This window comes from Patiria miniata, unplaced genomic scaffold (assembly GCF_015706575.1).
Source record: "Patiria miniata isolate m_02_andy unplaced genomic scaffold, ASM1570657v1 HiC_scaffold_22, whole genome shotgun sequence".
NCBI classification, from domain to species: domain Eukaryota; kingdom Metazoa; phylum Echinodermata; class Asteroidea; order Valvatida; family Asterinidae; genus Patiria; species Patiria miniata.
The window spans coordinates 5,197,157-5,260,575 of NW_024037061.1; the positions used below are offsets into that span (position 1 = coordinate 5,197,157).

Below are 63,419 nucleotides of genomic sequence, written 5' to 3' on the forward strand. Positions count from 1 at the left end.
CATGACCCAAATTTATTGACACTTCAATCATTATCTCAAGGAAATGTTTGATAATATCCCTTAATCGTCAAGTATTAATTAATTCACATCTTTTGTAGCTCCCACTTCATTGCAAATTTTGACAGCTGAACTGTACCACAATTATACGAAACACATTTGAAAATTTGTTGCAAAAAGTTCAGCATCTTTTCAGGCACCCCCCCCCCCCCTGCCCACCTCCACTGTAAGTGTGCATGGCATTCCAGGTGACCTATACAAATGAACCATATTTGACCTGATTTGCCTTTTAATTTTAACCCATGAACAAGTAGGAATTTACTCAACCACATGATCACGTTCAGATATGATATCGTCATAAGGCCTTTCCAAGTAGTCTTCATCAGCATCAAGGGAAAGATCTCTCACGCTCGTCATCACAAGACGTGTGCCTCTGCCTTCCCTCGCCAATGACTCGTGTCGACAGAACCAGCAGCAGGCTTTAGCAATGCATGTTGCCATACTACCACAGCACCCAGAGCGCCATAGTGACTTCATCACCATCCAGCTGAGACTTCCTGTAAAAACAAAAAATCCAAAAGGTAACATTGTTACTGATTCCAACCGCCTCGTCCTAGCTTTCAATCAATAGTGCTCAGTGACCAATTAAATGACAGTTGGTAAGGTGATCAAGGTAACCTTTACTTTCAAATTTAGTCTCAAGCACATATGAAATGCACCAATGAATTCTAAAACAATCAAGATAATTCTTTAAACAACTACGTACCTATGACGAAGACAATTATGCTGAAGTTCATCAGAACCAGGATTGCCGCAAGGACCTCGGTTCTCCCTGTGCTACCTCCAGTTCGAGACAGGAGCAAGGAAGCTGCCAGGAGATTCAGGAAGATTGTTGCCAGGGAACACATCTGTAGACGGTTATCGGTGGCGTCTTTCGTTGGTCTCACATATGCATGTAGGAGCAAAAACCCAACAGATATGGCGATGGTTGCAAACATGGTAAAGTGGTCATCTGGGCCGTATAGCAGAACAAACAGTGTTTGGATGATTTTGCGAGAAAGCTCAACAACTTCCCAGTACCAGAACTCTGCTTTGTAGTTTCCACTGAGAAAACTTTTCCAGCTGATATCCACCTGACTTTGCTGTATGGGATTTAGGAGGTTGATGTGTGGTTGATTGATTGTGGAATCATCTTCATTTACTGTCGACATAGTTGGATTATTGACGCTGTAGTAACTGGGATCATTTACTGACGATTCAACCAGAGGCTGCTCCTGCGAATTTTTCCTCTTGTCTTGTCTGTTGCTTCTCCACAGAAATACAAACAGCAAGGACGGAAAGCCAACAACGTAACAGAGAGAAGCCTCGGCAGCATGGTTGAAATGAACATGCTGCTCATCTTGACAATCAATAAAGTAATCTGATCGAAGTCTTGTAGAATTGTATGTTTCATTCTCATCAAGATAGAACAGGTCGCAGCCAGAAGGCAAGAGGGTGAAGATAACACCGGACAGGCCAGGATATGACACAAAGAGAAGCATAACGACAAACAGGTAACATTTCTGCTTCGTAGTTGATGAAACCTTGATACGTTCTTCATCGGTGTATTTCTTTGCCGCCAAGTACATGTAGCACTTCGAGACTTAATAGAAACACAATGCAACCAACATAACAAATGCAACTAAGCTCATCCCAAACAAATACTCAATGTACACATTGCGGTAGGTGAAGTCTGGAAAGTAGCAACGGGGACTGATGACCAGTTGGACAATATTCATCTCCAGTAGTTTCAAAAAAGACCCAAACTTGTTAAGAATATTTGGCCAGGGAATTTCGTCAAGGGCAGAGAATATCTCACCCATTACCTGATAGAAACCCAGCAAGATTTTCCCCCGAGCAAAGATCACATCAATGGCTGACCGTCCTCTTCTCCGATTTCTCCGCACATCCCAAGCGATGACGAGTATTACCACTGCCAACACGACCAACAACAGAACGACTTCAAGTAAGAACCACCACCACTTTGGGCACACATTACAACGATCAAACCACGCATAGTACCCCACACTGCATTCAGAGCAAAGTCAACCTTCATAACCAACCTCACAAGTGACATTGATACCATCACCTTCATTCAAACAAGACTCCTTACGTGGACACGGATGTACCTTAGGCACCACTCCCCTAAAATGCTGCGTGCTGCTATTGAAGGAATCACTTCTGCTCCTGATGTTTACAACGAAATGTTGATATGCTTTGTAGTTGTCGTTTGAGCCCCAGTCCCAAGTCCACCAGAATCCAGGTAAGAGGTGTTGATACTCCTCTGAACATGTCAAGACCTTCGTCTGGGCAAGGATAACACTCATCAAACCGATCTTTCCGGTAGTACTTATCGAGACAAAAGCATGCGCGGAACCCTGCATGAAGACTTTTATTGGTACCTGTAGGACACACGGTGCAATCTGCAGGGCTGATACCAGGGTGAGCAGCTGGGGTGACGTAGGTTCCATTGTTGCATTTTTGACACTTGATGGGCTGTGATGTATCTGCTACTTGTCCAGTCTTGATTTGGTAAAAGCCTCCTAAAGTTCAAGGATAATACATGTAAACTGCATTAAAAAAGTGACCATCAAAAACCCCTCACTGACATTCGACCCTTGTCTTCGACTTCAAGTATGGCTTTCAACCATGTACTTGAACAATCTCATGCAAAACTTTTCTTTTCTCAAAATGCTGCACTGTAAAACAAAATGACCATACTTCATGCACTTGCATGCACCTGAGCAATACTGCTTGTGGCACTTGAAGTGTGAAAGCAACAGCATATTGACAGGTGAGGTATTTGAGGTGATGAAGAATAATTAAAGGCTAGTATTTTATGTGCTTTGAAACACTTATCGCACCTCAAGCTCTTGCAAGTAACAAAATAAAGGCACCCGAAGGTCTTTAAGTGAAGCGAACTGTTTGAGAGATAGCACTTCACGTGCTTGAATTCACTTATTGCACCTTAAGTGATTTCATGTAACAGATTATTGGCACCTAGAACACTTGACGTGCTTGAAACACCTGCAAAAATATAGCGCTTCAGTTGATTTTACACACTTATGGCAACTCAGCTAAGTGCAAGTGATTGACTGATATCCTCTGAAGTACATGAAGAGATGGAAACTGCCTGAGAGAAAGCACCTCATGTGCTTGAACACACTTATTGCACCTCAATGGATTTCAAGTAACATATTACAACCACCTGATGAATCGCTTGATGTGCTATACAATTTTAGCGCTTCACGTGATTGTATACAATCATGGCACCTTAATTGCGTGCTCGTGATTGACTGATATCATCTAAAGTCCATGAAGAGATGTGAACCAGCTAGCATGTCATGTGCTGAACACACATATTGAACCTCGAGTAATTTCATGTAACAGATTGAAGACATTTAAACTCACTTGATGTGCTATAAATGTGTGAAAAAAGCGCTTCAATCATGTGATTGTAACAATGTTCCTTTTTGGATTTTTGAGAGCACTCTATGTGCTTGAACACACTTATTGCACATCAGGTAATTTCATGTAATAGATTATTGGTACCCGAATTACTTGATGTGCTATGACCATTTTGCGCCTCATGTGATTGTACACAGTTATAGCATAATTAGCGCAAGTGATGGACTGTAATCATCTGAAGTACTTTAAGTAATGTAAACTATTTGAGAGATAGCACTTCGAGTGCATGCCAACACACTTCAGGTATAATTGCTTTTAACAGACTTGATGTGCTCTTTGCACCTCAACTAAAGTGGATGAGATTGAATTAGTCGAACGCCTAAAACAATTAATTTTGACAAGAAAGGGGGGGGGCATTAAACATTTCAAACTGTTTCATCTCTCTTTGTGTGCATGTACACTTCGCTAAACGACTGTCCCAACGGCAACGTGTTGCAACAGGTTCATGCATAGGTCATAGTCGTGTCCCTAGTCTTCGCATACATGTTCATATGTACGTCCATAGCATTCGACCATGCAGCGGCGTACGTTGACAGTTATTATTTGAACGCGGAAATCATTCTGCACACACTTGTCTTTGTCGACTTGTTGAATATCGAGAATTAGCAACCCAAAACAATGATCGTGAGGATCACTTTAGCCCCATTGCTTTGTTTTTGACATGTGGAGAAGCCAGTAGGCGCTTTGAAAGGTATTTTTGTGAAGTGTTTTGAGCTTTTTTGGTAATTTTTCAGGTGAAAGGTCTGCAAATATTGCAAAACAAGGCCTAAGTTTGGAGGGGTTGTTGGTTAGGTTGTACGACAGATATGGGCGTCGTGAGGGAGGGGGGGGGCAAGGGGTTGCCCCCCCCCGGAAAAGCAAATAAAATAAAAAAAAAAAGGAAAAAAGAAAAGAAAAAGAGGCGCGAAGTCAAAGTGGTGTAATTTTTTTTTTTTTTTGGGGGGGGGTAAAATGTCCCTGCCCCCCTCTTAAACTGATAAATCGAGAATTTGTTGAGAAATACAAGAATTTTGGGGGAAACATATGTTTTGCCCCCCTCTAGAAAAAAATCCTGGCGACGCCCATGACGACAGACTAAATCCACATTTCGACAAAAATAGCCACCCCAGTTAGCGGGTCTATAAAAAAAATGTTTAGGCCTATCAGACGCTAATTTGACGGTTTGGACAAGGTCTATGGAAAGTCATGAAGATTTTCAGAGTATTTTCTATCATGAACAAAATTGGCAATGTTTCTGAGTGGCTCATTCATGTTTTTTTTTCAGCATTTTGGCAATGAATGTCCTTCAGGATGAAACTTTGTTTAGACCTAGAATATTGTGTACCATTCAATTTGTTTAACAATATGCATATGTCCCTTTAATCTTTGTGTTTTCTAACATGGTGATACGGTTTGGTTTGGAATAGCTGAATATCATAACTCGCTCATTATGATGTGTAATATGGAACATTTAAAAAAAAACCATAATAATCAACATTCCTCTTTTTACCCTAGTCCAAACCAGTAACTGGAAACATTTGTTTGTTTGTTTTCTTGTAGGGGGCCTAAACGTTTTATTGTCATTCTGATTTTTTTTTTACAAAACAAAGTTTACGGGATAAGAGCAATATTTTGTTTTCAGGATATTTTAAAAATGATATATAAAGCATACATGTACAAGTTTGCTTTTTATGAAAAGGTCAACTTAACCCCTCTGGGGTTATACATTCCTGAACTACACCTGGCAATGAATGAAGAGGTACAGTAGTTTAAAAACAAATCACTAATTAACATATGGCTTAAACCTTGAAACTTTGCCCCTTGTTAGTGGGGGGGGGGGGATTCCTGGCAATTTGATGGGTTTTGTTTCGTAGTGGGAGGAGTTTCGTTTGTAGTCAGAGGATACCCTCAATTCATTTTTATGGAGGGATTTAATAATTGTCAATTAAGATGTTTTACGCCAGGTGCAGTTCTGGTCTTTTAAATTTGGCGTAATTCCTTTTTAAAGTTTATGCGATTATGTGAATAATGACTGTCGGAAATATTACTTAAATGTAACATAATGTCACACATTATTTCTTCATTTTATAACAAAATCTGAAATTTGATGATGATTTTCTTATTTGTTAGGAAAGAGAATTTTCTGTTCTAAAACCGTTTTTTAAAATATGTGTTTGAAAAAGTGTTCCGTGCACGTCGCAAGCCCGGGCGCTTGATTTTTCTTCAAACTGTCTCCTCGGGTACCAGTCACTGCGTCAGCGCATAATGTACGTGAACATGGGCGTCGCCAGGATTTTTTTCTAGAGGGGGCAAACAATTTTGTTGCCAAAAAATGCTTGTATTTCTCAACACATTCTCGATTTATCAGTTTTAGAGGGGGGCAGGGACATTTTGCCCCCCCCCCCCAACTCATATAATTTATACCACTTTGTCTTCGTGCCTCTTGTTTTTTTTTTTCCTTCCTTTTTTTTTGGGGGGGGGTTGCTTTTCCAGGGGGGGGGGGGGGCAAGTGCCCCCCTTGCCCCCCCCCCCCCCTCGCGACGCCCATGTACGTGAAGTGATGGAAGTGCCTCAAGTATTCGTGATTTCATGTGCTAGCCAGTATGTGCTAGTCGAGTCAACTAGCACCTGAGGTGCATAGAGTCGTGCCTCAGGTGTTCATAATTCTGGGACAAAGACGTGCTAGTCAGCATATGCTAGTAAACATAATGATGATAGAACCTCAAGTGTTCATAATTCTGGGACAAAGATGTGCTAGTCAGAATGTGTTGGTAAACATGTGCTATTAGTACCTCACTTGTTCATGATTCTGTGACAAAGACGTTATAGTCAGTATGTGCTAGTAAACATGTGCTAATAGTACCTCAAGTGTTTATGATTCTGGGACAAAGACGTGCTAGTCAGTATGTGCTAGTATGTGTGCTTATGGGTCACATGGCACCTAAGGTGCATGATATAAGTGTCTCAGGTGTTCATGATTCTGGGACAAACATCCGCTAGTCCACAAGTGCATGAAGTGCAGTGATTTTTTTACAGTGCGAATAGTTGTGGTGCTTCAATTTGTGGGTAGACACCGCTTCACAATTTAATCCGTGCATCCCTATAATTAGGAAACTTTTTAGACCGTTAGGTATATTCTGACATGCTTGTCACATACCCAAGGGTGGAACAAACAGCAAGTGCACCTAAAATAGCTGCAAGCAAAAAACGTGCGCAATGGCATGAACATTTAAAGAGACGGTGATTTTTTCCCCTATTTCCTTCAAGAACACTATATCCTTTAAGCAGAGTTGTGACGAGTCACTGACTTCTTTGACTCAAGTCGAGTCATTTTAAAGACGTTACTACAGTCGAGTCGAGTCATAGGTCAAGAAGGTCGAGTCGAGTCGAGTCACAGTGTTGAGTTAAGTCAAGTCAAGTATTAGCTCGAGTCAAATCAAGTCACAATTATTTGAACCCTATACAATAAATAAAACGAGAGAGAAAAGCACTTTTTGGCTTTTGTAATTTTACATTCGGTCTTCTACGTGTGGTGACACCACATTTGACTCTTAATAAAAAAAGGGGGTGCCAGCTGATCGCCATAATATAACTAACGGGGACACTGATCAAACCGCGTATGTATAAGTACACATTAGTCTGCGAACCTTCTAATGGGACGTGAACAAAACCCGGACCGGCGTAAGACATTGCAAATATTGTTCGCAAGTTTTGCTTTCATTTTGGGGACTGGAGTCGAGTCGATTTATTTACCCTTAGGGACTCGAGTTAATTCGAGTCACCGAAAATGGTGACTTGAGTCGGACTTGAGTCGAGTCATTGAAACGAGTAATAACAACTCTGCCTTTAAGACATAACGACTGCACATCATACGTACCAGCTGGGCATGCTTTACAGGCATGGCTTGGAGCATCTCCATAATGTCCTTGGGCACAGGGCTTACATCGCCACGAATCAACTTTGAAGTCAGGTCTTGAACAGGAGAATCCAGACTTATTGAAGAGTTTTGAACAAGTATCGGTAGGGCAAACCCATCACCAACCTGTTTACTGTAATTGGAAAGAACAAAAGTTAACCCAAGGTCGATGTGTCATTTTACAATACCCTGTGCCAATGCAAGATAGGCCATGTCTATAGGGTCCATACGGTGAACTTACCTTAGGAACACATTTTATGTAATTTTCTACTCCTGAATGTTTGTAAACCATTGACATCCTTTTTTTGTTAATGCTTTTGAAAAGTGCGCTTCTTTAAACGAATGTTTGTTCGGTTTGATTTACCTTGTACAAGTTATGGTGATGTTGCTTTCATGTCGTATTGGGAAGTCACTGTTCAGTTAAGGGGTTTCAGTTCAAGTTGTGAACCAAGTATTTAAGAAGTATAGTCTGTCACTTGCCAATCTGGCCCCCTGGCCGGCGTTTATCACCGGTTTTAGTAGAATGAAACGACTGAGAATATGTCTATCCCCCGGATGGGATGCTAATCCATCGCAGGTTACCCCAGCTTTTGCCGGTACCCACTTGTACTTCTGGGTGCAGAGAGGCAAGTGGTGGTAAAGTGGACACAACATAATATGACCAGCAGCTGCATTCGAATCCCTAACCTTCAGATCATAAGTCACGAACCTCACCACTAGGCCACACTCACTTTAAAATAAGGTTAAATTTGTTACAGGTGCATACCTAAGGATTGCATAAAAAAATACCGGGTAAGTAAAACAAAACAGAGCCCATTTTTTTAAGTGAAGTTCTGCGTGAAGCACTTTCCAAATCTAGGATATTAAAGCCCAATTCATAAGTTTTGTGTACAACAATAATTGAAATCACTCATGTACTTTTCAAGATACGGAAGTTTAAACACAAACACTGTTTTAAATAAAGTTCTGTCCACGGATCACAAACAAGGCAAGTGTTCTTCCAGCAAAACGAACATAAATCACATAGGGATGTATGTGAATGTGTATGGGATGAATGTGATTTGATTGATTCTGGTACTGAAAGAAAACTCACGAATTTGGTTTTCATATCCTAGATTTTTTGAAAGTGCTACATGCAGAACTTCACTGAAATGATGGTCCTGATATTTTTTACGTTCTCAAACTAACGTATGAGCCCTTTGAAACATAGAGAAAGGAAACAAAATATCTAGTAATTTTCATGTAATAATTACGTCATGACAGTCGATCCTTACATTTCTAGGTCAGTCCGGCATGTGACAGGCGCAAACTGGAGGGTGCTATCAACAGCCCTGAGAATAAAGGAACATAATGTTATGGTAATGTGGTCGAAACAACACCAATAATTGTTATACAAAATAGGTGTTATACAAAATACGTGAAGGGTTTATGAGGTCAATCCTTATTGTTTAGCTAAGATTTGTTCCAATTAAAAAACACAGGTAAACATGAAGAAACATTAACAATAGTTACGATTTTGGCAGCGCAGTAGTTCAAATGAAGGTTAAACTTGAACACGGAAACCTGGAAACGCAAACTGTAACTTACACATAGGAGTTGGTGCCCAAATCTTGCCATACGACATCGGAAATAGTTGTCAAATGACTGCCATACAACGATCTGGAAAAAATCGGAAAAGTAAGAATCAATCAATGCTTAACCATAAGTGCTTCATCAAAACATGGCAAATTGGCGAAACCAACAATGTAACATCAAACCGATACATTTACGTGATTGGGACCGGCAAATGCGAACATACAAATCTGGGCTTTAAAGTGATATGGGAATCTTGTTCCCGAAGGGCCAAGGTATGCATATGAAACCCAAAAATGTATGCTATGACAAAAATGATGGTATACAATACTTGACTCCTTTCGGAGAAGCAAACAAATTAGAAAATTGCATGATTGATGTACTTACACCTGTTTGATTGTGTTATTGACGGTGACAAATGGTCTCTCTCCGATCGAAGAAAAGTTGTTTTGGAACATGTATCTAACAAAAAAATTGAAAATGAAGGATATTTTTTTGTACCATATTAAGTTTACAAGCAATAACCCAAGTTGTTATCATTAATGGGGTTTCCGAAACAGTTGATTTCGTCTTCGGCTTTGGCTTTGGCTTTGCCTCTGAGGTATGAATCACTTAGAAGTAAACAAAATGGAAATAATTTAACATTTGGTCTTGTATCATACGACAAAATGCTTCTGAAGCATAACAGTGTGTGAATTGGCAGAACCAAAAGGCCCCGCGCACAACGTACTTGCGTCACACAAGTGCCAATTAAAAATGCCATACAACACTGCAAGTTTCAGCCGGTGGCGAAAGAAAATCCGACTTAAAGAAATAGGACTTGTTTAATACTTCCAATGGGTCCGTATATCATTGAAACCTAAATTCACGCCACACACGCGCGTCATGTAAGTGCACGCAATGCTGGACATAAAACGTTGCTGTGATTGGTTAAAGATTCATAGATCGGAGCTTGGTTTATCGATGTTGTTTTGGTTAAAGTAGTTCTTAATGTGACGAACGAGTTGAGTAGTTACCCACGCTTCCGCCATATTACACCTCTACGGTTGCAGACATGTAAATACATGCAGACATGTAAACAGGTACTGCACAGCCGATCAAGCACGCTATGGGCGGCAAACATGACGGATCGTGCACCTGGCACATGTTAATGTGAAATAAATATACAACCTCTATAACATCACTTAATAAACAATTGATTGTAGATGATATGCATGTACTTACAAATTTGTGAGCTGCGTGTTAAAGAAAAGCCAGGCTTGTATCTCAATGAGAGGATTGCCAAATACGGATCTATGAAACAAAATCAAGACACTGGAAATCATTTTGAATACGCCTTATTACTACACGAGGGCATACCATTGTTTAGCGAAACAAAACTTGGTTTTCGCCAAAGGGATTTGCAACGGCCAGGCAATTTGTTCCCTTTAGGTTCTGGCATGATCGACACATATATCTTAAATCAACAAATTTTACGCTGTCTGTTTGTTTGATGTATGTCTGTCTGTCTGATGTTTGTCGCCGCCCAGTCGCCCCTCCCCCACTGAGATTTTGAGTTTTTAAAAACAATTATCGTTGATCTACATGACGCCCCCATGAAATGTTCCAGCCCCCCCCCCCCCCCCCCCCCCCCCCCCCACCCCCACACACACTGACAAATTCCTGGCTACGCCACTGAAGCCGAGAGGGCCTGTGGAAGATTATGTCCAACTTTGGCTGCCCCGACATGTTCATTAACATGGTCTGTGAAATCCACGATGGCATGCAAGCTCGTGTCCAAGACAACGGCGCATTCTCTGAGCCCTTTCGAGTGGCCAACGGAGTGAAGCAAGGCTGCGTCCTGGGACCTACCCATTAACATGATGTTCTCGGATATGCTGATAGATACCTTTTGTTGCGGGGATATAGGGGTCTATCTGCAATACTGCTCTGAGAGCAAGTTGTTTAATCTGCGCAGACTCAAGGTGGCACGGGAAATGTTACAAATTAAGGCACCCTTAATGCCTCCGTCAAAGGTTGCAGCATAGATCTAGAGACGTGGGAGATTATTTCTCAGCACCGCTCCAACTGGCCTATTACTAAGTCATGCACGGCGTAAACAAGTATGAGAAAGGTCGCATCTGTGAAGCCGAACAGAAACTTCAGCTCAGTAAGAACAGATGAAGTTCCTCCATTCCGCCTAGTTAGCCCCCAACCAACACCTGCCTATACTGCAATCAGTCATTCTGCGCCAGGACCGGCCTTATTGACCATCTTTGCACACTCAATTATTTGTGAAGTTGTTGGCTATCTTCGCATGTATGATACGAATTCACAGTCCTCTAATATCACGGTAGGTTCATGATTAACATTATATATTTGTTTTGTTTTGCTTTTTTAGCAGATTTCCTTCTTTCATCAGACTTTGAATAGTTAAAAGATACAACATTAGGCCTATATATATATATAAAAACATTCCAAAACATTCCAAATATATATATAAAAACATTCCAAGGTTTACCACGGCAACCGGTGGTCAACATGCAAATTGAGGTCGAAGTTAATGACTCTAGCCAGCTAGCGGGTGCCGTGTGAAGCGCGACATCCCGGTAGAGAAAAGTACCCAAAAAATATTATTCCGGCACGATTGACAAATGATTGCAAATGCATGGCCTTGTGACTGCAACTTGGGAACAGCAAATACCTGGATAAGTAAACACTGATTTAAACCTAGATTTTTTTTTAATAAGCGGTAAGCAAAAAAAAAAACAATAAAAATTGATGACTCACAGTACTTCCAGAGAGTGAAGATCCTTAAACATTCCTCTGGTAATGACACTGATGTTATTGCGTTGCATGAAAAGTGTCCGTAGCTTGGTCTGGTTGCGAAATAAGCCATCGGGGATGGATGTGAGACGATTGAAGCCAATATCACTTCAAAATATGAACATATTGAGAGAAAAAAGGAACGTCAAACCATGCATAATTTATACCACACTTCAAGTGTTTGCGAGTCAGCATTGTAGGTTATACAGAGGTTATAAGGAGCACTTGTTTTCTTCAGAGCTCATTTCTTTATACGGGGTTGGTTTGGTTGAGAATTGCGATGGACTAACTTGATAGTTGTCCCTCTTGGAAAAAAAAACCTCCAAGGATTAGCTGAGGACTGCTGGAATCTAGGCACGCTGTGCATACGACCATTTTCCTACCAAATATTACATTGGGTCGCGTATTTAGACTGTTACATACATGTACTAACCCGAAAAACAGTTAGCAACCTCCAGTTTTTGCTTCAAGGGAATGGTTTTGTTTTGGCGCATTGTGTCGGGAAAAAAAACACTCAACGTTGTTACTAAAAGATTGACTTATGTATAAGTGTGGCGATTGAGACCATAAAATATAGTGTGTCAAAACTCTTACAGAACTTCGGTTAATGTTGTGTTGACTAGAATATTCTCTGGTAGAAAATCTAGGTGGTTATCGGCTATCAACCTGTATGGTATAGAAACGAATACATATGAAAACCTCATTATATTTTTGGTGAGAATCCTTTTATTAAAAGAAGCGTTATTAAACATGTACTTGTGTCTAATCTGTTATAATAAAGAATCTCGATTGAAGAATTTTGTTTTAACATACATGTATTCAGGTCATGCAGTCAACGGAGACTATTATTTCACGTTAGAGTAATGAATAGCTTTTTTGGAAAGGACCTTCATTAATAAAAATAACATCTTGCCTATAGTTTTGTACTATCGATGAAGCGACATTAAAACATATTCAAACATGAATACGAAGAAGTACAGCGTGTCCAAATCAACATTGTGCATGAAGAAAAATCGCTGATTTCCAAAAAAACTGTTCAAAGTAGCTTATCAATTGTTTTAGCATTTTCAAGCCCATGGTTTGTTTATAATTGCTCAAAAACATCAAGAAAATTCAACAATGTTAACCAACTGTACACTCTAAAAAAGCATTAGTCAGATTTGACTAGAAACCAGTCAAATTTGACTAGCCATTGAGGGTCAGCTGGGTGCAACTGAAAATCAGTCAATCTGACTAGATTTGTCCAGTCAGTATTATTGACTTTGGAAAAGTAGTTATGCAAATAACTGAAATTGGAGTCGAACCCAACTACGTTTCTAGTCATAGTATTGAACTTTGCATGTTTAACTAAATTCCTATTCAATTTCCAATAACTGGGAAAACTAGTCAATATTTTGACTAAGTTGTTTTTAGAGTGTATCTTTGATTTGGTAAGGCTACGTAATTTGCGACCTGCACAATGTAATTTATGCACTTCCGCCAATTATTGGGTTATTGGTATGTCTTGTGAGTGCTTGGAATATTGCCTGGCCTTTATGAAGCATTTGGATAAGGGTGTTTACAGGTAGCATTTTGTGACATAGAATTTTGCAATCAAATCTAATACCACTTGGAATGCCTAATATTAATGTATTAGCCTAAGTTCAGCCGAAGACTTCTAATTGTGCGAGTGGAAAATAATATGACTTTTCTTGAATTTTTTTTACCAATTACAAACAAATCCATAGACTTGAAAATACTATAAAATTTCATTAGCTAGTATGAACATCTTTTGAGCAAATCAGCGACTTCTTCATGCACAATGTTTATTGGGACACGTTGTACACTTACAACTGCCCGATTTCAGTCTTCGTGTCAAACAAACCCTCTGGTAGAGTCGTTAGGCGATTGTTCCGCATTAACCTAATACAGTGTGACAGATGTGTAAAATGAAGAGTTTAAAAGCAACTAATAGTGCATTTATGAATTTGTCTGATATTGAACAGAAAATGAATCCCAAATGCCCAATGCGTTTCGTATATAAAGTCTGTCGAAGCACATTTTATTATTTATTTGACGTTGAAGTTTACTTACAATTTGTTGAACCTATTAACACCTTGAAAAGCTCCAATGGCGACTCGGTTAACCCTGTTTTCTTGACAATAACTGAAGAAACAAAAGAGTTACAGTATTTAAACAATTTAACATAAATCGGATACGGCAAACTGGTTTAATAAAAGAGGTTTATTACCGCCGTCTTTTCACCTGCTGTGATACCCTGCCCTGAAGGCTAAGAAAACTTTTTTATTGGCAAAATTTGTTTTTAAGATGACCGTAACTTAAAGGCCATGGTATTTGTACAATTATACTCACAATCTCTCGATTTCTTTCCTGTGTTGTTTGTTCGAGGGATCCACAAATAAACTAGCTGGAATCTCGAGAATTCTATTGTTATCCAAAACTCTGTCAAATATTAAAAATTGAGATCAGAGTTTCAGTATTATTTTTTTCTTTTACTGAGAATGATATTCAACGTGGAAATGGATAATGTCGTTTATAATTAATGGAAAGGGTATGCATGTTTGTATATTATACTCTTTATTCAAAACACTTTAAATGCAAAATGTGTGCGTATAATATACAAATCGTCAGGGTTATCTCTGGTATTTGTTCTAAACAATAATAAAGTTCTTATGCCTTCTTAATTGAAAGTATAATATATTATGTGTACTTTATTCTCGAAATATCATTCTACAGTAACATGGCATGTACCAGTTGGAATGTTTGAGCAAATCACCTTTGGTAGACATCTGCATTACAAAGAAACGAGCATCATTCTTTGAAGACCATTCTTATTATTGAGTACTCACCGCGACCTACATGTATACTCACATGGAGGAGATGACTCCGCCGAAAGTGTGTGCCTTTAACACTTGCACATCGTTGTCGTCCATCCACCTGTAATGCAAAAACGTGTGAATAGTACCCAAGATCGTTTAGCCTATAGGGCAGGACCGGACACTAGGTATTGTGATGTAAAGTCACTAATGACACACGACGACATCATTCAATTGGGCCATGGGGAAGAAGGGTTCCCCTTACGTTGGGTCAGCGTAAACGCGCGCGCGGCAACGGTAAATTAACACGTGAAGTTTGAGACAACGGGTAAAAAATTCGAGCGGGGTTTTCATTGATGAAGAGAGTTTAAAGGTTATGAAATATCCTGTAGGTAAAAAGAGTAACACCTTGAGATTTAGCAATGCTTATCAGTGTACATAAGCATGTAGATATTAGGGGAGAACACCAGGTAAAGTAACGAATAAGGACTCAAGCGGTGAATTGCTTCAAACGTCCGCAGATTCCTAAGAACTTGGCAGGGTTTCAAATTCATGATGTCATCAGACAAGGGGAGGAGAACAGGTAATGCAACGGATAAGGACTTAAGCGGCGGTTGCTTCAAAAGTCCACAACATTCCTAGTAAGAATGTCTTATATTGACAATAATGCAGTTGCAAACGTTGCAAATTTAAAGAGAGCGCGAGTCGAGTGCAAATTCTTGCGTGACTGCCCGAAACGAACTGCATGAAATATCGATCACATAGTGGTTGTAAACATGGGAGCGCGTGAAATTGAATCATCCGCTCTGTGTTTCGACACTGAAGACCTTATAAGGGCCAATGAAGTACGGGCATGTGTTTTTGCACCGTTTTTCATTAACCGTTGACAATCTGGAACGATTAACAGTATTGTGCAGTAAACAGGGTACAAAAATGTAGGTCACGGAATTTCCCAAAGGTATACATAACTGACATCATCATAAGACGATCAGATTTAAAAATATCAGATTGCTGTGTTTAGTTAAGGCGCTGCTCTCCCTTTCCACGCACTGAGCCCATATTCCACCGTGCCTATAGTGTTTCTTACACTTCTCGGATCTGCAGTCCTTTGAAGGTATCTGGGCCGAGCTCCTTCAACTTATTTTCGGCAAGACCCCTGGTAGATTAAAGAAACGCGAAACAAAATGTTAATTCAGTTTAAATTTACACAATTTCCAACGGTCATAGGTCATGCAAATACTACCGTAAATGCAAAGCCAACCCCCTCAATCATTAAAATTCATTCCTGTATCATCATGATTTGTTTCAGTTTTTTTTACTTATTACTGCTTGCACAAAGTGACAGTTAAGGAATAAAAAGAAACTTACAATGTGTCCATGTCCTTCGGGGCAGTCAATTCCTTGGCTGATATGGTTGATATCTTGTTTTTATCCAGTAATCTGATTAAACCAAAACATTCCATAATTTTTCTTTTGCAGATTTGGCAATTTTATATCATCAATCTTTTTGGACCCAGTCATGAATGCAATAGGCCGTGGTTTCGAGTGATTAAGGGAGGGTTGTAGGAGAAGGCTCTCATTCGCCCAGACATTCGGCCTATTCACATCGGCTTCACCTATAATTATAACCATCCCCAGGACAGGATCTGCAGCAAATTGTGAAACTCCACCAACATCAATTTTGGGAGATTCATTTTGTCTAGAAATAGATAGTTTTCTGTCAAAAATCACGCATTGATTAATGACAACTTTCTTGGAAAATGCTTTTGTAGTCTGTCGTCTTGCAGCGATCCAAGAATTTTCACCTCTCACACCGCAATACGAATGCCCCCGTCAGTTCCTCTTAAGTACCAACATTGCTAAATGTATCTGTTCTGAATGTTGTCTTTTGTTTTAAATGTCTCCAAAGGTGGCCTTGACATTAATCTAAACCAGGAATTAACAAAGCACGTCCCAAGCTGCACAAAAGTGGTCAATTAATGGTAAAATATCTATGTACTGATTTTGTAACGATATCTTGTTAACAAATATATATTCGCTAATACTCACAAATATCGAAGTTTGGTGCAACTCTTGAATGCATCCGCTTCAATACTAGTCACGTCATTCCCTCTTAAATTCCTGCAAGAAAGTTTGTGTCTTAAATATGCGCTCTACTTGCGATTTTTTCTTTTTTGGTCATCTTCTAGTTATCATGTTATTTTTGATGAAACATCGACAGTTTGTAATTGAATTATTCCTTTACAATTTCGACTTATTGGCTGCCTGACAACTATTTCCTTCTGGCAGGTAGTCTGGTTCTTGCTCCACAATTAATATCAACAATATACGGACCAGGCGCCAGTAGAATCATATACTTTAGTCAAGTAGCGCTTGGCTACCCGGACGCGTTGCGCCTCAGATGCCGGCACCAAAAAGAGACCAGTACGAGTGACGATGTCACGGGCGCCTGTACTATCTCCTGGAGAACGCTTGTTTGTTGGGGGTAAGAATATACAGTTATGCCAGGCTAGAATATCATACAAGGAACACATTATACAAATATAACTCACATGCTAATGTGATTGCCTCCCCCATAGCACATTATTGTACTCGTGGTCGTATTTGTACTCGAGTATTTCCTTTAATGACTCATACTAGTGTGCTCAAACACCTACTTGCAGAAAGGTACCCGTATTTTTATTCTTCCACAGAGTCTTCGAGGATAAATGTACGATATGTTGCGCATGGGTCTGAGCAATTGTATGTATAACTAATATGTACATGTACAGATCTGCAAGTAAAAAGCTGGTTGTGCTGACTTTTTTTAGTGGATGATCCCTTAGTGCCAGCTTGAAGGCGTCGAGGGATTTGTACTCCACTGGATCTACCACAAGGCTGTTACTGTCCCGGATTGTGCGTGGGAAGAGGCAGTACTTGGTGTGTGGGATGACGAATCGGGATTCGTGGTCTCTGGCTGGTATAGTATGTTGGGTGAGACTGGTTGTCAACATTGTCGACTAAATTGTAGTTGATTTCGTACATCATGACCAAGCAACTGTGAGTACTACGTCAGTCCTGTACAGATGGCCGGTTCAGATCCTTTAGCATAGCGTGTTTCGCTGTGTGTGGGTGTCCCATGTAGAGCAAGTATATTCCACTGTATGTCTGACTCAGGTGGTGCTTCATGTAGACAGCTTCCTTCACATTTCAACTTCAATGTCTGAGGTTGCGAGATAAAAAAAAACATTGTGGAGTTGGATTTCCTACTGAGAGTGTCCACATGGGTGTTGAGGTGAGATGAGAGTCGAGATCAACTCCAAGGTACTTCGCAAAATAGGTTACTTCTTAAGTGCGTCCATGAATGGTGTATGATGCAAGGATGGCTTTACGTTTGTTAGTGATTCGAAGGACCTGGAATTTCTTAACGTTAAACCTCATCGGCCACTTAGATTCCCTATCTTAGAGAGCATCATGATCTTTTTAAAGGCTGGCTGCGTCTTCAGCAGACAGCTTTGTTGTGGAAGTTGGGACGCAAGCAGGTAGGTCATTAGTGAAAATTAGCACCAACAAGGGGCCTAGGACATTACCCTGTGGTACTCCCGATGTTACCCGGGATTCGGTGCTCTTCTGACCGTCACCTCGGACAAATTGGGATTGTATATGGATAAAATCCTGGGTCGAATCTAAGGTGATGTCTCGTTTTCTATAGTGCTCAACTTTCATCAGGAAGTGGCGGTGCGAGACTTTATGAAGTAGTCAAGTAGGATCACATCAATTTGTGATTTGTCATCCAATCGGTGTCACGTGCTGTACTTTAGCGAAACTAGTGATGTGTGTTTGAGAAGATATTGCAGTCATTGAGATGACGGATCACTGCCACAGAAAACAATGTGCTCGCAGAGCTTGCATGAAACCGATGTGAGAGAGTTTGGGCGGTAGTTTGCTGCGTCTGACCTGCTACCCTTCTTAAAGATAGGGACGATGTGAGCTTTCTTCCATTGCGAAAGTACCCTTGATTGATAGAGGCTTGAAATATGAGTGTGACTGCAGGAGCGATTTCTTTAACTAGTTCCTTCAGAAGTTTAGTTTGAATGCCATCAGGGCTAGATGCAGTAATGGCTTGTCGTTCCGAAGTTGTTTGGTAACACCACTCTGGCTCACAGCGATGGACTCCATGGCGGGAGAGTTCCTGGAACCTAAATCAGGAAGTGTGGAGCCATCATATTTGGACAAAACGGATGAGAATTGCCGGTTTAAGATGTCAGCGTTTGTCTATGAATCCGCTTTAAGGAATCCACCCTCGTTCATGGACTTTATAAGAGCACCCAGCTTCTTGTTCCTTGCGCTTACTGGTTCACTGTGCACAATGTCGTAGATGTATTTGTTGTGCGCGTTACGACAAATCTTATGGGCGTCTCTCTTTAGCCGTCGCAAGCGGGCAGAGTCCTTGTCTCTGTTGGTGCAACGAGTTTTCCTGTAGGCCCTAATATTGCGTCTTAAAGCACGCTTGGTGTCAGAATTAAACGACAGTTGGTTAAACCTGTTAGAGCTGAGTTTGGGAGGCACAGAATCTTTGTGTTCAGCATGAAGGACATGCAAAATCATCCGCCTATAATTTTCCAAGGCCAGGTTGTCGGTAATGGGCCGGAGATGAAACCTTTTGAGTTACATTCTCTCGCAAACTGGAATGGAAGACACATCTGAAGAATATCACTCGCACTGCTTGGATGGGAGCCTAGCACTGTCCATCTTTCGACTCTTAAAAAATCCAAAGGAGAGCCTGCCGCCTAATATGGTTAAGCAATCAAGAGCAATCGAGGCATAATCTTAGCAGTTTACCCCATCGATGAAATGTTGCAGCAGTCTTCTGTTTATAAATATAGAATACAGTGCAGCAAGTGCCCAACCTTGCTGAAATCCACGGTACCACCTTTCAGGCTACCTGCTGCTCGACAAACCAGGCAATCTATGCTACTTAACTTCCTGCAGCAGTGAAGATTATGGAACAGTCTACCGTCATCAGTTCTTTCAGACATACATTACAAGGGCAAGCAGTCCTTCAAATGCAGACTAAATGTTAAGTACACTAAAGTTAACAATCAGTTTGGGTGAAATGTGACTGCATTGTGATGCTAATAGGCATGTCTCTCTTCACTTTTGAGTGAGGCATAGCCCAATAACCATTGTTTTCGTTCTTATTTCTCGTTTTCATTGTGGAATGGTCTGTTGAACCAAGAACTTTAGCTATCCTTTTGAGATATTCTGTTTGTTTTATTAGGGTGCTCCTTAATGTGAGCAGGTCATAAAAACACGTTGGAAACAAATCACGAAGTACACGATAAGAATACCATGCCATGTCTAATTGGGATAGGCCTACAGGATGTAAATGTCCCACACATGGGTTACTATTAGCGTCGAGGTTTAAAACAAAGCAAAACGGGACGAGGTTCGTATTATAGACCTTAAATTACGATCTTAAATTTGCGAACTTACACATTTGTCAACTTTGTACATCTTGCAAAGGTGTCTCTACCAATAGCCGTCATTCTGTTGTCTTCGAAATCCCTGGAACAGAAACCGATGATGAAATATACGTTAATTCCTTTGCGGTAATCATATTGGCGATACAGCGAAGACAAAATCCCCTGCGTCAGCACCATGTATGCTATGGCCGAACAGCTTAAACTAATGCAACACAATCCTGCGTGTGCACATGTACGTTTTTACAACATTACAAAACAAGGAAATTCAAGTCCAAATATTTTTAAACTATTGACAATAATTTATGGAGGCCAAAAATCACAGTTACGGTGATTTAATCCGTAGAGTCAAAGTAGTTTATAATTTCCCAGTTTAACGCGGCAGGTGCCTCACGGGATCACTTTGAAAACTGATTCTCTTAAAGCATGTGGATGTTTTAAAAGTCGAAAAGCATGACTGATTCACTCACATAGACTATAATATGAGTGAAATTTCTGTTATTTGAATATAACAATCAACGAAAAGCTAGCAATTAATATTGACTCACACTGTTTTTAGCTGGACTCCATTTTTCATGACCAAGTCGATGTCTTGCAGTTGATTTCCACGAGCGTGTCTACGAGCAAGCCAGACATGAAAATAGTCCAATTGTTCAATTGTCATCACAGAAGAGAACGCAATTTTGAAATTGGCTATCCTAGCAAATAACCAGATGATGCAACTATTTCGATAGACACAAATATTTGTGATTTACCAAGACAAGAGGCAGTTGAATGTTGTAATTTATTTAATACTTACAACATCATCACAGACTCTGGAATTTCGAAAGGCTTGTCAATGCTGTTGCCAGTCAAATCGCTTTGTAAAAACAGAGAAGATACAGTCAGGTGTTAATAGGCGAGCGGCGGAATCAAAATTTGGGTTGACTAAAATGCCCCACCCTACACATACCTACATCATACATCATGAGCAGGCTTAATATGTCTACTTTAAGATTAGGTTTGATTTGAAGCTTCAAAATTGGAAGAAATGTGGCTTTGTAGCTATTTTGTTCTAAAACTTACATTGTTGGTTACAAAAGTATGAGTTAACAAATTTGGTATTTAATAGGGGACTAATATATGTGGGACCAGCACGAACCATCGAGGCACGTTTTAAACCAAATTGCCGTTCTATACATTTTCTAATACCATATTCAGATTACAAAATGTACAGTTACTAAAAACAGTATTAAGTGCAAATATGCAATTTTCTAACAATCGTATTTCTTAAAACAACATGAAGGTAATTTTCTTTGTTATTTACTATACTTGTGCCTGTTTTCCGAGCTAAATGAAAAAGTGAATATGGTTAATAGATAGTGTGGCGGGAACCCCCCCCCCCCCCCCCCCGCCAACCTAAGTTTGTTAGGATACGTCTGACTCCTAGCGCGGTGAAGACAGTCTTCCCAAACCCAGCTCTTCCCTAGATGAGAGATCACTCAGAGCGACCTTCAAGGCTAAGGGTGCAGGTCCGTTAAGGTGGAAATCTACCGCCCGATTATGAATGAGTGTTGATTATTTATCTGTATTACTTAATTGCACAATAAACCTGTAAACATAAACACCGGAAGCAGTTTGTCGGTAATCTCAAACAACAATGAACGTAATTTATTCACAATAATCAGGTACATTAATTAGGATGTGGTTCGGTGGGTTGTTTTAATACCAGGGTCCTTCGTTACTGGAGGTAGCCCGCTGCTCGCCTATGCAACAACACACACAGCATTAAGCACTAGACATCAATGGCAGCAAAATGAGCAACTATAATATGTAGCCCGTGTGGCACGCTGAAGTGCGCCCTCAAGCAGTTATGAGACACGCGTGTACTGTAACCATGGCAGACGACATGTTCGCACATGTTTTGGCGAAATTCCCGCAGTGAAATGCCAAGATTCTTGCTATAAGTCAACTGTTAGTTTGACATTGATTGACAATCCTACAGCTTGTGGCTCTCAGGTGAGAATAAGTGAAGGATATTGGGATGATTATAACATTTGTTGTGTTGATAATTGATGTTGAAATTAACGTTACAGAAACAAATGTGAATTGTATAAATCGGGAGCCAATTTTAATGCATCTAGAAGAAATAATTGATCTTGTTACCAATATACCTTTCCGTAATGAAACCTCACATACTGGGATGATTCAAATTAAGTTACATGTTGAGTAATGTTAGAAATTGAACAAGTTTAAAGTGTACTGATGCTAGAAGTTGGGTGGATTATTTGATCTACAATCTGGATTGACCCCCTAAATTGCTTTGTGTAGAGACACACGCCTTTTGTTAAGGTACATATTTTGCTTTTCTTTTACTCTCAGGTGTACCCTGATAGTTTGGGGATTAACTTGATCTGTATTTTTCTGCCTGGACAGTCACAGTCTGGAACTCTGCTCCACATCTTGAGTGGAGCAAGCCGTTGGTGACTGGACTGGCCACGTGTGAGCTTACACATGTTACATCTTCACAAGGACATGAATTACATGTATGCTGTCTGCATTAGGTGAACTACTATCTCCAAGCAGGAGGGATCTTGTGAAGGAACCGTTTAGTTTACTGTGCAGCGTATACAGTGACGTTGAACTTCTGTAGTTTCGCCGGAACTCCACGAAGTGATGTGAACTGAACTGAACTGAACTGACTAGTCGATCAACATTTTTGGATTGGGACTTGATTGCCTTAGAGTGACATTGTTGACCTAAACATTTACATGTAGGCCTTCTTAAAGTTTTTTTTTTTGATTATCATCATCAGCGCTGGTGTTATAGATTTTGATATAGAGTTCTGACCGAGTTTTCAAATTAAAGATTTTCTAGTTCAGTATTATTTATAGACTAAGTAGTGGTTTGTTCATTTGTCTGACCCAAGGTGTGTTGACCCCAATGTGGTCCATGTGACTTCATATATACACAGCGCTAGTTATGAATCGCTAAGTTAGCAATAACACAGGGTCACAAGCGTACAACAGCCGCTTAGCAATGTATACGGTCCGTTAGCAGGGTACCCGTTACGCCGTGTGTGTAAGCCAGAATTCAGCTACATGTACCAGCGCAACCCCTGTACAGCTACACAGACTTTGTACACGAATCGCCTAAGCAACTACACATGTGGAGTACAAGTAATTCACCGACTTTTCTGCCCGCTGTCGCAGCTACGCTCTAGCCCGCTTCTCCAGACACCCGGAGAACTCAACACCTGAAACAGCTGAGCCCCGAAACTAGGCACACAAGCAGTATCTCACCTAACAATCAAAGCCTTCCAAAGCCAAAATGTAATCTCCAGGCACGCATTTATGGGTGCAGACCAGTAAATCGGTCCGAAATTGCCTACGCCGGCCAAATCACGATTTGCATGCCCTCAAAATCTTCAGTATTTGAGCATGCTGTGGGCCATGAACCTGAGGCATTGTAAAAAATATGGGTGGAAGCCGTGCACAGGACTGGGAGCTTGCAGTTCTGTGTAATTTGGATGTAATTTGGACCCCAAAAGCGCTCTATTTTGCAATGGAGTGTAGGCATCGTTTTTCAAAATGGCGATGTGCTTCAGGACTATTTTCAGGGGTGATCATCTATAGATGGAAATTTCTCCTGAAAGTCATCAGTTGACCCCCCCCCCCCCGAAAATTGAAAAGAAAATAAAAGATGATGAAACAAGCTTTAATTTGATGTGTGTATCGAACACCTTGGAGTGTTGTGAGTATTTTTCCCGAACTTCTGAAGTGGCAGCATTTACTCAGGACGACCAATTACCGTCATCCTGTGACTACGCCCCTAACCAAAACTCACTCCCCTGATGCCGAACCTCGGGTACTACACCAGTTGCCTCATCCTCCTTGACCACCTCCTCACAACCGCACTGTTTGCATTGCCGTCTCGACAACCAATCAGAATTACCATATTTCTTGCCACTCCTGTGCTCAATGACCAAGTCATATTGAGACAGGACCTCAATCCACCCTCGGGGTTCTTAAAATTAAGTACCCACCGCAATGCGGCATGGTAAATTCTGACCGTTACCCTGCGGCCTTACAAGTACACAACCACAGCCAACAACTCTATACGAGTGACACAGTAATTTCGCTCAGGTTTGCTGAGCTTCCAGTTCGCATACGCAAGCACTTTTCGTCACCACCCTGGACCTGCGACAACGCCGCCCCGATACCTTCACCACTGGCATCGGTGTCCAAGATGAAGTCATCCTCGGGCATCGGATATGACAAAACTGGGGCGGCTTGAAGCCTGCCCTTCAGCTCGTCAAATGCCTCTTGACAACTCTCAGTCCACACAAACATTCTTGACTTCTCGGTTAATGCATGAAGTGGACTTGCCACTTCTGCAAACCCCTTTATGAACTTCCAGTAGTACGATGCGAGGCCTAAAAAACTTCGCACAGCTTGTACACACTTCGGAACAGGCCAACTTGCCACTGCCTTGATCTTCTGAGGATCCGTGGCTGGCTACCCTTTCTGAGGACACAATGTGCCCTTGGTAAGCCACTGACATATGAAACAAATGACACCTATTGGGCTTGAGTTTAAGCCCAGCGTTTCTTTGCCTGTCAAACACAACTCGGAGACGCTCTAGGGTCTCCCTCATTGACTGGCCAAACACGATGATGTAATCCAAATAAATCAGTAGGATTTCCCACTGCAAGCCGGTCATGACCTTTTTTCCATTAGCCCCTCTAAAAGGCATGCATTTCCACCGGTACAACCCGCTTTTCACCACCAATGATGACTTTTGGCTGGCGTCCTCATCCAGAGCGACTTGCCAGTATCCCGACGCTAAATCAAGTGTACAAAACCACTTCGCCCCACCCAACGCATCAAATGTTTCATCAATGCGCGGCACAGGATAGGCACCCTTGATGATCACCGAATTCAACTTTCTGTAATCAATACAGAAGCGTTTCGTACCATCTGTTTTGTCAACCAAAACAACATTTGCCGCCCATGGACTGTCGGAAGGTTCAATCACCCCCCCCCCCTCTTTCCCAAATCACTGACTTGCCTCTGAATTTCCTCCTGACAATACGAATGACGCCTCATCAGTTCTTTCACCGGCTTAGCATCACCAGTATTTACGTGATGCCGCACCACGTCCGTGCGACCAATGTCATGGTCACCCTTGGACAACACATCCTGAAAGTCTACAAGACATTTCCGGACGTCCTCATGGTACCAGAGATATGGCTAACACCAAGCCTTGCTTGGCTAGGTCACCGCCACCTTCCATCGACGATGGCAGGCCCGACCAAGTCGGCACCCTTCCGAGCAACTATACCCGGGACCACGGCCTCATGACCTGACTGAATCACCGTAATTTGAGAAACTACAACACGACCAACAAAAGGCTCGCCAGCACGATTGGTGCATTTGATTCACTCACAACTGAGCCCCCACTCTTTCAACTGGAAATCTAGATTTCCACCTGAGGGTACCAGGAAATCCATGCCCAGGATACCACAGTATTTCATTTCACAAACACTGCCCTGACTTGGTGCGTGGTTCGACCCACTTGTACCTCTACCCAAGCTATACCCAACGCGGCGAGCTGACTACCGTCAACTTGCTTCACCTGAACATTATCCGTCTGTAAAACGGGCCTCTTTTTTTTCGGAATTTGGTAGTACACCGTACCAATTATTAAAGTATTGGTGGCCCCCACGTCGATCAAAAATCAACACTTGTCAACAAACAAACCATACCGAGCTCCACGACTGAGATAGGGCAGAGTTATGACTCGTTGCCCGTCCCCAAGCTTTGACCTTTTCTGTCCACCACCAGCCTCGCTGTCACTGTGTTGTCTTCTGAACCCTTTTGACCTCTCAGCCCTCCCGCGGGTTCTACGGGGGCTGACTGACGTTTCCCTGCTTTGGAGTTTTCTTGCACTCCCGGGCGAAGTGCCCTTTGTCATTACATCTGAAACACCGCAATGCTTCCGGTCCAGCAATTAATCTGTGCTGTTCCACCTTCTCAATATCTCAGTCTCCATGGAGGCCTGGACTGCTTCATCCCAAGTTTTTGGACGAGCCCTGTTGATGCCCTCCCTAACTGAATAACTGTCAACAGCATCTGTGAAGTGGTTCTTAGCCAACCTTTTATGAGCATCTTCCTGCAACTCAGGGTATGCTCTCGCTGTCAATTCGTAAATCGCTTGCCCTAATTCAAACAGAGTCTCCTTTGGCTTTTGGCGCCGATGTCTCAGTTCGACGAGATAATTTTCGCTCTGTCGAGCTGACCCAAACCTGCGCTCCAACAATTTTACAAGCGCACTATACGTGTACTTGTGGCCAGAGTCACCCAACAACTGTAGAGCGTCTCCCTGCAAGCTTGCGGCTAACCAACTCGCAGCCTGCTCCTCGCTCCACATTTTGACCTCATGACACGACTCAAAATGGCGGAGGTGCTCTTCCAGAGCACCTTTCCGCTGTACCGATCAGGGGTTATGTTTGGCCTGTGATTTGGTCGCTCCAAACTACCCATCTGACCCACATCACTATGGACCCATGCCTCTCTTTTCAGTGGCCATGGACCCACTGATGAGATGTCAACTCGAGCTGAACTGTTGTTTGTCGCCTCAACAGGTCGAGTCGCAAAACTTAACAATTCGCTCTTACCGGCTTGGGGTTACCATCCCTATGTCACCAACGAACGGGATGGTACTCGCCAAACCCCGTTCCAATGCCACCCTCAGAGATAAAAACTGAATCAAAACTTTTACGAATTGCATCATAATTGACTTGATTTGACCGTTGATCTATGACCTTTGACCTTAGATACATTCCACGTTATCTTCATTACCTTTCACGCTGTGTTCATACGACTTTACCACTAGCTACTGTATTACTGCATTTATTAGCACCTTTTCCTGTTTTCTGCCGGTTTGGAGTGATTTGCAAAGCGCTTACATTGTAGCTCCTCTAGCTTTCAGAATATACTAAACCTTCTTGCCAAACCAAACATCATATCTGGAAAAGTAGCTGACTGCGAAAACCGTGTGTCCAGGGACATGATGATCACACATCCTTTCACTCCTTGGTACTGTAGCGTAATGGTGTGCTTGCAGCGAGTAATTTATAGTGCAAGAGCCAGCAAGCTTGCGCAGCGCCCTCTGTAGTTAGAACCGTGCGCGCGTTCCAAATTAGGAGTTGATCACAGCGCATCGTTGAGAACGGACGTGGGTTGCGGCGTCTCGTGGAGAACAGACGTTTGTGCGTTGTCGTGTTGCTGCACCGACGTGCCAACGACTGGGCAAGGACAGGGGGTCAGTAGCCGGAGACACACTGGGGATCTGAAGCTTGGTCCGTGTACGTCTTGCTACCTCGTGGGCTGTATCCACTGGGGCCTCGGGAGTCCTGCCGCCGGTAACTTTGGGGTCCCCGATAGTAAGTTGCAAAAGAGCGTGGGGGGCGATGCGAACAGTTCACCCCTGACGCAGGTGCCTTTTCATTCTGTAATTATTGTTGATTGACCCCTTCATTCTAATTCAACGCAATGGAGTATTAAAAGAACTTGATTTTCGTTGTTGTCTGATAAATAAAGGTTTCAGCGTTTGTTCAGTCGGTCAGTTCATGTCCTTCCCTTAATTGTACATCCTTAAGGAGACCACTTTGTACATGATGTCGGCATACGGCCTTCCGAACGGACACATTCCCTCGGTCACCGAGATCACTGCTCTCTTCGCTCACCAAAGGTTTAAGTCAAGAGGCCAGAGCAACCTGATTTAAGGGCAGCCACGCTCGCAGCGCCGCAGTACCAAGCTGCATTCGAGGATGAAACATGCAGACACATTCAGGTATCTACTCTACTAACTTGTGAACTAAACAGACCGGCTACATCTTTAATGCTGCTACAAATTAGGGACTTTTTCAGATGTATATCAGAGAAACCTCCAGCACTGACAAGAGTTCATGCTACAATCCCGGCCAAAATGGTTGGGACACTTCCTGAGCCTGCCACGGTCACCCACTCCCCCGGTCAATGTTGTGTTTCCAGCTGATGGAGCACACACTGCGCACCGCGCATGAGAGCCAACATTGAACTGGGGGGCCAGCGAGATTTGGCCAGGATTGTAGCAACAAATCATATTCTTATAAAAAAAAATTCACTCATCAGTTCCATCTTATGCCTAAATATAACATGTAATGCTGTAAAACTAAATATAACATTTGTGCAGTTCAACATTTATTTTGCTTTTTAGAAATACGATTCTGAGAAAACCATTTTGACTCAATAGTGTATATAGTTACTGTACATTTTGTAATACTAAGATCTCTGTAGTGAATTTATGGAAGATGATATACATTTAGCTGTAAAACTTGCTTCCATGGATGGGACTTGCTCCATAGATGTCTACAATTATTAAATTAAATTGGCGAGAAATACACTAAGTCGTAGTCAAGTTATTGTGAAAATGATCTATAATCGTTTTTTTTTTCATTTGCTTGCTGATAAAAAGGCATAATTTGCTGAAATACCAAATTTAACCAATTGTGTTCCTTATATGATGTAGGTGTGTGATGTTTGGCAACGGACAAATAACAAAATGTTACCTTAATGTTCCCCCTAAAAACAAACACGATTTTGAGAAAAATTCACATTTTTACTCAATATTGCCTTTAGTTACTTTACATTTTATAATCTTCATATGGTATTTGTGAATTTATGGAACGTCAATTTGGTGTAAAACTTTCCTCGATGGTTCAGGCTGGTCCCACAGGTATATAGAATACAACATGTGTAAAATCATATTTTTGACCCAAAATTGTGACTTTTAGACCAAAATGAGCCAAAAGACAAATTTTCCCCCATGTGACAGTTCCACATTATGCCTAATCTAAGAGTAGACATATGAAATGATGTGTGATATAGGTGTGTGTGGTGTTGGGCACTTGACAAACATTCAAAATTGTACCTTCTACGATCAAAAACTGGTAGAAAAAAAAAGGGATTCTTAGAAAAATGTACATTTTCACTCAATATTGCATATAGTTACTTAGCTTGAGTAACTCCAGCTCTATTGCCTATCGCATTAGAGCTCGAGTCAAAACTACGTTACAATCACCGGGTCGTAAGAATCCCGAAATCTCGGACTGTACATCCCCAGTGCATTACAAAAACGGTTATTGTCCCTATATTATTCCGACCCAGATTCCATAATTCATACCTCATACGATGCAGCAGACGTTCATGAAGCTAGTAATCGACTTCAAAAAGAACAACGAAGACAAACATAGGAAATTTTTCGATGATTTTGGTGGCGATTTTCCAGAAACCATGAGAAAACGTCGTGCGACACTATTCTGCTGACTGCCGTTGACCCCCAGAAAACCAACATTGGCCAACAAAAACACAAGATTTACCTAAAAACGGCCTCAAAATTACTAGATACGCCTCCTGAGGTAAAATGAGAGATCGATGATTGAAATCGAGGTAGTAAAGTTTGCTTACGAGTCGGATGAAAAGTGAAATTTCCCGTTCAATTCCGAGAACTTCCATCACGATCGTCAACATGTTAAATTTCCAACTCGTGTTTGAACAATGCGATGTGGACGTACGTGCCCAGCGTTCATCTGCTGGTCCCAGCATTGTTGGCCAATTTTTTTGGTCAACGGCAGTCGGTAGAATAGTGTCGCGCGACGTTTTCTCATGGTTTCTGGAGAATATTTTAGTCTTCGTTGTTCTGTTTGAAGTGTGCGGCAAAGATATGCCGCCGAATACCATAGGTACAAACGCCTTGACCAAGGCTATGCACACATATGCAAATAAGTAATAATCTGGTGCCTTCTTGTGCTTACAGTGCATTTTAAATTAAAAAGTAGCAATCTTATCCAACTATTATAAGTCCAGCGGATATGTGACAAAATATCGATGAATTGTGCACCTTTGCATAAAAACGTGAAACTTGGCAGAGATGTTCATATTTATGCCGGAAAATGGCGCCATCGCAAATTTATCTTTTTAGGGTCGTGCCCGCAGTAAAAACGGCAGCACAACATAAAAATAAGCAACATGGAAATGGGGGCTCTTGATGAGGTGGCGTGAACGTGATAATTCACAGCAAACATTACTTGCCGTTGCTGTGTTGAATCAATATACAGGGGGAAAAAAATCGAAAATATATTTTTTTTTCCGGGAAACAAGGTCAAAATAAAGTTACTCTTCTAGACGAGGTTGGAATATAGTGGAATTTGTTTCGTAAAAAAATACGTACACATTGAAACTTTGCAATCAGGACTAATTATATTTTAAAGAGATCGGGTATACATGTGTAACTCAGTAAAAACAAAGGATGTAAAATGTCCAATATATCTGGATCCATTTTCATGTGGCTTGCAAGCTGTAATGATTCTTTCCATGTCAGTAAGCGTATGTACTTACTGCTGTGTAAAACTAAGCTGAGAACAGGTCACTTCAAAACAAACGAAACGGTGTTGATAACATGTTTCTACTAGGCAATTGAAGTGCTAAATAATAATATTATTTTGTACAGAAGGCCAAGGGCGTTGTTTGCTTCGTGCCATGTCGCCCATTAGAACAATAAGCCTTGCAATGTACTTACAGCACAATAAGGTGCGGAAGGTCCAAGAAACCATGCTTACGTATCTCCTTCAAGGCATTCTCGGCAAGGTTTCTGAAAATGAACATTGTGCATTCAAGGCTTTATTATAGGCCGATATTAGCGTATATTGTATATTAATGCCAAATTCCTTCATCAACTGAATCATTTTCGGGATGAAAGTTCAAGAGAAATGTTTTAAGCACAACTTTACTGTGGCCCTGGACCGACATTTTAATATTGACCTTTTTAATATGAACCTTTTAACTTCTTAATATTGACGTTGTATCTTCGCAATATGCACGTTGCACGTAGCTTAATATCGCATTGTGGAAGTTGTTCCTTCTTAATTAATGTGAATGTTCCAACTTGTTAATGTTCACGTTCGATCTTGTCAATGTATACCATTGATCATGCTTGATGTCAACGTTGCACCTTGCTTCTTCGCAATATGAACCATGTACCTTCACATTGTGAACATTTGACCTTGCATCTTGTTAAAATCATTGTTGAACTGTCCTCCTTCGCAATGTGAATCATGCATTCTAAAAAGTACGAAGTCCCTGTCAAGCCCTATAGTTAAACAACCAGTTATGATGGACAGCTGTTTCAGGTCACTTAACCTGGGTCTACCTTGTAGTGATTTTTATCATGAATCAAGGGTTTCTGATTTATTTCACATATCTTTTATAATTCATGTTCAGGCTATATAATGAGCGCTGTTTCACTAGAAGAGATATGTTCAATTCATGAGACTAATTAATTTCTTGACGGTATACTCTCCGTCAATTACAACAAAGCAAAACAGTGTTCTGTGATCACGTTAAGAAGGCTTTTATCATAATACTTTACATCCTTCAAGCCCTATTCAGATTTTTTTTTGTGTTTTTAATCATAGTTACGAGAGATTTCCGTCGAGATCCACGTATTTAATTAGTATAAGAGTAAATCTTAAAATTAATGTGGCCTGACGTTGCGAACTTAGCAAGTTCTTCTTCAGAGGCTAAAACAGAAATGACAGAGGTACATACATTAACATGGGGTTGCACACAAACACGCAGGGCTGAAAGAAGAAACACAAAAGGATCAGGATTAGGTGGGAAAGGTGTGGGAAGATGCAGGGGAGGGTGGAGGGGAGAACAAAGAAACAAAGGGAGATGGCAAACCACAAGGGGTCTGGTGTAAACAGGGGAGGGACCAGAAAGGAGAAGGATCAAAGGTCACAGGGAGTGGTAACGGACAAAAGAGTGTGAGAGTGAAGGGATGATGCGGGGGGCAGTATTGAGGTGGAAAGGGATGAAAGATGGGGGAAGATGGGTAAACACAAACAAGGAAGACCAGATGGATTATCTGAAACAGAGGACAATGGAGGGAGAAAAGGATAAATCATTTCCAAGTTGGATGTTGAGACCATGTGGTTGAATAGTTCGAAGACGATTCATCCACACCTTCTCTCTGCTGAGGCGAACTGAGTCCTTGCGATGGCCAAGAGATTCAATGCCCTGCAAAATCATATCAGAAATGGAGTGGTTAGGCAGGTTGAAGTGATGACCAATAGGGGTGTCTAGTTTCTTGGTGTTGACCGTTGACCGGTGGGCATAGAAACGCTTCTTGAGCGTATTCTTAGTCTCACCTACATACATGTACTGCACTCCACAGACCCTGCAAGAAATAAGATATATGACATTAGAGGTGTTACAAGTGATGTTACCAATGGTTCTGTGGGTAGTGACAGAAGAGTGGCCAGAAAAGGAGTCAGACTCCTGGATATGAATCTGGCAGACAACACATCTGGAACTGCACTTGAAAGTACCATGCTGGGTGGGAGGGGATGCATCTAAGGATGGGACTTCAGCTCGAACAATCAAGTCCCGTAGATTTCGAGGACGCCTGTAAGCCAATGTGGGGCCGTTGGGGATGGCGCGGGCAAGGCGATCTGAAGTATGGAGGATATGATGATTGTCATTAGTGATTTTGCGGAGGGAAGGGAGATTGGGGTGAAACGTGGTAACCAAGGGAATCATGGGTTTGGCCATGGCATCAGGGGCCTTTCCCGTGAGAGCTAGATTTCTGGGGATAATTTTAGCTCTGGCAATGGCACGATGAACTTGGCGAGAGCTGTGACCCCTGGCCACCAAGTTGTTCCTCAGTATCTGTGTATGGCGGGAGAAATCGGAATCATTAGAACAAATTTTTCTGAGTCTGAGTGCCCGGCTAAACGCTATGCCAGTTTTGCAGTGCCTGGGGTGACAGCTGGAGGAGTGGAGGTACTGGTGGGTGTCTGTGGGTTTGGAATACAGGTCAGTGGTTAGTGAGTTGCCTTGCTTGCGGACGGTGACATCCAGAAAGTGGGTTTGGTGAGCCGAGAACTCCGATGTGAATTTGATGGTTCTGTGGAAGGAATTGATGTGGTTAGTGAAGGTCAAGAGACTGTCCTCATCCCTGGTCCAGATGAAGAAAACATCATCAATATATCTCCACCAGATCCAAGGGCGACATGGGGCCGAGGCAAGAATGCGTTCTTCGAGGTCACCCATGAAGAGGCAAGCCGTCGACGGGGCAATGCGAGTGCCCATTGCAGTGCCGTGTACCTGTAGATAGTGTTCACCAAGGAAGGAAAAATTGTTCTTCGTTAGTATAAGTCTCATGAGGGTGCCTACATCACTGATGGGAGGAGTCGTCTTTCCTGCCTTGGCCAGAGCCAAGGAGCAAGCACGAACACCCTCCTCATGTGGGATGTTGGTGTACAGAGATGAGATGTCGAAAGTCCCAATGATGGCTGTGCTGGGAATCTGGTCCTTGATTCCTTCAAGCTTGCGTAGGAAGTCTGGGGTGTCGTGAATGTATGACGAAATCTGTGGGACAAGGGGTTTGAGAAAACTGTCAATGAACAGGGAGATGTGTTCCGTGGGTGAGCCATTACCGGAGATGATGGGTCTACCGGGGTTGCCAGCCTTGTGAATCTTGGGTAGAAGGTAAAATCTGGCAGTCCTACAATCACAGGGAGAAAGAAATTTGTGAGCTTTCTTCGACAACTGGTCACGTGATCGCATATAGTATAAGAGTATGATCTAAAGATGTAATTGAAAGGAACATATGCGGTGGTACCGTTACGAAGTAATATCCACGTCTTACAAAGCATGACAACAATAGTAAGGGCATACATTGATATTTATTACTTCGGGGAAATATCGGGGATTTCACCAACGGTCATATTCTCGTCAGTTACTGTAAAAACGATAGCGCGCGGGGCACAGGTGGCTTCGGTCAATTATTTAATTGTTTATTCAGTGCATACACCCGCAACATACTCGAGCTTGTCTATAGGGCTAGACGTTTTTATGGTTGAATGCGCGATTACCCGCTGCAGCGATAACCCACCACCGCGAGAGAGCGCCGCATCACGACCGCACCGTTGCGCGAATCACGTGTAGCCGGGGCACCCTATACGAAGTTGTTTGCTTGGAGTTCATGCATGCATGACTGGTAGTCAGCCAATTGCGAATATTCTTCATGTTGCGGTCAGGCTCGGATATCCGGGAGGGGGGGGGGGATATTTAGGGTTCGACTTAGCAATAGCCCATAAACGAAATGCTCGTCAAAACAGCGGGTACCCTCATACTATTTGGTGAGGAACCCTGTTGGCGAGTCAAAAATTATTGGGATATGGCAAAGATGAAAGTACAGGAAGAAAGAAATCATTACATTCAGAAAGCAAACCGGTATAAATGTGTGTATAGTAAACGGTTGAAATGATTAGATCAGGTTATTTGAAACTATGACAAATCTGCTTCAGGATCCATGTTTTTACATGTATGCCCAACCTTGGGTTATGGTTAGCCTGAACGTGAATTTTAAAAGATGAGTGAAATAAAACAGAGAGCCTTGGGTCATGATAACAATCAATACAAGATAGACGCCCAGGTTAAGTGACATTGAACAGCCGTCAGATTGAAACGCCATCATAACTGGTTGTCTAACTATAGGGCTTGGCAAGGACTTCGTACATTGCGAAGGAGGACGGTTCAACAATGATATTAACAAGATGCATAACATTATTCACTTGCATAACAGTGCAAATTTGCTGACAAGATCGAACGTGAATATTAACAAGTTGGAACATTCACATTAAGAAGGAACAACTTCCAAAATGCGATATTAAGCCACGTGTGGCAACGTGCATATTGCGAAGGTACAACGTCAATATTAAGAGGTTACAAGGCTCACATTAAAAAGGTCAATATTAACATGTCGTTCCAGGGCCACCGTACAACTTGACATAAACCTGCAGTGTCGAAGTTGAATTTGGAAAAGAAAAAGTTATACGAGCTTTTTATTTCAAGAAATGCTTGCTTTGTTGTAATCAATTATGCAATGAAATCAACTAAAAATACACAAGACAAAGCAACCGTAGTAAAGCTGGTACAAGATCACAATATACTATTCAATTGATTGTGAATGGCTATTCACTGCTGTGTTTTTATCCATCTGGTCTACACCTAGGGGTTGAAGCGCATTCATCGGCGTTAAATGATTACACTGCCCGGCTCACAAGGAGCAGTCAGTCAGTCAGAGAGATACTAAAAGACTCTTGGCTGCTTCATTGTTGCAATGTAATCCTATCTGAAACCACCACCCAGCTTTCCAGGAGCAGTCAGTCAGTCAGCAGTCGCGGTGAAGGGGGGGGGGGGGGGGGTTTGGGGGGGGGGGGGGGGGTTGGGGGAGGGGGATTGGTTTGGAAGTTGGTAGTCTATGATCAGATTTGCTGATTAATGATGGAAGACAACCGCCTCTTGACCTCTAGATCTTGACCAATCAATGGGCGCTTTCTATATAGGGTATTTGGTCATTTGCAAAGGCAGGCAGCGGTCATGCGCTGTGTATTATCTTACACAGTGCCAAGCTTGTCCAATAGATATATGCCCATATTTGTATTACAAATAAAAAAAAAACACTGCATTTGAAATGAAAAATCACAAATATAGCCAGATTTCGAAATGTAATGACGTCACAATGTAGTCGACTCCGATTGGCTGGGCCGCAGGGTTGCATAAATTTGCGTGCTTAGATATATCGACCGTGGAAAAAAAATCGAATAACGGGGACGGGGACCATCATCTGAGGTCCCTGTTCAAATCTATTTCATACGTATACGTATATATTTTTTGCAGTTTAATGCCATTTCAGTGGTTCTCCAGTCTTTGTATTGTACAGTAAAAGTTTCAGTTTAATGTACAGTGAAAAATTTCAATTTAAGGTACAGTACAAGAGGGATTCGATTCTTCTCTTTGGCTTTTTGTTTACAACATTGTCCCCGGTTTTCTCTTTCCTATGATGTTCTTGAAGGAAAACGGGGGTAGAGAAAAACGAGACAGGGAGTTGTTTTTTTTTGGGGGGGGGAGTCAGTCAGAAAGGTAAAACAAGGACGTTGTAGTGCCAGCAATAATAATTGTTTGACTTACAGGACTTTGGTGTCGTTTGGTATCCCCTTCGGTAACTCCATCAGACCTCTATCACTGCAGTCTATGCGAGTCCCGTGGTCGCTACACTCACACACCCCACACGCTTCCTTGCTTGCATGAACCGTCAAGATAAGAGTCGCATAGTGCAACATCATCAGTCCTAAAATTATGTACCAACCCCGCTCCATGCCTATATACACGCGGTACGCCGGGTGTTGCATAGACCGTCTGATTTCAAGTATGTGTTATTGATTTTAATTCTCGATTTACTTTCAACGTACTGTGTTAAATAAATCTGAACAAAAGCACTTCCTGTTTCAGTCGAGATCATTTGTTGCAGGTCTCGAAGAGCTGCATGGTAAAAGTCGGACGGGGGCCCAAGGGAAATTCCCAGATTTATTTTGTAGTCAATGACGACATCGTGACAAACATGATCCATTGTTGCTAACAACAGACCTGCAAACTTATTGAAGAGTAAAGCAGGAAACAACTATAGTTTTGATTTCTATCACCTCGACTCAAAATTCCATCTTATAGAAGAGATTAATCTAGATCTAGTATTAATCTTATTTATGGAACACGATCGAGTACCTTCTTTTACAGTGGGTGAATTCCATACATAATTATAAGTCTTTAAGATTGTACTTTCTCAGCTGCAAGGGTTTAACTGAACTGTCTGGGAGATTACATAACAATCTTTAGTAAAACTCGCAAGGGGCAAACGGAACTATTGTTATGGGTTTTGTAGTCCACTGCGTCTATAACAATAAACGTCTGAGACTCATAGGTATGGGCGGCCATTAGGGCAAAAAAGACAATCACCAAATTAAAGTTAAGCAAAAATAAAATAAAATAAAATGCAAACTTAAACAATAACGTACAATTAACAATGAAAATGTAGGACAACAAAACAAAATTGAAACGTAAAAAATAAACATAACAAATAAAACATTCGTGTTAAATGTACAATAAAACACAAATTAAACTAAACCCAACATTACTGCAAGCCCCGCGACGAATGTAAACCCCCAAATTAAGTCCCGCGTCGAATGTACACCCCAAAATTACTTTAAGTCCCGCGACGAATGTATACCCCCAAATTACTGCAAGTCCCGGCCGCGACGAATGTATACCCCGAAATTACTGTATTAGTCCCGCGACGAATGTATACCCCAAAATTACTGTATTAGTCCCGCGACGAATGTAAACCCCAAAATTACTGTAGGCCCCGCGACGAATGTATACCCCGAAATTACTGTATTAGTCCCGCGACGAATGTAAACCCCAAAATTACTGTAGGCCCCGCGTCGAATGTAAACCCCCAAATAAATGTAAGTCCCGCGACGAATGTATACCCCAAAATTACTATAAGTCCCGCGACAAAATTGTAAACCCCAAAAGTACTTAAAGCGGGGTACCAGTCTACACGGACTGGTATACAACAACCTAGCACTGCAGCGTGGCCGCGCTACATAGACTGTACACGTGCAACTTTTGCGTTTATTTGGAGGCCGATGGGAGGGGATTTTATTGGGGGGGGGGGCAGCCACCATGATCAATTAATTTTGTCAGATTGGGCATTTTTTTCTTTTTTGAGAAGTGATTTATAGCTGAGAACATAGCAAGGATGGACCGATATGTGCAGGCTATTAAGTTCAGGGAATAATTTTTATTGTTTGAAAATTTGCCAATTTGCCACCGTGAGGTACTATTTAAAGGGGAAAAATTTGGGTTTTGGGTTTTGTTATAATCATCAGCAGGACTGTTGCTCATTCTTTTGTACTTTTTGGGCTAGGAGTCAAAATGATCCGAGGACCGAAGGCTCTGCGAACATTTTTGATTGAGAATATTTCTGTTGATTTACATTGGTATGGATACCAGTGTAGTTACATAATTGAGCTGCCCAGAGTGTATTTGTTAGGTTTTTAATATGTAAAATACGCATTTAGGAAGTTCCGGTTCCGATACAAGGTGGTGGCGGTGGGTGGGTTAACTTGTCAACGCATAAACCGCCTGCGGGCCGATTAGGTTAGTATGTTCCCAGAGGGCAGGATTTTTAAAAAACCATCTCCGGTGTAGGCGATGCAAGGTTTGTTTTGCATACATTTGTGGTTTTTTTTTCTAATTCACTTAATGATGTGATTTATACACTGTGATAATAATTATGCCGTCCCACCTGTTGTTTTTGTGACGGGTGAAACAGAGGATATTTTGGGGTCCTTTTTCCGAACTTCATCAGCCACCATGTGTAGTCTTCTATGTATTCACTCCAAAATTGGTCCTCCAAAAAGTGGGTCCAAAAAATTACGGCGTGTGGTTTGAATTTTTGGATTCTAGATGCTCTGTGGTGCGAACTGAGGCAATTTCTGACCATTTTGACAATTTTTTTTTGAGGAAAAGATGGTGGTGTACGCAGTGCCTGCCTTTATAAACATAAAAGTCAAAGACAAGTTGCATCTTTTCATCGGTTAATTTCTCTTAACGTTCACGAGAATCTCACCTTTTTGACTGAGGAAGAGGGATTAAATCTTCTTTATTGTATTCGCGTTTTTCAAATTTGTCTCTGAAATACGCTCTAGGCATTATGTACCTACACTGGTACCGATATCCATACCAGTGTAAATCAACAGAAGTTTTCCCTACAACTCACAAGACTTATAGTCATGCTGGTCACAAGATAAAGTCAAAAATGTTCATCCGTTCGCAGAGCCTTCAGTCCTCAGATCATTTGACTCCTTTCCCAAAAAGTAAAAAGAAAGAGGAACGGCCTTCCTGCTGATGCTGATAACAAAACAACTTTACTTCACGGCGGCAAATTGGCAATTTTCTTGGAATTTTCCAACAATTAAAATTATTCCCTGAACTTAGCCTGCACATATCGGTCCATCCTTGCTATGTTCTCTATTAATCACTTCTCAAAAAAGAAAAAAAAAATGCCCAATCTGACAATATTAATTGATCATGGTGGCTGCCCCCCCCCAAAAAAAATTTCCCCTCCAATCCGACTTGACATGTAACATAGTGGCTTCGTGTATGATTACGCCCCCTCCAAATAAACGCAAAAGTTGCACGTGTACAGTCCATGCAGCGCGGCCACGCTGCAGTGATAGGCCGTTGTGTACCAGTCCATGTAGACTGGTACTCCGCTTTAAGTAATTTTGGGGTTTACAATTTTGTCGCGGGACTTATAGTAATTTTGGGGTATACATTCGTCGCGGGACTTACATTTATTTGGGGGTTTACATTCGACGCGGGGCCTACAGTAATTTTGGGGTTTACATTCGTCGCGGGACTAATACAGTAATTTCGGGGTATACATTCGTCGCGGGGCCTACAGTAATTTTGGGGTTTACATTCGTCGCGGGACTAATACAGTAATTTTGGGGTATACATTCGTCGCGGGACTAATACAGTAATTTCGGGGTATACATTCGTCGCGGCCGGGACTTGCAGTAATTTGGGGGTATACATTCGTCGCGGGACTTAAAGTAATTTTGGGGTTTACATTCGACGCGGGACTTACAGTAATTTTGGGGTATACATTCGACGCGGGACTTAAAGTAATTTTGTGGTTTACATTCGACGCGGGACTTACAGTAATTTTGGGGTTAGATTAATGTGTGTTTTATTGTACATTTAACACGAATGTTTTATTTAGTTATGTTTAATTTGTGCTTTTTATTTTTTTTACGATTCAATTTGTTTTGGGTTTCTTTATTTTGTTATCCTACATTTTTATTGTTGTTTATTATTTTGCATTTAATTGTATTGTATTTTTGTTTAACTTTAATTTTGTGATTGTCTTTTTTGCCCTAATGGCCGACCATACATAGGGAGGCGTATAATATATGCTTCACTTTCGTCTTGACTGCCCAACAGAGAGCATGGCACAACAAATTAGCGTTCATTTGATCGCCGCCCTCCCCGCCTGCCAGATAGAGATGTTTATGCTTGAGGCTATACATACAATTAAGTCAAGCCTCAAATGAATTGCATGTACCAACCACGCTCCATGCCTGTACACACGCGGAATGCCGCGTACTGCGTAGACCGTCTGGCTTAAAATATGGTTGGCTTTACATTGCAGTGTGCATCGATCTTAAATCTCACTTTTCTTTCAACTGTATTAAAAATCAGAATAAAAACACTGACTGTTTCAATCGAGAGCACTTGTTAAATACAGGTCTTGATCAGCTACGTGGTAATAAACTCGACGGAGGTCCAGCGGAAATTCCCAGGTTTGTTTTTTTACCCAATGACAGCATCGTCACATGGAAATGGAGCCATTGTTGCTAACAAAAGGCATGCACAATTATTGAAGCGTAAAGCAGTTAACAACTTAACCCTTTACAATTGCTGTATATTGAAGTTTTGTCTATATGATTTCAATGACTAGGTAGAGTTTCGCTCCAAACTTCGGTCCAGCATGAAGGAGCTATATTACACTAGTAGAAACTGCAGAGTAATATCGATCTTAAATATAGATTTTCTTTCAAACTGTATTAAAAATCAGAATAAATCCAGAGTACCTCTTGCAGGTCTTGAACAGATATGTGGTGAACTCGGACGAAGGTCCAAGGGAAATTCCTAGGTTTATTTTTTATCCCATGACAACAGCGACACAGGGAAATATGTCCATTGTTGTCAACAAAAGGCATGCAAAATGATTAAAGCGTAAAGCAGGAAACAACTTTACCTCTTTCAATTTGCTGTCAAGTTTTTCTCTTCATGATTATAATGACTAGGTAGAGTTTCGCTTTTATTTTCGCCCTGTAAAAGGCTGACTATAAGTCGAAGAAGGGCAAGGGATTATCCAGGCAGCTTATAATTCAACTTGAATTAACAACTTCAAAAACACACGTTTCTCCACCGCTGTTTTCTAATTTTTTTATGCACTTGCTCGTTTTGCATAAAAAAAGCTCACAGCACGCCGTTTTTTCAATCACTTAATATTACAAATCAGTTGTTGGTATTCGAGATATATATTAATAAATCGACAGAAAAAAAACCGATAATTTAGTAGCAAAAAAGAATGTGAGCTTTTCGGCAAGACACTTCTTGGGAAAATACTCTCGAAACATTACCTTTGATTGTCATGTTCATCGGTGTCTCAATTGCAAAGAAATTAACGTTGATTCTTGGGACTTTTCATCGTCTTTGACAGTTTATTCCGAATCAAGTGAAGTACCTTTGGAAAGGTTAATTAAAGGAGAATTCCACTTTGGTAGACTTTCGAGAAAAAAAAAAGAAACGATGAAACAACGTACATAGCTATTGAATATATAGACTGAATGTAGATAAATGGCACCATCTGCCCAAATCCAAATAGCAGGCAGACATACACTACGCATATATCCTGGCCCCGCCGCTTTGAAAATGCTTTCGGAAAATACGTGAATCCTGCGTACTGTGTGCATGCGTATGACACAGGCATCATACAAACGCACACCCTGGAATTCCTGGAATTATAGTTAGATGTATATCTTTGTATTTCAACCCTCGCAAGCTAAATGTTATATATTACGGCTTTGGTATCGAAATGTGCATGTTAAATGTGCAAGTGATTGTTTTGTGCCGCACCCACTCGATATCCACCAATGAAACTGAAATATTTTTCCAAAGTTATCACCAACCTGTTGTGTAAAACCGAGGAGCCCAGGACTCCAATTGGACGGCACTTTCGCCCACTCTCTGGATGTTGAAACACTTTCTAAGAATAAAATTCCAAAGTAGCTTCAACTGGAACATCTTGGAGCTTAACATTTTAAATTGGCCAGCCCAGTTTATTGGATCAATCAAATCATTCAGTCACTAAGGTTTAAAAGGGTGTATATGTAGGCCTGTGTACACGAAACTACTGCAGTCATTAATATAACTGATGACGTCATGTTTTACTTACATGTGCACTTCTCTATAAGAGCCAGGTGGGCACGAGAGCCACCGAGCTCCAAAAAGAAAGTGCACATGTTACCAAAGCGTGACGTCATTATGTCTCAGGTCTATTAGTTGACTCAGGAGTTCAGCAGACCATTACTGTTTTGGATATAAAGACATGGCAGTTATTCGTTGTGCAAGAAAAACTTGAAATATTTTGGCGACCTTCGTTCTTGTGCATCGTGCTATAAACCTCAAGAACTGCAGTGGGTGGAGGGAGGGGCATCTCCCCCATGTTTTCCCTCTCTTCATACCCACTCATGCTCCGTATCCGAGCCGCAATGTCAATGCTCATTACTTGCTGATTGTACCTTTAACAAAAGAAACTGTCTGGAAGGGAATTAATCGTACCAATAAATCAAACGTTGGACAACCACATGCACAGCCGTCTAGTGACGTAGGATTCAGCCCCACCCCCTTTCTCACTCTCCACGGTAGGGAAATGTTGCCCTTTATTGACCCCCCCCCCCCCGCCACCCTCCCGATGGTAGAGTTTGGTGCCTACAAAGGAAAATAACAGTAGAGTCACGTACCCACAATTGTGAAAAGACTTTATGCAGGAAATTTCTTCTTGTGAAGTGTGAAGTCAATTTGGTATTAATTAGAAAAATAACTTCCCTGTTGATAAAATTTATTGCCGCAAAGAGAAGCCTTCTTGGAGTATCATATGTCTGGTCATGCCAACTTGCCAAGCCTTAACTGACTCTACCGCATGTATATCTTAGCATAGGGCTTCATCTCCCTGTGGAATTGCGAGACAGACTCAATGTCTCCATAATACTCAAACGTAGGGGCCAAGGGGGAAAAGGACCATCCATCCCTTACAAACAGTCACAAATGGCAAAGCTTACATGAGTCATCAACGCGGGGCCATCTGTGGTTTAATGAGGATAAAAACAAAGATAATGTGCACCCAGTATAAAAGCTGTTACAGGTTTAACATGTCTCACAAATGGGTGGAATTTACGCCCATTCTACTCACCGTGACGACAAAAGGGATTCCGATTGAGTCTTCAATACAGTTCGTATATGGCTTGCCTAATAAATCGTGCTTTAATCTCTTCCACTAACTAAATTTCAGGCATGCAACTGTAAATTCACAAAAAAAGAGAAAATTCCTAAATTCAGAATACTTTGTGTTGTTCAATTTTGAAAGGCAAAATAAATGAGAATAAAAAAGAGGACATCAGCAGATCCGAGGAAAAGTTGCATGCCTGAAATGTATTGCAAAACTGAATTATTGTGTACAGTGCAGAATTGACAAGAACGGATCCACTGTTACTATCAAAGGAGAAGGCTCACAGTTGATAAAACCCCTTTTTGCCCAACCCCTATATATATATATATATATATAGTGAAACTGACGTCATGCTCGGAAAGACAAGCAGAATGGTGCAATCGTAAGACACCCGGCCCTGTGGGTCCGTGTCCCACAGAAATTGTAAATGCTTCGAAATTCGAATTCACTCCCTTTTGAGCAACGGGGTAACACGCAGCATAAACTACAACATGAAAGTTGTCAAACATTCTGTTTGCCTAAAACTTTTTTTATCAAACAAGTCCTAATTACAGACACGGTGGCCGTAAGGTCAGAGCCAAATTCTGCTAAATGCGCATCAAAAATCTGTCATATTTATAAAAACAATCTGCCAAATTCCCAGAATTACTCGAAATACACTATAAACCCTTAAAATCACATGCAGATCGGTAGTATTTCCGTTATTAATATTCATTAATATTACATAATAAACAATCTAGTCACTTAACGATGTTGTGAAATTATTGGTAAATTTTGGGCAAAGCGCGGATCCGGCCACGACGAAGCTCGTTTCTTAGTGAACCTCAGCACCTAGACCAGCCAACCTGTCCCATTATGCAAGGGTTTGTATGAAAGGATTGAAACTTTTTTTTAACAATATGAACACTTTTTTGTTCAAATTTGCTGTTATTCTGTCAAATAACCATTTGTGTAGAATTCTGCCAGAAATTTGCCAAACAAATCCATTCAGTCAAATTTTCTGTCAAACTCGTTTTTTTTACAAAAGTTTTGTCAAAGTAACCCGAAAATCGGCTAAAACGATCACCCTGATTGCAAAATTAAGTAATATCTTTTGAAGAATACTACTTTTATTCCAGCATGGTAGCCATTTCAGTAATTTGAACTGTTATTAAGGGCCATAACATGCACCTGCATTAGCCACATAGCACGTACAATTGGTTCATGAGAAATAAATTGAATGCCGTTAAACGGGGTGGATTGGGACAATGTAGAAAATGAACTCAGACGAAGGTCTAAGGGAAATTCCCAGGTTTATTTTTTACCCCATGACAACATCGTCACAAGGAAATGGATCCATTGTTGCTAACAAAGGCATGCACAATTATTCAAGCGTAAAGCAGGAAACAACTTTACCTCTTTCAACTGCTGTAGATGTATATTGAAGTTTCTCTCTTTATGATTTAGAAGACTAGGTAGAGTTTCGCTCCTTACTGAGGCACAGCAAGAGGGAGTATATTATACAAGTGTATCGCAATTTTTACTACATGGCCAGTGATAGAGATTTTGGTGCTATTTAATGTCCACCCATGTTAACTTGGGATTGACAGCAAAAAAAAAAAAAAAAAAAAAAATCCCATCAACGTTGGATTTTTTATTTTATTCGACCGTTCTTATTCACCCCGATGTTGGGGATTCACTTCGATGTTGGGGTGATTAGGAACAGAACGAAACACTTAACTGCTCCCAGTGTACCCTCAGCTGAGGGGAATAGGGACTACATGGGCTTTTTTTTTCAAACAACACAATGCTTGTAGAAGTATTTTAACAATTTTTATCAGAAATTGTAATGACAAAGCTCCATCTATATTAACAGGGTCATCTGACAGATTGGTCTCATAATAATTCACCATTTTACTGGGGGTATACAGGCCGTCAGCTGGACTGGAAAATTCGTTCTTTTCGCTCCAGCAATCGCGGGTCTAAATTTTTTTAACAGTTGTACCGAAATACACTACCAAAGAATGATACTACAAAAGTTCTCCACATTTCGTCCAGCAGTTTTTTGATAATTTGACTCGAAAAACCGGACTATTTGTCCATTATGGACGTTCAAAAACGTACCGCGCCTACGTTAAAAAAATCCGCCGCGTATGACGCATCGTACCACGTGACGTGAACTGTCCAATTATACATCAGATATGAGGTCGCAGGTCATGACATTTAACAAACATGGCAGCGTCCATTGGCAAAAGTGCGTCAACGTAAACATCGACCGGTGCAAAAAAGAAGTGTTTGCACTCATAATCTGTCACGTTTGAGGGGGTAAATGCGAAGGATCTGATGCCGGTGGTAGTAAGTTCATTTCCTGTGCCAAAGAGTGGCTGATTTTCACAATGGCATCGCCGAATATACCCACGATGTGTGGGCAGTGGATCTGCTATGTCTGTATATACAGTGTATCGTACTGCACAGTCATGACAGTACTACTACATCATACACTACCGGCGCATGTAAACAAGGCAGTCCGGCCGGCCGATCTCACCCATGGCGATTTTTATAGATAGTAAACGTCTCGGTGCTGCAAGAAAACGCAAACCAGACACTTCAGCTGAGACCCAGATTTCTTCACCGAAAAAGCTCCGGGCAAAGTTCAAGTTTCTTTTAATTGCCTATCTACATAACTGTGTCATGCTGCACACAAACTCAACCAGGATTTCGATTTCGATGAAAACCTCAATTCAAGGAAAGCTGCTAGCTGCAACAGTACAACAAGCAGAACTTCCGTTGGAGGTAGGCCTACATGTCATTATAATGAAGGCGATTGTGTATTTATGTGCCCCGAAAAAGAACAAAAAAACCATGTTTGGGTTTACTTGTCTTGAATTAAGGGTAAGGTTAGGTTTTAATTTCTTTGAGGGAAACTGGGGTGACACATCGATAAAAACGAAATGCGAAAACAAAGCTGGTGGTCACCACGATGCACCGTGAATGCACAGAACCGCATCGATTTGGATGGCGTCAACTGAAAATGCACAGAAAAAATTATTTTCTTGCAAAAGATACCATTCAAAATGATAACAGATTCCTGGTTATAAAAAAACACCTTTTCTTTCTCTACAGCATTGGACTGTTGGGTACGTCACTTGTTTACTGAATGGTTCTTGGACTTTACTTTCCTTTTAGAAAAATTCTCTTAAGTCAAAGAAGAAAAATGTCTTCAATGACAAAGGTCTTATTTGAAAAACCTAGTAAAAAAGGGTGTTTTTTTTTTTAGTTCCATGATTCAAACCGAGTACCTCTGGCACTGAAAATAAATGTCTAACGTTAAGATGCCAAAGTACAACGGGTACTGCACAAAATTCCATAATAAAATGTTGTGCACTCTCTTTCTCCATAGTTGAAGGATACTTTTATGGAGGTGTGAGGGTAGTCTTTCCCTTTGTATAAAATAGCAAAATAGCTTTTTATAGAATTTACTATTTTATTCTATATATATAGGCCTAAAGGATGAACGTCAGGAAAAGGGAGATGTTCTGCGACTGACTGTTCAACCCCGATCAACAACTTAGTTTCATGAGAATGTCCCAGCTTGCTGAACTGTTGGAATCATGAAATGATTTAGAAGCCGAAGGAAATGGCCTTGGATCTTTATATCGGTAAGATGTTTTGATTGTTATTCAGAGTGCAAACAGAAATAAACTTTAATAGAATATTCAAAATGAAAACCTCTGGATATTGCTTTGGAAGCTGAAAAGGTTGGTTCTCAATAGCTACCAATGTTTACATATTTACAGTGGAAGGCAAAACGATCGGGCACGTGATCTTTCTAGTAATTTAACTCTAGATTGAACAACTTGTTTTCTTTCTTCTAAAGCACATCCACAGTAATCATTGTTTTTGATCATCAGATACTAAACCTGTCTATATTTTACTATTTTCTTTTTTTACAGAACTGATAAGTTGACATATCGGCTTAGAAGAGAATATCCACAGGTCTCTTTCCTTGAATATATGCAACATCATCTACACCGCTACTTTATCTGCTGGATGTGTGGTTGAATCTCTGGGGACTTCAGAGGAGGATTCAAAACTGAAACTTTGGCTTAGAAAGCAAGACATATGCTCCATCCTGTTGTTATGCCGTTACTGCACAAGATTTGATGAGAACTTTGATGTAGTGATAACATTTACTTGAAGTTGTATCAGCACGACTAGTTAGCATTTGACATTATAATGAAAATAATGAGTAACTCTAGATTTCAAAACTACATAATTGTATCTTTCTGTTCATTAGTGTTGGTTTTATTCATTTTAATTCTTTTCAATTATTAAAAATTAGTTCCAGTAGAAAGGCAAATTCTGTGAATGTTAACAGTGAGACTAGCCACATATGACAAGCCAAATCACTCTCTTTAATGTGTAAGCATACAAAATAGCATGAGTTATGGTTTTGTTTTCTTTTTATTGATATACATGCAAACATTTTTCGATGCTAATCAATGTATCAATAAATTAAAAGCTGAAATTTTCTTTGACAAAAGACTGATCTTAAGGCTTTTCTCCAAACCAAGATGGCTGTTTTGATTAGGTAGCAAATAAATGTACAATGGTTGATTTTTGAAATTATTAAACCAGACTCTGACTTCTATCTGATGGTCCTTTGATTTATAATTGTATTTAAAGCCTGTTTCATTCCAAAAAAGGTGGTCTTTCTTACAAGTAGAAGGTTCTTTAAGTGACGTACCTGGTTCACCACAGCAGATCCAGAGGGTTTGGGGGTATAGCACCCATTTTTTGTATTTTTTTATATGCGTTAGTTTGCTTTGTTTAAAGGGACATATCTTGTCTGCTTTCCTGTTTCTTCTGCTGGTTACATGTACAGGTATTTATTTACTCTTAAGACACCTCCATTTTGGGCACCCCCTCATTCCACCACTGCATTATAAACCTTCAAAAAAATTGTTCGGTGTGACCCAATTGTCAATGTACATAAAAGATATTTTTTAACTCTATAATCTCCTGGGTCAGATTGACCCAGAATCTGAATCCAAATTTGCTCAGTCCTTTTCTGGGTAAAAAAAAATACACATTTCAGTCAAAATTACCGAGAAACATGTCTTTTTTTTACTCCAAAGGGGTCATTTATGACTCCAAAAGGGGTCAATTTTTGACCCGGAAAAGGACTGAGCAGACTGAGTCTGACCCAGGAGTTTCTAGAGTGTAGGATATGACAAGCTATAGTGCTGTACGTGCGTAGTTTTGAAATTGGAAGTGCCAACGCAAGGCCTCAAACCGGAAAATGTTGGTTTTTAGCATACATACATGTACATAACATTGGCAAACTTTGATGAAGTGTAAAAAAAAAAACTGCAGCATATTTGCTGGAGAACTTTTGACATAGTGTTTGTGATGTACTAAACCCCACATATGTGCATTAAAAAAAGTAGACCTAGTGTTGCTGGAACGAAACTCATTTTACAGCCGGTTTTTGAGTTTCAGCTTATGGCCTATATCGTTTAAAGTCTTGACCAGGTTGTCGAAGTATTCATTGATAGCTTATCTAGACCAAGCATCTCGTGACCGTTTTATGTTCTCGCAAATGCGTGTGCCACACTGTCTTTATTTTGCTTCAGGACAGAATTCACCCATTCAATACCGGGCATTGAATGGTTTTGGAATCGGTTCTGCTTGACCCTATTCACTGCGGCCCTACATTTGAACAGGTTTCAAAGTTTATTTGTCCAAGTAACCTTTGACGAGATGCCTCAACTCTCGAGTGCCTAATGGATATATAGTCCCATTCGGCACTAGTCTGGATTCCCTAAGGAGATGATCCCCAAAGGTCTTGTCAGAAATCGTCTGTACACCTATGGAAAGAGTGTCAGGGTGCTTGAGGTGCCTGAAAATGACTGTTTTGGGGATGCCATACAGTTCTTATGCTTTCCTGTGGCTCAACTCTCATCTTTACTGTGCTCTTCATATATCTTTTGGCCACAGGCTTTGGTTTAAAGTCACGTGGCATCCTGTCTCTTTTTTACCACGGTTGTTTTGCAAAAACGTGAAAATAAAGCTTAAAAGAAAGGACAAAATATCAGCACAACTTCAAATGCTTCCCAGCTCAAACCTTACATACAAGACCATATTTGTGAGGTCTTGATGTGAAATCAGATGGTTCTCTCAAGAAAATCCCAAGATGCAATGTTTTGACAACATTAGGATTTGAGACGTTTTCCAAGACATCGGATTTTCTTTCACGCAGGGGTACATGTTAGTTGTTTCCCATCACGTGGGTCATGGCTGGGCAGCTGGATGCATGTGGTACATATATTTCAGATGTGTGTCCCTATTCACCTCTTTGTTCCTATTCCTCCCGTTTTATGGGTACCCGGCCCATATTGTTGATAGTGCAATGGTTTTTCCAAACATTTTACCTACGGCAAGTCAGAGTGCTAATAATATATCTATTCACGTTCGATCATCCTTGTCTCAATGTCGCCAGTAGAACATGGCGACAAAGTGAGACACGAGCTTTTTGGGGTCTCCGTGTAAAAAAATCCTTAGTATTTTCGTTATCCTAGCCTCAGCATACGTAGATATCATACCAATTGTCAATAAGGACATACTCAAGCCTTGGAGACCGTTTGGTGAGAAAGAAAACGACAAAATCAGTGAGCGATCCTGGATCACCACCAACGTTATCGCCACAGTCTGCAAACCCAAGCACAGAGCAGTCCCTTTCCGACACCGACGAGTTTAAACACCTTGTCCGTCAAACCCTGACAGAGATTCAATCAGGACAAAAAGAGTTACGTAACTGCATACATAGGCTGGAACAGAATATCAATGACTCCATTGAATTCCAGAGTAAGCGTATTGACGGCTTGGAGTTGAAGATAAAAGAACTTGACCGGATAACTGCAGTGGTTGCCAAGGCTGAGAAAACCATGGCCGACCATGCCGAGCAGCTAAACAAGCTGGAACGCTTCTCTCGGAGAAATAATCTTCCGGTTATCGGCTTCCCACAGCAGAAAGTTGAAGACTGCCTGGCTCTCGCTCACAATCTCTTCAAGGAGAAATTCAAGATGCCAGATGCAAAGCTGGAACGAGCTCACCGTGATCGCCCAAAGATGGACGGCAGACCACAGCACCTTCTTATCAAGCTGAACTGCTATCAGGACAAAATCAAGATCCTCCAGCAACAGCGACAAGTCCGGACAAGTCGAAGACCTGACCAGAGCCGACCTGCAAGAGAAGAGAAAATGGTCAACACAAGCCTCCGCAGCGGACAAGGAGGGAATGAAGTACAGGTTCGTAGCCGGTAAGTGGAGAGGTGCAGGCGGCGCACTAGCTGACTTCTACCGTTAAGCATCACATCAATCTGCATGCTTCCACTGTATATCTATGTGCTGTATATGTTATGTTTGCTGCAAATCATCGCATTAACCATCCATTATGATTTTTACATCGAACTTTTTATCTATTACATTCATTCGCTTGAAATTGATTGCTTCAATTTATTTGTTTTGCATCTTAATCTCCTTGTGATTGGTTAAATTATTGTTACTGGTTTGTTCATGCTTGGGTTCCTTCTCCACTTACATACTGTTTACTTTACATACTGTTTACTTAAGTTAAGTTTTTGTTTTGTATATCGTATTGTATTGTTTATCTTTCGTCCAAATGACCCTAGCTGACTTTGTTGACAATATTTCTTTTTCTGATGATGATGTTTTTAATGATGAACAATGTGCCTATTTTGAGTTTACTGAATTTACTCTATTTGTTAGTCCCCCATTGACTTGCATTTTTTTCCGTTTCTCCTTTTGCCTTTACATACTGTTTACTTTACATACTGTTTACTTAAGTTAAGTTTTTGTTTTGTATATCGTATTGTATTGTTTATCTTTCGTCCAAATGACCCTAGCTAACTTTGTTGACAATATTTCTTTTTCTGATGATGATGTTTTTAATGATGAACAATGTGCCTATTTTGAGTCTACTGAATTTAATGATTTAAATATCTCTACACCAGGTATCTTCTCTATCTTTTACGTGAATTCCAGGAGTCTCTTCGACATAACAGATTACTTGGCTAGTCTTAACCACTCTTTCTCCATCTACGGGTTCACTGAAGCTTGGTTTCAAACAATCCCTCCGCCCTATGTTCACATGGATAATTTCCGTCTAGTTCATTCCTCACGTTCCGATAAACCTGGCAGAGGGGTAGCCATGTTTGTCAAGAACTCGCTGAATTTTCGGATCCGTGAAGACCTCATGCCTTCTCATAATGGCTTTGAGACAGTTTTTATCGAAATTCAGCATGACAAAGCTAGCAATCGTGTTGTGGGAAATGTCTACAGGGATCCTGGTACTTCATTTGACCACTTTAACGAGGCTTTTGGTACCTGCCTAGATAAGATAACAAAGGAGGGAAAGCTGTGTTACATAATGGGTGATTTCAGCCTTAATATACTTCATTGTGCAGATCACCAACCCGCGGACGACTTTGTGAATGCTGTCTTGGCCTGTGGTTTCCATCCTTTAATCACAAAACCCACTCGCATCACTCCCCATTCTTCCACACTAATAGACAACATACTAACCAATTCTGATCTAAACACTACAGCTGGGATTCTGTACTCTGACATCTCTGATCACTATCCACTCTTCCGATTCACTACTTCTTGTCTCCAGAGCTCTGAATCCTCTCCTTAAACATATCTTTCAAGGGATATTAACACGGAATCCCTCAGTTCATTTAAGCAAGACCTCGGCAGCATTGAGTGGAGTGACGTGTATCTAGCTCAGGACTCTGATACTGCATATAACACTTTCCTTTCCATTTTCTCCTCCTGCTATAATCACCATTTTCCCCTCACTCTTAAACAAGCTATTTACCAGTCTTTCTTTTATTTATGGATGTATTCTCTAAAGGAGTGTGGAATAAATGTCTTCTTGAATTGAATGTCACCCATTAATTTAATTCTCAGATACACCATCGTTGGCTTTTACAGACCTTGATGCAAATTTTCTCAACAATACTGAACGAAAAAAGCTGCCACAAACATTCCCATACTTGTTGCTGCCCCACTGCGTACGGATTATATACATGTACCATACCATATAGGTAAAACATATTATGGCGATATGGAACTACATGCATTGCAGGTGCTTTTCATTTCGTTCGGAGAACTCGCATAAGTAATTAAACAAATATTTAATGGGCAAACTCAACATGTTTTTCTTTGGTAATGAGCGATTGGCTCACACTATCAGCAACCCACATGCACATCGCATAAATTAATTTGCAAACAGTAAAAATACAACTTTTTAAAATTGAACTATAACTTACAAGTAGAAAATAATGATAAAATATCCCCACATCACAGTTACTCAACAATTGTCAAACGATATAATTCAACTTCACATTTCAACTTAATTATAGACAAGCTCAGTAGGCATCTCAAATAAACTTAAATTAAATATAGAACCATCATCACACGATATTCACGGGCTCACGGCAGATAATACAGAAACTATGCAGCAGAACATTATACTCACACACACTGTTCTCTATATGTTGTCCCTTAAACTCTGTTCACGGTACGTGTAGTGGTCGAATGTATTTTCACTGGATAAAGCTTAGACTCAATCATTTTAACTTGGCCAAAGCTTGACTTCAGGAAAAGTGACTACACTCGAATTGGACTTGATTTGCTTGGCCTCAACCCAGACTGGACTTGACTATAACACTGCGGACAGGAGTTCAACCCCATGTGACAACAACAGTATCAGCGTTTGAATTGAAACTTCAAGTTAATCTGCAAGTTCCCGTACCAAACACGATCACACTTTAAATCTGAATCCCTTTGCCAACTTGTCACGGCTGAAGATACGGCTGAAGACACCAATATCCTTGTCCAATAGCTAAAATAGCTTAAATTGTAAACTGCACTCAAAAGTTGTACAATATTTCTGACCCTGTAAACAGCAGTACTACCAGCAAAATTAATTATCACTAAATGATTCCACACACACTGAAAAGAAAGAATGGCTACTCACTTACAGAAACTCCGCTCCTAGATGCAGCACTACACACTTGACTGTGGCTTGCCTCACAAACATACTCTTCCAGAAATCAAATCAAAGATTGTTATACTAAAAAGGTACAGTGCGGATTCGACGAGAACGGAATCCAAGTTTACTCTCAAAGGCGAAGGCGCGCAAATGATAGAACCACTTTCGCCTAGCCCCTTTTTTGTCACCGTCACCACGAAGTGACACTGACGTTGAAAAATCAAATATTTTGCAATTTCGATTTTGTGTGTGATTAATTACACATAATCTATCACCTTAAGAAATTATTATTCACAGATTTAATTAGTTTTGTCAAAATATTAATTAACATTATTTAACGTTTGTAACATTAATGGGTCAAACTGGAAAACGCGTTTTCACGAAATGTACTTACCATTCTTTGTCGTGTAACCTGCCTGCACACTACGCGTCAATAATGGGTTTTGCGTTTTCACGAAGTTGCGGGGGTTAAGGTCACTTCGAGGTGACGGTGACAATTTATAGTCGTCGACGTCATACACGGAGGGATGGGCAGAATTGGACAATTGTCAGACCCCTATGAGTCCCGTGTCCCACACAAATTATAGCTGGTTCGGTTCCTTTTGCAAACCTAGGGATATATCTGGACACCTGACCTCAAACACACGTGTAAATGATGACAGGCAACAGTTCATGCTTCTGTTATCTCATTGGTCGATATGCGTCTGTGCTGTGCTACCCTGTACTTTGATTGGCCTATTTCTCCTGCGCACAGGCATGGGTCACACTGAACATAACACCTTATTGGTACGCACGCAGATATTTAAATGTGGTTGACAATCTTAGCTTCGCCATAGAGCACGTTCAATCGTAAACTCGGTTTATAAGTTCAGTCATTCATTGTTTCAACATCTCTGTCTCATTTATTCGGTTTGAACCCAGGCGTTATGCCTTGCGATGGATTTTAGCAGATTATTGGAATCGTATATCTTCTTGCGTTGAGGCGCTGGTGGGTTTTTGCGGTGTATAATCGATGGAATTGTTACAGATCTAGGTTTTAGTGATTCGCCAAGGGACATGATTTTTTGTAGCAATAGTCTCTGGATTGTTGGAGGTGTTGGTGCTCAGTGTTTGCTGGAAAACAACCTAGTCGTCTGCACACACAAGGGGTTAGTTTAATACATTTTTTGACATTAACACGTTCACAGAGCTCGGATAAAACAGTTCCGTTTTCGACATTCGAGTTGGGTATGGATGACAAGAGTAAATAACAAGATGGGGCTCTATATATTGTGTAGGAGAGCCCTAAAACTGAAGATAGTAACACACTTACACAAGAAAAAAGACGGGCACATGAAACAACCAGTCTAGCACCCTTTAGTAATGCATCAATGAACTGTGTCAAAAGAAACCTTCTGGCGCTGTTCTCTTTTTGAACAATTTACCTATAGTCGTGCCACCAGAGCACTAAGGTTATAAAAATTAACTCATCAACGATTCACCTATTGTATGCACACTGAGAATCTGAAAAATACAAATATTAAATAATACAATCTTTTCACTTTAGTTTAGATATATAAGAATTTCAGAAGACATAGGTCTAATTAGAGGAACGATTGTGATTGGTCAATGTGGGAGTCGTGAGATTGAAATTCTGTTGCTGATTGGCGAACATTGCAGGTTTACATGGGCGAACGTGATAATTCCATAAAAGAGTTGTTGAAAATGATGATTCTTAAGCCTATACATGTGGTGGTGTTACCAATACAGGTCAGAATAAAGCTTCCTGCTACTATTCATGCTAATGCGGGCGAATATTTCTGGGAATACTTCGGGGAGGCCCGTGCCGAATTCGCCAAGACTGGATTTGGTTTGTCTCGTCGATAGCGCCCTCTCAGGTTGATGTCGGTTGGTTGCACCCGGACAGACTTTAAGTAGATGAATATAACCTGCAAATCGAGTCCTGGGCCAAGACTGCCACACAGCATACTGATGGGATTGTGTACATATTTACGCCGACTGAAAAATTAAGTAGCGTGACGTAAACATGTGTGAATAACGCGGTGGTACCGAGCAGAGTTTTAGCCCTTCTCCTTTCTCAAGAAAACCCCTCTTTATTGGAAGTTGTCTTGGTGTTTCTGACCCATCTCCCTTACAGAACGGCTAAAACGCGCTGTCCGTGCCATTCACCGGAAAATCTAGCCCGGCGGATTAACAGAGCCTGTGACAGTAACGTGTGCTAGATTATCCACTGAATTCATCTTGAGAGATAAGCATACCTTATTACTGAGACCGTTACACTAGCTTCGGGTCGACCTGCTGTTTGCTTGTGCTGCGACAGAATTTTCGGCATCAAGCAAAGCGTTTTGCCCAGGCCATCTTGGCTTAGAGCGGCGGAGTTGCGAAGACCCGAACCGACTGGAGCAAAAATTAAGTTAGCACGCACGAGTGGCAAAGCTAAGAGCAAAGACCAAAAAAGCCAAAGCAAAGAGATAAGCATACCTTACAACTGAGACCGTTACACTGGCTTCGGGTCGACCTGCTGTTTGCTTGTGCTGCGATAGAATTTTAAAGGTTAACCAATCACAACGCGGATTTTGCCTAGTCGCTTCCATTTTTAAAAGAAGGATGAGTAAGGAAAACGTAAGAACAAATAACTGTAAGTTCAGATGAAAAATAAGTTCATACACTCAAATAATTTGTTGAATTACTTTTAACAGTAAAATTTAAATGAGATAATGTAAGAACAATTACGCAGTCACGATCTCGTGGAAAACTAGACTCGCAGTTTTTGTTTTTAAATTGTGCGCAAGCATCTGGGCGCGTCGACGCGTCCGGGTAGTAGCCACGCACGCAATAAAAGGCTGATGATTGGTTGGAATTTTGCTACTGGGGTAGCAAGCACAGGACAAGGGTCATGCTCGGGTCACAAAACTGAGAAATCGTGTCACTGTCTTGGAACAAGCGGCATCTCGACACAGAATAATCATAACCATGCTCATCATGTCACCAACTACGCAATACAAATTAGATGCTCCGACTGCGCGCACGACGCAATTACTTCAAACAGGTCTACTAAGTTTGATACCTGACTGTCGGGAATTACAAGTTCCAATGTGGCGCAGAAGTTCACATTTGTTTCTACTGTTGCGAATGTTGCTTTTTGTAGCACCACACTCTGGTCGAAAAAAAATGACGACGGAAAATGTTCCCTATGCACGATCATTGCTCAGACGTACGTAGCTTTATCCTTAAAAATCAGTCGCCGACTGTTCCGTGTTGATCTGAGGGCCGCTTAGGAAACAGTTCGTACAAATAATAAATATAAGTGTCAATGCTGAGAAAGAGATGATTTTTTTGTTGCAAATTGTTCTTTATGAACTGAATGGAAAGAGGGAGTAAGCAACTAAAACAGACCCTTGAATACTTGTACACTCTTTGTCACTAATTCTGCAGTAGGATTTGGGGATTTTGGTTGAGTTTGGATTGTTGTTATCAGGTTTCTGTGACTGAATGCAGGTGTAATCATGGTAGATTAAACGTAATCATATAGTTTTCCCCAAGAGTTAATGATGCTGCAAAGACTTCATACAAACTGCTCGTAGTTATCACTTGATAAACCGAAGTATACTTGTGAAACGTACCTAATAGTAAGACATGATTTCAAAAAAGTTGAGAAAGTTCCAAATATGCCAAATTTCGTTTGCACCAATTATTTGTTTCATGATGTGCATGAAGTTTTCTTTTCAACGGACCATATACCAGCAGGAAGATTCATCATGTGTTCCTGACTTCCTCCCTTAGGCCAAAAAAAGGTTTCGGTTTCTGGCATTGAGCTTGCCCAAAAAGCAGTGCGGCGACGCGGCTTTTATTTTTCCTACTTTTTTCTTCTTCAAATGTCGGCTGATGTTGCAGATGATGACGCTTCGATCCCCTTAAAATTCTCAAAGTATCCTTCAGGGTTGACCTTCAGGTGACCTTAATAAGACCATAAGGCAAATGGTGCCCGAGAATGTAGATAGTTAAGACAAAAATCAGAGAAAACGGTATCGTCAACGTCAGACCATACAGCGACATCGTTATCGTGTCTGAGCTGATTCACGACCATCGCTTCTACACACACACCTCTGGCTTCAACACACACAACACAAAAATACAGCACCGTCTGCAAATGGTGCCCTACTATTCTGTGCAAAATACATGTGAACCCAGAAAGGCCACATAAAGCATATACTCGATCGTAACCCCATTTAATGCAAGTTAAAATTGTGCATCAGCAGGATTCCAGTCAAACCAGTGAATTTGGCGGTTTTGGGACATCATCTTACATTAAAAAAAAACTGTTTAATTTTGCCGACGCGCATGGCTATGGCGACGCGCGGAGACCTTTTTTTTTTTTTTTTTTTGGCCTTACGCACAATCTTTCTGGAGGCTCCGAGCCAATCAGAGACAGTCTACTAGAAGTCAAGGCCAAAGCTTACAACAATAAAGCAATAATTCTGAATGGTCAAAAGAAAACCTCTGAGGCTCTTTACATGCTTGTATTGTCCAGGTTGATATATACTCTACAGGAAACTGCTTCAGGTTTTTTATGATACACCGTAGGTAAAGCAGGATTTGTTTTCTTTTCTGACTGATGAATTGCTTGGATTGACTACCTTAAATACATTTGAGCCTACCTATATATTCTATCTGTGATGTTCTTATTTAAGTTTACTTGTGCAGTTGTCTGTCATTTTTACATCAATTAAATGTTTATAATGTGACTTAGATTACAGTGATAGCCTGTACACCTACATATTATTACTGAAGAAGACTGGACGTCCAGAAGAAGCAAGAAAGATGAAAAAACTGTTGGTATTGGAGACCATTCGGAGACGTGAGCATTGTTACAATTCATTTCATAAAACCAAGGAAGATTTTGAAAAAAAAAACCCAGCTTGGTTAAGAGGTTTTTAACTTAAGAATGATGATTTGCCTTCAAAGAAACACATTGAGGTACTCCTCTGCTCACATAATCTGAGTTAACTGATCATCGATCTTCTAGATACCATTGACCAAATAATGACCTCGGAGCAGTCTTTCATACAAAGCAGAGCTTTAGTTACGAAATTCATCATATCTATGAAAAGATAATGGGGATCGAATAGCTATTAAGCAAACCTACATTTTTCTCTGGTCCATAATTGTGTACATTTGGAAATATTTATAGATACATATTTACAAGTGGTTGATGCAAACAGAAGGCAACCAGACTTACAGGATCTTGAATTTATCAAAATTTGACCATTATCTGTCCGTGCATATTTATTTACAATTCACCTATCTCAAGGACATTTCTGATAATTTACAAAAATCCACAAAAAAAAAAAATTCAACATTTTGTGAACTCCCATTGCAAATATTCAAGCTGATCTGTAGCGAAACTACAACAAACTAGGTTGAAGCTCTTACATGTCCCCCAAAATTCAACATCTTTTCTAACCTATTTTGCCTCCATTCTAAATAAGTGCTTGACAAAAATGTAAATCCAATATTATTGACAAATCTGATTGGCCTTTGAATTTTGAAGTTTTAATTATTTTTACTCAACCTTGTGATAATGTTCTGATATGATATCTTCAAAAGGCATTTCTGCATAGTCTTCGTCAACATCAAACGAATGATAACTCACGCTGGTCATCATGAGATGAATGTCGTTGCCTTGCCTATCCAATGACTCGTGTCGATAGCACCAGCAACAGGCTTTAGCAATGCATGCTGCCATACTGCTACAGCACCCACGGCGCCACAGTGACTTCATCACAATCCAGAGAAGACTCACTGTATACAAGGAAACCCCAAATTGAGCATTTCTGATTCTAATAGCCCCGTCCTAACCTTCAATCAAATAGTGCTCATTGACCAATTACATCATGACTCTTGGTCAGGTGATCACAGTTTCTGTCAAATTTGGTCTTAAGCACCGTGCAAATTGCACAAATGAACTGTCTATCACAATCAAGATTCTGGATTTATTTAAATGCGTACCTATGACAAAAACAATGATGCTGAAGTTCATCAGAACCAGGATAACCGCAAGGACTTCGGTTCTCCCTGTGCTACCTCCAGTTGAGACAGGAGCAAGGAAGCTGCCAAGAGATTCAGGAAGATTGTTGCCAGGTAACACATCTGTAGTCGGTTATCGGTGGCATCTTTCATTGGTCTCACATATGCATGTAGGAGCAGGAACCCAACAGATATGGCGATGGTTGCAAACATGGTGAAGTGATCATCTGGGCCGTACAGCAGCACAAACAGTGTTTGAATTATCTTACGAGAGAGCTCAACAATTTCCCAATACCAGAACTCTGCTTTGTAGTTTCCACTGAGGAAATTTTTCCAGCTGATATCCGCCTGACTTTGCTGTATGGGATTTAGGAGGTTGATGCATGATTGATTAAGTGAGGAATCATCTTCATTTACTGTCGACATAGTTGGATTATTGACACTGTAGTAACTGGGATCATTTACTGACGATTCAACCAGAGGCTGCTCCAGCGAATTTTTCCTCTTGTCTTGTCTGTTGCTTCTCCACAGAAATACAAACAGCAAGGACGGAAAGCCAACAACGTAACAGAGAGAAGCCTCGGCAGCATGGTTGAAATGAACATGCTGCTCATCTTGACAATCAATAAAGTAATCTGATCGAAGTCTTGTAGAATTGTATGTTTCATTCTCATCAAGATAGAACAGGTCGCAGCCAGAAGGCAAGAGGGTGAAGATAACACTGGACAGGCCAGGATATGACACAAAGAGAAGCATAACGACAAACAGGTAACATTTCTGCTTCGTAGTTGATGAAACCTTGATACGTTCTTCATCGGTGTATTTCTTTGCCGCCAAGTACATGTAGCACTTCGAGACCCAATAGAAACACAATGCAACCAACATAACAAATGCAACTAAGCTCATCCCAAACAAATACTCAATGTACACATTGCGGTAGGTGAAGTCTGGAAAGTAGCAGCGGGGACTGATGACCAGTTGGACAATATTCATCTCCAGTAGTTTCAAAAAAGACCCAAACTTGTTAAGAATATTTGGCCAGGGAATTTCGTCAAGGGCAGAGAATATCTCGCCCATTACCTGATAGAAACCCAGCAAGATTTTCCCCCGAGCAAAGATCACATCAATGGCTGACCGTCCTCTTCTCCGATTTCTCCGCACATCCCAAGCGATGACGAGTATTACCACTGCCAACACTACCAACAACAGAACGACTTCAAGTAAGAACCACCACCACTTTGGGCACACATTACAACGATCAAACCACGCATAGTACCCCACACTGCATTCAGAGCAAAGCCAACCTTCATAACCAACCTCACAAGTGACATTGATACCATCACCTTCATTCAAACAAGACTCCTTACGTGGACACGGATGTACCTTAGGCACCACTCCCCTAAAATGCTGCGTGCTGCTATTGAAGGAATCACTTCTGCTCCTGATGTTTACAACGAAATGTTGATATGCTTTGTAGTTGTCGTTTGAGCCCCAGTCCCAAGTCCACCAGAATCCAGGTAAGAGGTGTTGATACTCCTCTGAACAGTCAAGACCTTCGTCTGGGCAAGGATAACACTCATCAAACCGATCTTTCCGGTAGTACTTATCGAGACAAAAGCATGCGCGGAACCCTGCATGGAGACTTTTATTGGTACCTGTAGGACACACGGTGCAATCTGCAGGGCTGATACCAGGGTGAGCAGCTGGGGTGACGTAGGTTCCATTGTTGCATTTTTGACACTTGATGGGCTGTGATGTATCTGCTACTTGTCCAGTCTTGATTTGGTAAAAGCCTCCTAAAGTTCAAGGATAATACATGTAAACTGCATTAAAAAAGTGACCATCAAAAACCCCTCACTGACATTCGACCCTTGTCTTCGACTTCAAGTATGGCTTTCAACCATGTACTTGAACAATCTCATTCAAAACTTTTCTTTTCTCAATATGCTGCACTGTAAAACAAAATGACCATACTTCATGCACTTGCATGCACCTGAGCAATACTGCTTGTGGCACTTGAAGTGTGAAAGCAACAGCATATTGACAGGTGAGGTATTTGAGGTGATGAAGAATAATTAAAGGCTAGTATTTTATGTGCTTTGAAACACTTATCGCACCTCAAGCTCTTGCAAGTAACAAAATAAAGGCACCCGAAGGTCTTTAAGTGAAGCGAACTGTTTGAGAGATAGCACTTCACGTGCTTGAATTCACTTATTGCACCTTAAGTGATTTCATGTAACAGATTATTGGCACCTAGAACACTTGACGTGCTTGAAACACCTGCAAAAATATAGCGCTTCAGTTGATTTTACACACTTATGGCAACTCAGCTAAGTGCAAGTGATTGACTGATATCCTCTGAAGTACATGAAGAGATGGGAACTGTCTGAGAGAAAGCACCTCATGTGCTTGAACACACTTATTGCACCTCAATGGATTTCAAGTAACATATTACTACCACCTGAATCACTTGATGTGCTATACAATTATAGCACTTCACGTGATTGTATACATTCATGGCACCTTAATTGCGTGCTAGAGATTGACTGATATCATCTAAAGTCCATGAAGAGATGTGAACCAGCTAGCACGTCATGTGCTGAACACACATATTGAACCTCGAGTAATTTCATGTAACAGATTGAAGACATTTAAACTCACTTGATGTGCTATAAATGTGTGAAAAAAAGCGCTTCAATCATGTGATTGTAACAATCATTATGTTCCTTTTTGGATTTTTGAGAGCACTCTATGTGCTTGAACACACTTATTGCACATCAGGTAATTTCATGTAATAGATTATTTCAAACTGTTTCATCTCTCTTTGTGTGCATGTACACTTCGCTAAACGACTGTCCCAACGGCAACGTGTTGCAACAGGTTCATGCATAGGTCATAGTCGTGTCCCAAGTCTTCGCATACATGTTCATATGTACGTCCATAGCATTCGACCATGCAGCGGCGTACGTTAACCGTTATTATTTGAACGCGGAAATCATTCTGCACACACTTGTCTTTGTCGACTTGTTGAATATCGAGAATTAGTAACCCAAAACAATGATCGTGAGGATCACTTTAGCCCCATTGCTTTGTTTTTGACATGTGGAGAAGCCAGTAGGCGCTTTGAAAGGTATTTTTGTGAAGTGTTTTGAGCTTTTTTGGTTATTTTTTAGGTGAAAGGTCTTCAAATATTGCAAAACAAGGCCTAAGTTTGGAGGGGTTGTTGGTTAGGTTGTACGACAGATATGGGCGTCGCGAGGGAGGGGGGGCAAGGGGTTTCCCCCCCGGAAAAGCAAATAAAAAAAAATAAAAAAAGGAAAAAAGAAAAGAAAAAGAGGCGCGAAGACAAAGTGGTGTAAATTTTATTTTGGGGGGGGGGGGGTGGTAAAATGTCCCTGCCCCCCTCTTAAACTGATAAATCGAGAATTTGTTGAGAAATACAAGAATTTTTGGGGAAACATATGTTTTGCCCCCCTCTAGAAAAAAATCCTGGCGACGCCCATGACGACAGACTAAATCCACATTTCGACAAAAATAGCCAACCCAGTTAGCGGGTCTATAAAAAAAAAATGTTTAGGCCTATCAGACGCTAATTTGACGGTTTGGACAAGGTCTATGGAGAGTCATGAAGATTTTCAGAGTATTTTCTATCATGAACAAAATTGGCAATGTTTCTGAGTGGCTCATTCATGTTTTTTTCAGCATTTTGGCAATGAATGTCCTTCAGGATGAAACTTTGTTGAGACCTAGAATATTGTGTACCATTCAATTTGTTTAACAATATGCATATGTCCCTTTAATCTTTGTGTTTTCTAACATGGTGATACGGTTTGGTTTGGAATAGCTGAATATTGTGGCGTGATGGGGTGGGCCGACACCAGTCTAATTCCCCTTATTTGGTAGTGTTTACTTGTAATTTCTTGGCAAGGAAGTCAGGTCGTGTCAGCGGACAATGTCTCGTGGTTTTGGCGGGAGTGGCTGCCAATCGGAGCGCGCTCGCTGTTGCTGGGCGGGGCGAGGCAGGCCGTGACCGCACTTGCGATCTGTGTTTCCTGTACCCGCGTATGCGTGATTGGTGTTACCGGGCAGATGTGAAGGGTTGGCGGCCAATCACGGCGTGATTGGGCGTGGCCCCGCTACCCTTGCCGTGGTACTTGAGCGCATGGTCGGCCGGGCGTGAGTCAGTTGTGTTCAGTTCAGTTGTTCAGTTCAGTTGCGTGAGTTGCGTAAGTTGTTCCTCAGTTCTGTGTATGGAGCGGGCTCAGT

The 63,419-nt window shown here is 41.0% G+C and overlaps 4 protein-coding genes and 1 long non-coding RNA gene across 5 annotated transcripts in view; 2 read left to right on the forward strand and 3 right to left on the reverse strand.

Moving 5' to 3' along the window:
* Positions 1-211: 211 nt before the first annotated feature.
* LOC119729924 lies at positions 212-1,736 on the reverse strand. The gene is made up of 2 exons (XM_038202706.1): positions 764-1,736; positions 212-554 (listed from the first exon to the last, which is right to left on the reverse strand). The coding sequence occupies exons 1-2, from the start codon at positions 1,623-1,625 to the stop codon at positions 316-318; spliced, it is 1,101 nt and encodes a 366-aa protein (XP_038058634.1). The 5' UTR covers positions 1,626-1,736; the 3' UTR covers positions 212-315.
* Positions 1,737-11,736: 10,000 nt separating this feature from the next.
* On the reverse strand, positions 11,737-36,303 carry LOC119730655 (leucine-rich repeat-containing protein 4C-like). The gene is made up of 14 exons (XM_038203645.1): positions 36,116-36,303; positions 30,657-30,728; positions 20,854-20,913; positions 20,603-20,671; positions 20,068-20,139; positions 16,642-16,713; positions 15,961-16,032; positions 15,680-15,748; positions 14,648-14,713; positions 14,129-14,218; positions 13,850-13,921; positions 13,607-13,678; positions 12,371-12,442; positions 11,737-11,884 (listed from the first exon to the last, which is right to left on the reverse strand). The coding sequence occupies exons 1-14, from the start codon at positions 36,301-36,303 to the stop codon at positions 11,737-11,739; spliced, it is 1,194 nt and encodes a 397-aa protein (XP_038059573.1).
* An 8,975-nt stretch (positions 36,304-45,278) lies between these two features.
* LOC119729984 lies at positions 45,279-47,713 on the forward strand. Its single transcript, XR_005271335.1, has 3 exons — positions 45,279-45,839; positions 46,548-46,705; positions 47,000-47,713. It is a non-coding gene; the product is annotated as an uncharacterized LOC119729984 (long non-coding RNA).
* Positions 47,714-49,512: 1,799 nt separating this feature from the next.
* On the forward strand, positions 49,513-52,080 carry LOC119730174. Its single transcript, XM_038202960.1, has one exon. The coding sequence runs from the start codon at positions 49,994-49,996 to the stop codon at positions 50,369-50,371; it is 378 nt and encodes a 125-aa protein (XP_038058888.1). The 5' UTR covers positions 49,513-49,993; the 3' UTR covers positions 50,372-52,080.
* Positions 52,081-58,689: 6,609 nt separating this feature from the next.
* The window catches only part of LOC119730656 (putative leucine-rich repeat-containing protein DDB_G0281931), an 8,615-nt gene continuing 3,885 nt past the window's right edge, over positions 58,690-63,419 (reverse strand). Inside the window, 3 exon segments of the mRNA XM_038203646.1 lie at positions 58,690-58,928; positions 59,136-59,222; positions 59,225-60,949. Coding sequence (XP_038059574.1) covers positions 58,690-58,928; positions 59,136-59,222; positions 59,225-60,949 — 2,051 coding nt within the window.

Coding starts and splice junctions, on each gene's coding strand:
- LOC119729924 (XM_038202706.1), bottom strand. CDS start 1,625: ATGTACTTGGCGGCAAAGAAATACACCGATGAAGAACGTATCAAGGTT. Junction 555..763: donor CATAATTGTCTTCGTCATAG/GTACGTAGTTGT, acceptor TTGTTTTTACAG/GAAGTCTCAGCTGGATGGTG.
- LOC119730655 (XM_038203645.1), bottom strand. CDS start 36,303: ATGGAGCGGGGTTGGTACATAATTTTAGGACTGATGATGTTGCACTAT. Junction 14,219..14,647: donor GGCGGAGTCATCTCCTCCAT/GTGAGTATACAT, acceptor AATATTTGACAG/AGTTTTGGATAACAATAGAA. Junction 11,885..12,370: donor ACAACATTAACCGAAGTTCT/GTAAGAGTTTTG, acceptor CATATTTTGAAG/TGATATTGGCTTCAATCGTC.
- LOC119730174 (XM_038202960.1), top strand. CDS start 49,994: ATGGCCGACCATGCCGAGCAGCTAAACAAGCTGGAACGCTTCTCTCGG.